General features: G+C 50.1%; 3 protein-coding genes and 1 pseudogene across 3 annotated transcripts; all 4 read right to left on the bottom strand.

Moving 5' to 3' along the window:
* Positions 1-11,783: 11,783 nt before the first annotated feature.
* LOC137096877 (carboxypeptidase inhibitor SmCI-like) lies at positions 11,784-38,968 on the bottom strand. Its single transcript, XM_067467139.1, has 6 exons — positions 38,865-38,968; positions 38,084-38,161; positions 37,375-37,451; positions 14,243-14,419; positions 13,542-13,682; positions 11,784-12,027 (listed from the first exon to the last, which is right to left on the bottom strand). Exons 1-6 carry the CDS (start codon positions 38,966-38,968, stop codon positions 11,843-11,845), a joined length of 762 nt encoding a protein of 253 aa, XP_067323240.1. The 3' UTR covers positions 11,784-11,842.
* A 1,192-nt stretch (positions 38,969-40,160) lies between these two features.
* Positions 40,161-50,310, bottom strand: LOC132772927 (chelonianin-like). The gene is made up of 4 exons (XM_060771773.2): positions 50,137-50,310; positions 46,496-46,663; positions 42,583-42,729; positions 40,161-40,301 (listed from the first exon to the last, which is right to left on the bottom strand). The coding sequence occupies exons 1-4, from the start codon at positions 50,222-50,224 to the stop codon at positions 40,291-40,293; spliced, it is 414 nt and encodes a 137-aa protein (XP_060627756.2). The 5' UTR covers positions 50,225-50,310; the 3' UTR covers positions 40,161-40,290.
* Positions 50,311-59,384: 9,074 nt separating this feature from the next.
* LOC132772926 (CGG triplet repeat-binding protein 1-like) lies at positions 59,385-61,040 on the bottom strand (annotated as a pseudogene).
* A 2,884-nt stretch (positions 61,041-63,924) lies between these two features.
* Positions 63,925-65,772, bottom strand: LOC132772692 (chelonianin-like). The gene is made up of 3 exons (XM_067467140.1): positions 65,684-65,772; positions 65,287-65,454; positions 63,925-64,178 (listed from the first exon to the last, which is right to left on the bottom strand). Exons 1-3 carry the CDS (start codon positions 65,766-65,768, stop codon positions 63,925-63,927), a joined length of 507 nt encoding a protein of 168 aa, XP_067323241.1. The 5' UTR covers positions 65,769-65,772.
* Positions 65,773-69,741: the final 3,969 nt, after the last annotated feature.

Below are 69,741 nucleotides of genomic sequence, written 5' to 3' on the forward strand. Positions count from 1 at the left end.
CTTTGAAACAGAGGCGGGATGGCCATCTGTCCGGGGTGCTTTGAATGCGATTTTCCTGCCTCTTGTCAGAATGGGGTTGGACTGGATGGCCCTCGAGGTCTCTTCCAACTCGAGGATTCTAGGCCAAAGATGAGCGCCCGTGGGCTACGGCTGTTCTCAGTCCTAGTCAGCAGAGCCCAGGTTGAGGGGAGTCATCATCGTCCCTCTGCATCCTACTGTGGTTCGGGCTCACCTGGAATGAGGCAGTTTCCAGTTCTGGCCCCTCATTTTAGGAAACACAGAGACAAGTTGGAGCCGGTTCAGAGAAGAGCAGAGAGAATAAAAGAAGTGAATGAGTCTAACATCTCTTAACATCTCAAGGGGGGCACAGTGCAGTAAACACACCCCTCATCCTGTATTGGGCAGCATGGGGTTGGGCTGGATGCCCTCTGGGGACCCCTCCCAAGGGTGGCTCTTGCTGGCCTTGGCTCCAGCTGCTGCCCCCGTGCCTGCTGCCGATGAGGACTATTTGCTCCTTGTCTCTTCTTCCTCCTGCTCTTCAAAGGGATGAGACTCTGCTGACGGGGAGGTCAGACTGGGTGCAGGTGCCTTGCCAGGTGATTTGCATGGCTGCTCAGCAGAAGGGACAGCCTGGGCCTTTCCTGCCAGGCAGAGCTCCCACTCCATCCCCGGCCTTGGGCAACCAAGAAGGAATGCAATGAGAGGATGGGGAAAAGGTTTGAAGGGTGGGGGTGGCCAAAGCATCAATGGCGACAGGGACACCTGGCCCAACCCCCGTCTGCCTTGCAAGAATGCACGACTCATGCTCTTCAGGAAGATGCCAGGAGGGAGCCCCCACCCTCCCATGGAAGACTCCTGCAGCAGGGCTGCTTCCTCAGGTTTGGGGGGAATCCCCTTCCTTGCCGTGTCCTGGCATTGGGCCACCACAAGCAAGAGTCGTTGCAATCCTTCTCGAGGTGCCTTCTTCTGCTGCAAGAGAGCTGAGCCACCGGGATCCGCCACCAGCCATCGTCATCATCATCATCATCATCATGGCTAAGCCTTCCTGGGGCGTTTTGGCCACCTCCATCCAGCGTGACTCAGCCCGCCTCTCCTTGCTCTTGGCTTGAACCCACTTCCCTGCAGGAATGATCCCAGTTGCTGCGTCACTGAAAGCAAGTCCCTCTCTGCATGATCCCTCTGGGAGAAGAGCGGCTTCCTCTCACGGGCAGGGCATAGGCCCTCTCTCCATTCTTGGGTCTCCAGATCTTTCCAAATGGGTTCTGCTCTTCTCTTCCTTCACCAAGACTCCTCCCAATGTTCTGGCTGTTTCTGGAATCATGGAAGGGAAGCCCAGGACCATCTAGTCCAAGACCTCTCCAGGAAAGAGGACTCAATGCAAGCCTTCCTGACTGAGAGCCATCCAAACCTTTTTCCAAAGTCCAGAGAAGTAGGTTGTCTACATTCATCTAGTTGGAAGGGACCCCCAAAGACATCCGGCTCAACCCCTCTTCTGCCAGACAGGAAGACACAATTCAAACCTTCCTGACAGGTGACCATCCAGCCACTGCCTAAAAACCTCCAGAGATGAAAGAGACTTCACCGGATTCCAAGGCAGCAGCATGTTCCACTGCTGAACGGCTCTTCCTGTCAGGAGGTTCTTCCTAAAGTTTAGGTGGAATCTCTTTTCCCGTCATTTGAATGTATGTCTCAACTGTGTCTCTGGAGCAGAAGAAAACAAGCGTAGCCCTCTCCTCAATGGGACATCCTTTGCAACATTGAAAGCCCCCTTCTCTCCGCCTTCTCTTTTCCAAGCCAGACACCCCCAGCTCCTTAAGCCTCTCCTCAGAGGGATCCAGAGTTTCCAGACCATTGACCCTTTTGGGGGCCCTGACAGGAGACAGGATGAGGGCCAGGGATCAATATGTGAGGGGAGTATGTCCTAGGGAGGAGGGAGGGGGCTTCCTTTCTGCTGCCCTGGAGGGAGACTTGGATGCAATGGAACAAGGGCTTCAAAAGGCAGGAAAGGAAGGAGATTCCTCCTGAACATGAGGAAGAACTTCCTGATTGGGAGAGAGGGCTGTCTGGCAGTGGAACTCTCTCTCTCTCTCTGCCTCCGGAGGCATCTTCTTTGGAGGCTCTTTAAGCAGAGGCTGGATGGCCATCTGTCAGGGAGGCTTTGAAGGTGATTTTCCTGCTTCCTGGCAGAATGGGGTTGACTGGATGGCCCACCAGGTCTCTTCCAACTCTTGGATTCTAGGACTATTATCCTTCTTGGATTGATTTGCTGAAAACTAGACACAGGGTTATTATTCCAGGAGAGGAGGTTTGGCAAAAGCAGAATAGATTGGGACCATATTTATTTAAAATAAATATTTAAGATCTTTTGCTGTGCATTTAGCTATGAAACAGGTTCGAGCTTCTTAAATTTCATTTACAGTACTTTTTTTGGACTTCTGGTACTCCCCTTGATCTAGACACGAGACAGCTATTGGTGTCGTTTAGCATTGCATTGCATTGCATTAGACTGAGAAATCAGTTAAGGACAGCCAGGCAAAGGTGGTCCAGGCAGGGAGTGCATGTCTGTGGAGCAAAGCCAATGTGTGAGAGAGATTCTGGTGTGTAAAGAATCACAGACTCATAAAGTTGGGAGAGACCCCGAGGGTCCTATGGAGGCTGCCTAGGCTTGCATTACATTGCATTGGACTGAGAAGTCAGTGAAGGACAGCAAGATAGAGGTGGTCCAGGCAGGGAGTGCATGTCTGTGGAGCAAAGCCAATGTGTGAGAGATTCCGGTGTGTAAAGAATCGCAGACTCATAAAGTTGGAGAGAGACCCCAAGAGTCCTACAGAGGCTGCCTAGAATGACATTGCATTGCATTAGACTGAGAAGTCAGTGAAGGACAGCAAGATAGAGGTGGTCCAGGCATGTGCATGTCTGTGGAGCAAAGCCAATGTGTGAGAGAGATTCCGGTGTGTATCTCAGCATAACTACAGAACCACAGATTCATAAAGTAGGAAGAGGCCCCAAGGGTCCTACGGAGGCAGCCTAGGCTTGCATTAGCCTTTTTAGCTGCTGCATCTCCCTCGTGGCTCATGTTCAGCTCACAGCCGACCAAGGCTCCTGGACCTCTTTTGCATGCGCTGCCTTTAAGCCCTTGGGTCTTGGGGCCTTTCCTTGGATGCTGCCCCATCGTGGCGTGAGAAGCAGAGGAGGCTTCTCTCTCAGTCTGCGTGAGAATCCGGCCCTGAACTGTAGAAAGAGCCGAAGCCCAGTTGCTTGAAGGAAGTCTCCCAAGGGTGCTTGGCTTTCTCCCTGGGGTGCACTTTGAGGTCCCTTGACCAGCCATGGCTCAACGCTGTGGAATCCTGAGATGTGGAGTTTGGTGGGGCACCGGCCCTCTTGGGCAGGGGGGGGGGGGCTCTAGAGAACAGCTCCCAGCATTCCAGAGCATTGAGCTGTGGCAGTTGACAAGGTGCCAAACGGCATCATTTTGGCAGTGTGAAGGCACTTGAGTCCTCTCCCGTCATGGCTTGGGCCGGCCAGGCACATCCCATGCGCTCCTATGAATCCTTGACTGTTCTCCACCAATTATTTACAGGTGATAGTTCCCGGTACTAATTAGTGCTTCACAGGATGCCCTTTCTTTTCAATGGTCGTATAAAAATAATGAGAGACGCACCTGACAATGAATTCTCAGGCGTTGCAGAACTTCTGAAGGAGGCGCTTCCAGTCTTCACAGGCTTGGTTACAGAATGCAAAGAAGCTCATCAAGGAGTCCCTTGCATTCACTTAATGAGAGTCCAAAGGCAAGAAGAGGAGGAGGAGGAGGGCAAGAGGGGCCTTCCAAAGGAGGAAGGCTCTCAGGGAGGGGCAACCAGTGCGCCCGGGTGAGCCTTCTCTTCTTCCTCACCATGAGCCAGATGGGACCCCGGTTCAGGCGCTGGCATCTCCCCCATGTCCTCTCCCACCATTTCCCTGCCATAAAATACAGCTCACAGATTCTTTCCACGGGAGGCACACACGCCGCTGGAAAACCACAGATCACAGCACAACGAACTGAAATCATAGAATCATAGAATCCAAGAGTTGGAAGAGACCTCATGGGTCATCCAGTCCAACCCCCTTCTGCCAAGAAGCAGGAATATTGCATTCAAATCATCCCTGACAGATGGCCATCCAGCCCCTGTTTAAAAGCTGAAGAGCTCAACTTATACTTGAGTATATACAGTAATTCTAAGTCTTGTCCCTAATGTTTATTTGTTAAGATGCAATTGTAGTTATGTCATGCCTAATTTGTTGTAATGTTTCACTATTGCTTGATGTTGATGTTTAGTATGGTTTATTTTGAGTTGTGGTGGTTTATGTTTCTGATCGCACTTCACGGCATTGAATGTTTGCCGCTGTTTGTTGTGAACAAGAGAGGATGGGGAAACCTTCCAGGGAGGGGTCTTGCCTGGGTCTCACTTTCTCTTTTTTTCTGTGTCCAGCGACCTCCGGGCTGACCCCGCTGCCCAATGGCAATGACCCCGAGATGCAGAGCTGGGCCCCGCCCGGGAAAGGAGAAGCCAAGGCGGAGAAGGACGCGGGACCCATTGGCCTTGAAGAAGCCTCCCTGGCCAAGCGGGGAGACGGCCTCCTCTCCAAGGGGACAGGGACCCCCAGCAGCACAGAAGAAGCCCCCCAGAAGACCAAGGCCCCAAAAGCAGGGGCCGGGCAGGTGGGCAAGAGGGAGAGCGGCCCTTTGGAGAATGCCAGGCCTTTGGGGACAGAAGGGGAAAAGCCTCGGCTAGCAGCCGATCCTGGGAAGAAACCTCCGAGTGGGGAGCCCACTTCTCTTCTTCGAGGTTTCATCTCTAAGTTGTTGGCCAAACTGGGGTGTCTTGGCAACAGAAATGCCACATCTGGAGAAGCACCAGGACCTGACGGCAAGGCAGCCTCCAATCACAGTCAACATGGCCAACCCGTACCCGGCAACAAAACCGTTTCTGGTGCTGGGAACACAACCCATGGGAAGCCAATGTGTGAGGGAAAGCCGGGCGCTTCTGGTGTGGGACCCCATGGGGCCCCAACTTCTGGGGGGAAGCCAGTTTCAGGCACAGGGCAAGCAGAGCATGGGAAGACCCCCAAACCAGCCCCCCATGAGAAGCCAGAGAAGCCCAAACCGGAGGATGAGCCCAAGGAGGACAAGGACGACGACGATGCTGCTGAGAAGGACCTTTTTGATGATGACGATGATGACGATAATGATGACTTTGTTGGAGGTGACACCGGCAAGGGGAGCAACGACGCGGATGAAGACGCCTTTGACAAAGAGCTGGACTACGGCTTGCACAAATCCCCCTTCGATGCCTACGCCTATCATGACGCCTGGAGTGACGACGATGATGACGACTTGGAGGAGGAAGAGGACAGCTTCCCCAAGGAGAGCTTTGACTTCAGTGTCATGAAGCCCTTCTTTGACATTTGGGGAGACATACTGACAAAACCCAAGCCGGAGGAAGAGGCCGCCCTCCTCAAAGAAGGCGTGGGCTACAACGGGGAAAGGCCCGTCTTTGATGTCTGGGGAGACATTGTGACACAACCCAAGCCGGAGTCGTAGAGCTGGAAGTGGCCTCCACTGCCGTGGGTTCCAACCTCCACTCATAGAATCAAAGAATCGTAGATATGGAAGAGACCACATGGGTTATCTAGTCCAACCCCCTTCTGCCATGCAGGAAAGGCACAATCAGAGCACCCTGACAGATGGCCATCCAACCTCTGTTTGAAAGCCTTCAAGGAAGGAGTGTCCATACTCACTGTGGGGTCTCCAAGCAGACCATCCTTAACGGGGAGCTCTCCAGCCTTTTCCAAAGACAACTGGAGAGAACCCCAAAACCTTCAACCCAGCCCTGCCTCTCTGCGACAGCCTTGAAGGTCTTTAAAGAGGGTGATTGTGCCATTCCTTCTTTCCTCTCCTCACCCAGTTGACCAACAGCACACTCAGTCTTTCACCCTATGCTTTGCTCTCCATGTTCTTATTATAGCATAGTGTCTAGATCTAGGGAAGTCATGCTCCCCATGCTCTATTCCACTTTGGTTAGACTACACCTGGAATATTGTGTCCAATTCTGGGCACCACAATTCAAGAGAGATCTTGACTCTAAGATGGAATGTGTCCAGAGGAGAGCGACTAAAATGATCAAGGGTCTGGAGAACAAGCCCTATGAGGAGCGGCTTAGGGAAGTGGGCATGTTTAGCCTGAAGAAGAGAAGGCTGAGAGGAGATATGATAGCCATGTATAAATATGTGAGAGGAAGCCACAGGGAGGAGGAGGAGGGAGCAAGCTTCCTTTCTGCTTCCCTGGAGACTAGGACGCAATGGAGCAATGGCTTCAAACTACAAGAGAGGAGATTCCATCTGAACACGAGGAAGAACTTCCTGACTGTGAGAGCCGTTCAGCAGTGGAACTCTCTGCCCCAGAGGGAGTGTGGTGGAGGCTCCTTCTTTGGAAGCTTTGAAACAGAGGCTGGATGGCCATCTGTCAGGGGTGATTTGAATGCAATATTCCTGCTTCTTGGCAGAATGGGGGTGGACTGGGTGATGGCCCATGAGGTCTCTTCCAACTCTTTGATTCTATGATTCTGACTGTGAGAGCCGTTCAGCAGTGGAACTCTCTGCCCCGGAGGGAGTGTGGTGGAGGCTCCTTCTTTGGAAGCTTTGAAACAGAGGCTGGATGGCCATCTGTCAGGGGTGATTTGAATGCAATATTCCTGCTTCTTGGCAGAATGGGGTTGGACTGGATGATGGCCCAGGAGGTCTCTTCCAACTCTTTGATTCTAGGATTCTATGATCCTTGACCCTCTGATGAAGAACAAGCAGTTGGCAACTGAGCATGGATTGGCCGTCCCTCGGGGGGTCTTCAGCCATGGATTCCTATGGTGGCAAAGGGTGGTTGGACAAGGCAGCTCTTGGGGTCTCTCCCTTCCAGCACTGAACTTCTATCACTCCCCTCGCTCTCATGTTGAGCGCAACAATGGCTTCCATTCCATGAAAGGTGGTGCTTCCTGTTCAGCCAGAAGAGTATCTTCTCTCTCTCTCCATGTCTTCATTGATGTCTTCTTTGTTATCTTCGTGAAGACCAGACACCGTTTGGTGGTGCCAAGGAGGACCAGACAGAGTCCTTCAGCATACAACAAACATTGCTCGAGCTGAGGAATGAACACTGTGCAGAACACTAACCATTTATGGCAGGCATGGGCCAATTTCAGCCCTCCCTCCAGGTGTTTTGGACTTCAACACCCACAATTCCTAACAGCCTACCGGCTGTTAGGAATTGTGGGAGTTGAAGTCCAAAACACCTGGAGGGAGGGCTGAAATTGGCCCAGTCCTGATTTATAGGTCAAGCAAATCAAATGTCAATATACAACACAGTCCCTTCCATGCTGTTTCTTCCCTTATTGGTTCGTAAACCAAAACTCTGAAATCGATTCAGCTTTAACCCTGAAGATCTTTGAGTGGAAATGGGCAGGACAATCGTGGCGCACCAAACCCATTTCCATGATAGGATAGAAGAATCCTAGAATCAAAGAGTTGGAAGAGACCTCCTGGGCCATCCTCCAGTCTAACCCCATTCTGTCCAGAAGCAGGAATATTGCATTCAAATCACCCCTGACAGATGGCCATCCAGCCTCTGTTTAAAAGCCTCCAAAGAAGGAGCCTCCACCACACTCCGGGGCAGAGAGTTCCACTGCTGAACGGCTCTCACAGTCAGGAATACTACAGATACTAAAAGACAAGGGAGCTACGGATGGATGGAAACTTCTCAAGAGTGAAATACTCAAGGCGCAATTGCAAACCGTGCCAACAAAGAGAAAAAATAGGACAAGTGCAAAGAGGCCAGAATGGATGTCCAAAGAACTTCTAACTGTGCTAAGACACAAAAGAGACATGCACAAGAAGTGGAAAAAGGGAGAAATCACCAAAGAAGAATTCAAACAAATAGCCAACACCTGTAGGGAAAAGGTCCGCAAAGCTAAAGCAAAAAACGAGCTCAGACTTGCCAGGGACATTAAAAACAATAAAAAGGGCTTCTATTCTTATGTCAGTAGAAAAAGGAAAAACAAGGAGGCGATAGGACCTCTTCGAGGAGAAGATGGGACAATGCTGACAGGGGATAGGGAAAAGGCAGAACTACTTAATGCCTTCTTTGCCTCGGTCTTCTCACAAAAAGAGAGTCTTCAACCTCAGCAAGATGGAGTGGATGAGGGATTGGAGGACATCCAACCCCAAATTGGGAAAGAAGTCGTCCAGGAATACCTGGCCGCTCTTAATGAGTTCAAGTCCCCAGGACCAGATCAACTACACCCAAGAGTATTGAAGGAACTAGCGGAAGTCATTTCGGAACCATTGGCAACCATCTTTGAGAGTTCTTGGAGAACGGGAGAAGTTCCAGCAGATTGGAGGAGGGCCAATGTGGTCCCTATCTTCAAGAAGGGAAAAAAGGACGACCCAAACAACTACCGTCCGGTCAGCCTCACGTCGATACCGGGCAAGATTCTGGAAAAGATTGTTAAGGAAGTGGTCTGCAAACACTTAGAAACAAATGCAGTCATCGCTAATAGTCAACATGGATTTATCAAAAACAAGTCATGCCAGACTAATCTGATCTCTTTCTTCGATAGAGCTACAAGCTGGGTAGATGCGGGGAATGCCGTGGATGTAGCGTACCTGGATTTCAGTAAGGCCTTCGACAAGGTCCCCCATGACCTTCTGGCAAGGAAACTAGTCCAATGTGGGCTAGGCAAAACTACGGTGAGGTGGATCTGTAATTGGTTAAGTGGACGAACACAGAGAGTGCTCACTAATGCTTCCTCTTCATCTTGGAAAGAAGTGACGAGCGGAGTGCCGCAGGGTTCCGTCCTGGGCCCGGTCCTGTTCAACATCTTTATTAATGACTTAGATGAAGGGCTAGAAGGCATGATCATCAAGTTTGCAGACGACACCAAATTGGGAGGGATAGCCAATAGTCCAGAGGACAGGAGCAGAATTCAAAACGATCTTGACAGATTAGAGAGATGGGCCAAAACTAACAAAATGAAGTTCAACAGTGACAAATGCAAGATACTCCACTTTGGCAGAAAAAATGAGATGCAAAGATACAGAATGGGGGACGCCTGGCTCGAGAGCAGTACGTGTGAAAAAGATCTTGGAGTCCTCGTGGACAACAAGTTAAACATGAGCCAACAATGTGATGTGGCGGCAAAAAAAGCCAATGGGATTTTGGCCTGCATCAAGAGGAGCATAGTGTCTAGATCTAAGGAAGTAATGCTACCCCTCTATTCTGCTTTGGTTAGACCACATCTGGAATATTGTGTCCAATTCTGGGCACCACAATTCAAGAGAGATATTGACAAGCTGGAAAGTGTCCAGAGGAGGGCGACTAAAATGATCAAGGGTCTGGAGAACAAGCCCTATGAGGAGCGGCTTAGGGAACTGGGCATGTTTAGCCTGAAGAAGAGAAGGCTGAGAGGAGATATGATAGCCATGTATAAATATGTGAGAGGAAGCCACAGGGAGGAGGGAGCAAGCTTGTTTTCTGCTTCCTTGGAGACTAGGACACGGAACAATGGCTTCAAACTACAAGAAAGGAGATTCCATTTGAACATTAGGAAGAACTTCCTGACTGTGAGAGCCGTTCAGCAGTGGAACTCTCTGCCCCGGAGTGTGGTGGAGGCTCCTTCCTTGGAAGCTTTTAAACAGAGGCTGGATGGCCATCTGTCAGGGGTGATTTGAATGCAATATTCCTGCTTCTTGGCAGGGGGTTGGACTGGATGGCCCATGAGGTCTCTTCCAACTCTTTGATTCTATGATTCTATGATTCTATGATTCTAAGTTCCCCCTGCCATACCTGGCCCCCTCCCAGCATGAGAATGGCCTTGGAGAGGTCTGCAGGCCATTGCCAGCCCCTTCTGTTTGTAGCCATGACTGACACATTTCTGCACAGAGAAATCCCATTTTCTGCAGAGAAACTTTCCCAAATATGAATGTGAAATATTTGATGCTAAATAAACCCATCATTTCTTTTAATCATTCCATGTAGCCTGTCCATTGTCACTGTGATTGTGTTTATTACAATTTATAACTTTATGCATTCATATGTTTTATGTAATCATGATGTTGTTTATTGTTTTCGTTTTTTGTTTTATTTTGCTGTAATTTGTTGTTTGCGCTTGGCCCCATGTAAGCCTCCCTGGGTCCCCATTGGGGAGATGGTGGCGGGGTATAAATAAAGATTATTATTATTATTATTATTATTATTATTATTATTATTACCAAACTACAAGAGAGGAGATTCCATCTGAATATGAGGAAGAACTTCCTGACTGTGAGAGGCGTTCAGCAGTGGAACTCTCTGCCCCTGAGTGTGGTGGAGGCTCCTTCCTTGGAGGCTTTTAAGCAGAGGCTGGATGGCCATCTGTCAGGGGTGCTTTGAATGCAATATTCCTGCTTCTTGGCAGAATGGGGTTGGACTGGAGGATGGCCCAGGAGGTCTCTTCCAACTTTTTGATTCTATTATTCTATTATTATTATTATTGTATTGTCGAAGGCTTTCATGGCCAGAATCACTGGGTTGTTGTAGGTTTTTCCGGGCTATATGGCCATGTTCTGGAGGCAATTTTTCTCCTGACGTTTCGCCTGCATCTATGGCAAGCATCTATGGATGCTTGCCATAGATGCAGGTGAAACGTCAGGAGAAAAATTGCCTCCAGAACATGGCCATATAGCCCGGAAAAACCTACAACAACCCATTATTATTATTATTATTATTATTATTATTATTATTATTATTATTTTGCAAAAGGCCTGGTTTCCGCCTTCCCTTGGTTGCTGCCTTTGCGCTCCCTCAACAGCCTCGAAGTAACAGACATTGCAAATGAAAAACGTTTGCATCCCAGGGTGAGAAACTTGTCTCTGTTGATGTAACACACGTGTTAAAAGCAAACAACAGAAATATATTAAAATTCAGAAAATGCGTCCTGCAATGGTCGGACGTTAGCTGTGTGCGTGTCGCAGGATGTTTGCTTTCGAGGTGACGCTGCTGTGTCACTAAACAAAAACCAAGAAATAACAACAAGTAGGTAATAGGAAGTGAGTAATTAAAATGCCATCATCTTGGTGAAATAGGAGGTGTTTTTATGGAGCAATTAAAGAAGGGTGTTCGAGAATTAGTGCGCATCACTCATCCCTCCAACACATTGAAACTAAAAGTGCAAAAATGTGCGCAGGAAGCTGTCAATTAAAAGCAGAGTCAGATGGAGAAGCCTTTCCGGTGCCTGGCGGTCTGATCTTCGTCTGTCTGGTCCTGCACTTTCATTTTGAAGTTTGCAGTGGAATCACAGATCAGATCCGGTACAGAAACGGATCTGTTTCCTTGGTAAACAGTGATGGGACAGACAAGGAAGCACCTGTCCGCCCATCGTGTGGCATTAATGCAGCCTGGTCCCACTTTTGGCCCAATGCTAAGGAACCGTGGGCAAGGGACCAGGACTCTTTGGCGGGCAGAGAAAGCCAAAGACCTTGGAAAGCTACAACTCCCAGGATTCCAAAGCATTGAGCCACGGCAGTTCAAGTGAAGCCAAGCTCTCTGCCCCGGAGTGTGGTGGAGGCTCCTTCTTTGGAAGCTTTTAAGCAGAGGCTGGATGGCCATCTGTCAGGGGTGATTTGAATGCAATATTCCTGCTTCTTGGCAGAATGGGACTGGACTGGATGGCCCATGAGGTCTCTTCCAACTCTTTGATTCTAGGATTCTATGATTCCTCCGCCGGCTGCTTTGCCCTTTCCAGGTCTGAGTGCCTGCCTTTTCTGGGCAAGCGGGGTGTCTTCAGTGCTGGCCGCTGACTCTCTGGAGGCACCTCTGGCGGCACTCCTTGCGCTTCTGGAAGTTGTTCTTGTTCCCGAGGCACCCGCCAAAGGTGAACCGCTTGCAGGACTTGGTGGCCCAGTCAAAGTGCCACCTCTGGGCCTTGCCACCGCAGGGACCGGCCTCGGGAGGCAGCTGGCAAAGGTCTAGAGAAGGAAGCAAAGGCAGGTTAGAAAGGAAGGGAAGGATGGATGGGGAGACAAGGCAAGGACAAGGGCAGCCAGCCTGGGAAAGAGGACCTCCCAAGGGGGAGGAAGGATGGCCTTGGATCCCTCTGATCTGCACTGATCGGAGTCCCAGTCCCTTCTTCCCTGCTCCACTGACCCTTTCCTGAGCCGGGGAAGGAGCACCCAAAGGCCACCCAGTCCAGTCCATGCCTGCCACCCTCCAAACCCTCCTTGCAGATGGTCACTCGGCCTCTGCTTCGAAACCTCCAGAGGAAGAGGCTGCCATGGACTCCCAGGCCAAAGCAGATCTCACTGCCCAACAGCTCTAACCGGCAGGAAGTTCTCCCTAATGTTTAGGTGGCATCGCTTTTCATGCAGATTGAACCCATTAACATTTAATGACACCCATTTGCAGGCTTATGGCTTGGAACACTCAGGGCTGGGCCCAAGAGCTGCTTTGTGTCTCAATCACAGACCCAAAAGACAACATGGGTCATCTGATCCAGCTCTTTTCTGGACCGTGTTTCCCCCAAAATAAGACATTTCCTTATATTTATTTTTCCTCCGGGAGACACACTTTGGCTTGTTTTCAGGGGGTGTCTTGTTTTTTTGTTAAGTATGGTCCAACATATTGTCGAAGGCTTTCATGGCTGGAATCACTGGGTTGTTTTAGGTTTTTTCGGGCTGTATGGCCATGTTCTAGAGGCATTCTCTCCTGATGTTTCGCCTGCATCTATGGCAAGCATCCTCAGAGGTTGTGAGGTCATAGATGCTTGCCATAGATGCAGGCGAAACGTCAGGAGAGAATGCCTCTAGAACATGGCCATACAGCCCGAAAAAACCTACAACAACCCTAAGGTCTAACAATCTGCCTTGATGGGATGATCTCCCTGGGCTTGCTGGAGCCTTTCCCCTGCCCATCCCCTGGTGTTTGTGGGGGGCGAGAGAGACCCACAGAGTGTTGTTGGTGGGTGCTGGGTGGGGGGGGGGGGAGACCCAGAGTACAGAGTCAAACAGCAGCCACAGCTTTACTTCTCCCCCCTGAGGACACACAAGCCTGCTCCTCTCTTCACTGAGGGGACATTCACTTTCTGCGTCTCCCTCGATGCCTCAGCTTGCAGCACGCACAGAATGACCGGAACTGACGGGGGAGCCATGCCTATCCCTATGTCTTATTTTCAAGGTATGGCTTCTATTGTGCAAAGGCTTAGAAATCCAGCTATGGCTTATATTATGGGTATGTCTTATTTTTGGGGAAACAGGGTAGGAAAAGCCACTCAAAGTACCCCTGGCCAATGGCCACCCAGCCTCTGCTTCCAAAGAAGGGGCTTCCACTACACACGACTACTACTAATACGACTACTACTGACATTTAGAACCCGATGAGCAGAAGGGAGCCTGCCCTCCTCCGCCCCATTCTTCCTCCAGCCCCCACCCTCCTGTGAGTAAGACCTCTCTTTGTCCCCCCAGCCCCTCCCTCCCATTTGCCTCACCTTTGACCGGGTTGGAGCAGCGCAAGGCGCACCCGTAAGAGCAGCACTTCTGGGCTCCCGGGCATCCGCCGTCATGGATGCAGTGTGTCAGGCACTCGGTGGTGAAGCCCGTGGGACTCGGGGGGCAGAACCCGGGCTTTTCTGCAACACAGGGACACTCAAAGGTCAGGGGGTCCCGGGCTGCAGAGACCACCCAGTCCTATTCTCTTTTGCCGGGCAGCAAGGCACGATCCAAGCCCCCCCCCCCAAAGGTGGCCCTCCAGGTGTTTGGACTTCAACTCCCACCATTCCTCACAGCCCCAGGACCCTTCCTTTCCCCCCTCAGCTGCTTAAGCAAAGGATCTGCAGCTTCCAGGATGGCATGGCAATTAAAGAGGTGCCAAGCTGCTCTCATTCCATAGTGTGGATGTACCCATTGTGCCATCTGCGAAAATGGAAATCTGATGCACGAAGAAGACACATTTCCTGGGGAGATGCCTTCAGCTTGACTTCTTCCCAGTCATGCCTCTGGGGCTGGGGCTGGTTTGAAGCCATACTGACCTGCAGCCAAGAGCAGGCACAGCCCCCCACCCTGGATTTGGGGGCACTGGGGGTCCTCCCTTTCATGCTGTGACCCAAGAAGGCTGCTGCAGCTCGCATTCCCTCAGTGTCCAGCCAGCAACCTTGCCACCGGCCACCCACTCCCTGACTCCCTCACTCACCGATCTTGGCACAATGGCGCCGGCACTCCTCGAGGGTGTGGAAGCGGTTCTTGTTCCAGGGGCACCCCCTCCAGAGGAAGGGCTCGCAGGCCTTGGAGGTCCCGTTGAAGAAGAAGCGGGGCTTGGGCTCCCCACAGCTGTCCTTCTCCCGGGGAAAGTGGCCGCATGGGTCCTGGACTGGGAGGGGGAAGCAGACAGCCATTCAGTTAGAAGGGACCCCAAAGAGGGCCACCTCACCCACCCCCTGCCATGCAAGAAAAGCACAATCAAAGCACTCCCAACAGATGGCTTCCAAGGAAGGAGCATTCCAGCTTAGAGGCAATATCTCATTTGAATGGTGGTGCCCAGAATTGGACACAAGGTCATTCCAGGGAAAGAGGTCTGACCAAGGCAGAAGAGAGGGGCACCAGGACATGTCTTGGTCTAGGGCAGGCCTGGCCCAACTTGGGCCCTCCCTCGCCCCTCCCTCTAGGTGTGTTTTGGACTTTGACTCCAACCATTCATGACAGCCTCAGGCCCCTTCCTTGTCCTTTTCCCTTTCTGCTTAAGCGCTTGAGGGGGGAAGGGAAGGGGCCTGGGGCTGTCAGGAATGGTCGGAGTCAAAGTTCAAAACACACCTGGATGGAGGGCCCAAGTTGGCCCAGGCCTGGCCTAGACAATAGACTCCTTTGGACACAGGCTCAGATCACATTGGCTTCTTTAGCTGCAGCATCACCTTCCTGGTTTAACTTGTTCTCCACAATGACTCCAAGATCCCTTTCACACATGGGCTGTGGTGGAGCCAGGCATCCCCCCCCCCCCCCCCCAATTCTCTAGCTTTGCCTTTCGTTGTTCCTCCCTAAGCGGAGTCTCTTGCTTTTCTCTTTGTTGAAATTCCTTTTGATAGTTTTGGCCAAGGTCATTTTGGATCCTGATCCTGTCCTCTGGAGTATTGGCTCTCCCTCCCAATTTGGTGTCATGGTGTTGCAACTCAGAGTAAGCTTCACCTTGCTTCCAAACACCACCACACGAGCTGTAGTTTTATAGTTTATTGAGGAAAAAGTCCAAGTCAAAATAAAAAATAAGTATTGCAAAGTTCCAAAGATTTAGGTTAAATGCAGAATATAGTTCCAAAGATCTACAGGTAAAAGCAGGAGACACAATCCTATTGGCAAAGTGCAAACCAGAGTCCCAGGTACAAGCAATGAAACAATTGCCCCAAGAATCACAATGCAAGAAATCCCAAGCGTGCTGCTTCCCAGCTACGGTTATTCCATGAAGCTTTCAGGCTAATAAGCTACGTTGAACTGACGCTTTCCCTCCATTTGCAAGAAGTCTAAATACCTTTCTAACATGAAAACGTTATGCTCTCACCAACATGAAAGCATTGCGATGACCTTTCCCCGAGCTGGCTTCTCGTCTGCCGGCCAGGCGAGAACTCCGCCTGACCCGCAAATCAAGACGAGCTTGCCAGGTCAGGTCACTGTCAAGGCTTTCTGCACTTTCAGTATCAGCGTGGGAAGGAGGCAAATGCTTCCCCACCTGTTCGCTATCTCCTTCGTTAAAATTCTTTTCTTTTGAGAACCATTGTGTTGACTCTGCACTGTCTGTGGGAGCCTCAGAAAAAGACCTAGAAGCAGGCCCAGACATCTAAGGCACAGAAAAAGAGCCAGGAATCTGAATCCCATCATCCTCATCATCAGAGAACATCTCTGCCACAACACATGGGCCAACTGGATGCAGTTAAGGAATATAACACACTTTCAAGGATTATGCATGTGTTTTATTTTTGATTAAAAATAATATTTCTTCCATTTTTATGCTGGTTGCTTGAATTCTGGTTGGCTGAGAATCAAGTGTATATATACCAGGCCTGGGCCAGCTTCGGTCCAGGTGTTTTGGTTCAAAATTCCTGTTGTCCAGGTGTTTTGGACTACAGCCCCCACCATTGCTCACAGACTCAGGCCCCTTCCTTTCCCTCCTCAACCGCTTCAGCAATGGAATGGAATCTGTGAGGGAACTTCCTTTTGAAAGGTCTTTTTAATGTCCCTGGGCATTCACCACCAATGTCTCTCCTGCCTTTTCTTCCAGTGAGGATGCACTTTTTGCCTCTCTCTTTAGGCAAAATGTAGCTGCATGGATATTTCGACTTTTTGCCCTTTTTACTTCTTAGAAGATGAGACTTAGAAACGTTGATTTTGCCATTTTATCTGAAGGATACTAATATATATAGAACCACAGTGCTGGAAGAGATCACCAAAGGTCATCCAGCCCAACCCCCTTCTTTCTTTCTGCCAGGCAATCCCTCCCGACAGATGGTCATCAGCCTCTGCTTGGAGACCTCCAGAGAAGGAAGGAGACTCCACGGTCTCCAAGGCAGCAAATGAAACAACAGCCCCTCTTCCTGGCACCTTTCCCCCTCCCAATTCCTTAAAATGCCTCTTCTGTTTACATGTCTCATATCTAAAGCCTTTGCTTGAGCCAGGGATTTGGTGTTCTGAGGAGAGATCATTCCGGCTGCTCTTGCAGAGACTGTGTGGAAAAACAAGACAGGTGTGGATCCCAGGTGGGTTTGCAAGGCGTTCCTACAAAAAGCCTTGCGGTTCCATCTGCAGAGAAGCCCCTGCTGAGGATGCCGAGGAGAAGACTTCTGGGCCAAGGCTACAGAGACATTGGCTCAGGCGTTTCCTCTGCAGTTCGCTGGAAAGAAGGCTCTCCTCTGTGGCTCTAGCGGCAGACGCACGGAACATGGGACAACTTGCATGCCTCTGCCCCGCACGACAGCCTGGAGGAAGCCACCAAGCATGAATCATGGATTCCTAGAACTGGAAGGGACCACCAAAGGTCATCTGGTCCAGCTCCCTTCAGCCAGGCAGAAAGGCACCACCCAAGCCCTCCTGACAGAGGACCACCCAACCTCCAGGCAAGAAAGGAGTCTCCACTGGACTTCAAGGCAGTCTATACACCACTGGAGTTGGAAGGGGAACCCACAGGTCACCCAGTCCAACCTCTTCTGCCACAATCCGATCCCTCCTGACAGATGGCCCACCCAGCATCTCTTAAAGGCCTCCAGAGAAAGAAGGAGGCTCCGCCACACTTACTCAGGAGCATCATGAGAAAGAATGACCACGAATGCTTGGAAAAGCAGAAGGGAATGAGAGAGGCCCTCCTTTGTGCATGAATACATTCAGCCAAGGAAGCCACAGATTTGCCAGCTGACTTTGCAAGAGCTGAACGGGGCCGTCACTGGCAAGAAGACCCAGAGGTCTCTCCCTTCCTCATGGGTGGCCATCAGCCCACATTGACTTGAGGGTAGTTAACCAAAGAAGCTGTGTAGCTCTGCATGCGCACAGCCACAGATGTGGACAAATGGCTCTTCTCTTTGTTGTGTAGTTCACACGAGCGAGCAACCCCTGACACCAAGGAAAGGGGTGCAATGCCTCCTCTCCCAAGAACAACACGGAGGAGAGGCTGCAGTCGCCTGCTCTCTTCCACATCACACAGTCCTAGGGTGTGACATCTCCAGCTCATCCCTTGTTTGGGTATCAGCCAGCACGTCAACGACTTAAATCAAGAAATAGTTTTCTAGGGTCTACAGAGACACTCGCTGGAACACCCCAGCAAGCAAGAGTCCAAAAGTGGCAGGCTCAAACCCAGAACCTCAACCAATGGCTGATACCAAATGAGAGACTCCCCCCTGGGCACACAGAAGGAGACGGGGCGACTTGGAAGGCGCTGAACAGACTGCGCTCTGGCACCACGAGATGCAGAGCCAACCTCAAGAAATGGGGCCACAAAGTGGAATCCACGACATGCGAGTGTGGAGAAGAGCCAACCACTGACCACCAGCTGCAATGCAACCTCCTGTGAACAATTTCTCTTGATTATCGCTCCCTCGCAGGACTGCTCTCCTCCTCCAGATTCCTTTGTTGACGCTGACCTTGCTTCAGGTATGTTGGCAGGGCAGGAGTCAAATGCTTATTTTCTCAAGCTTTGAATCATGTCCTGACACCTGAACCCTGACACCTGAGCCACATGCACCATGGAGGACCTCCTTGCGGCAACACCAGAGGCACTCCAAGTGAACAGCTACTGGTCAAGGGACATTTAATCCACTACCAAGCTTGCAAACTTTGTGTTTTTGTTTGTTTGTTTGTTCTGTTAAAAATGTAATTATTTTATTATTATTATTATTATTATTATTATTATTATTATTATTATTATTTCTGTACTTGTATATCGCTGTTTCTCAGCCTAGCTGGCGACTCAACGCGGTTTACAACAAAATACCAAATACAATAGTCAACAGTATACAATTTAAAACCATAAAAACATAATACACAATATTGGTACATCAATAACAATCCAATGCATCTCCTGACTAAAATCGTGATCCAGTTTCGTCGTCCATATTACCAATCCTTTAATCATCACATTCATTGCACCGAATTAACCAAATGCCTGTCCAAACATCCAGGTTTTTAATCTTCTTCGGAACACCATCAGCGAGGGGGCTGATCTTACCTCCATGGGGAGGGCGTTCCATAGCCGCGGGGCCACCACAGAAAAGGCCCTGTCTCTCGTCCCCGCCAGCCGCACCTGTGAAGCAGGCGGGATAGAGAGCAGGGCCTCCCCAGAAGATCTTAGGGTCCTGGTGGGCTGATAGGCCGAGATACGTTCGGATAGGTAAGTTGGGCCAGAACCGTTTAGGGCTTTAAAGGCCAACGCCAGCACCTTGAATTGAGCCCGGTAGCAGATCGGCAGCCAGTGGAGTTGGCGCAACAGGGGGGTTGTATGCTCCCTGCGCTCCGCTCCTGTTAGTATCATGGCTGCCGAGTGTTGGACTAGTTGGAGCTTCCGAGCTGTCTTCAAAGGCAACCCCACGTAGAGAGTGTTGCAGTAGTCTAAACGGGATGTGACCAGAGCGTGTACCACCGTGGCCAAGTCAGACTTCCCAAGGTACGGGCGCAGTTGGCGCACGAGTCTTAACTGTGCGAATGCTCCCCTGGTCACCGCCGAAACCTGGGGATCCAGGCTCAGCGATGAGTCCAGGATCACACCCAAGCTCCGAACCTGCGTCTTCAGGGGGAGTGCGACCCCATCCAACACAGGCTGTCACCCTATACCCTGTTCCCTGTTCCCTGTAACCCTATACCCTGTAATACAACTGTCTGGTTGCTCCTGACACGATAAATAAATAGAATAGTCCTAGGCTTCGACACCACATCAACTGCTGTGGCTGTCCTTGACAGAATCCTGGCATTTTCCATTTGGGAGCTTCGTAGCGGGGATTTGAACATATCCCTTGACCCTATACATCCCAGTATTCCACTTTTATTCGCGCCTTCCGTGACCACGCCATTTTCTGTGCAGGGGAGGAACCCCGTGTGTGTGTTTCAACAGGAGCAGAAACAAGGCTGCCTTTGAGCCTGGACGGTGCATCCCCGGCCCTAATCCCTCATCCGGTTTATCCTGCCAAGAGTGACACTCCACGACTCTTGGAGAACAAGGTGTGCCCACTCAGGAGTCTGGAGCGCAGGCCTTTGGCTCAGGAGTGCGAGCACGCAACGGTTTGCCTTGAGGCCTTTGACGTCAGAGGGATCCTTCCAAAGAGGGGGAGTTCCTGCTGAGTCTGATGTGCCGTTGGGAGGGGGCTTCAGCTGCATCCAAAGAGGACTCAAGGTGCGTGCGTGACTCATTGCCCTCCTCTCTGCTGGAGTTGTTCGCTCACATGCCAATACGCACTGACATGCAGTACACTGTTGCTTTGGAGATAAAGTCAGACAGACACACACACACACACACACACACACCAGTGCTCCACTGAGGCAGGAGAAAGGAAATGCCGGGATGAGGGATGGGTGACAGAAGCCCCAACGAAAGGGATCCTAGAGTCATAGAATCACAGAGTGGGAAGAGACCCCCATGGGTCATCTAGTCCAACCCCCTCCCATGCAGGGAAAGCACAACCAAAGCATCCCTGACCTTAGTGGACCTCAAGCTGAACGTGAGTCAGCCTGGCCAATGCCATTCTGTGTCCAGATGGAGGTAGTCATCGTCCCACTCTCCTCTTCTGCTTTTGGAATAATACCCTCACTCTGTGTCCAGTTCTGGCCAAAGCCATTCAAGAAGGATGTGGACAGGTGGGATTGTGTCTGGAGGAAGGTCTTCAAAATGGCCAGTGGCCTGGAAATGATGACTGTGCCATGGATTCAAAGGCCAAGAGATTCCTCCTGAATATTTGGAAGAACTTCCTGAGCTGTTTGACCATGGAGTCCAGTGCTGCCCAGGAGTCCAATGCAGTTTCCTTCTCTGGAGGGCTTGGGACAGAGGCGGATTGCGCCTTCCTGCCTGGCAGAAGGGAGTTGGGCTGGATGGCCTTTGGGAGTCCCTTGAACCCCTCGTATTGGGTGGGCTGTCTTGCCCTGGAGACCTTGAAACCAAGGCAGGAAGGATGGACATCTCTTGGAGAGCTTGGGTTGTGCCTTCCTGTCTGGCAGAAGGGAGCTGGACTGGATGGCCTTTAGGGATCCCTTCCAACTCAGGGTTCTAGGTCTCTCCCACTCTAATGGTGATTCTGTGATTCTAACTAAGAAGGAACGCAAGACCCATTCCTCCCCTTGATCAGAGGCCCTTGGGAGCCAGCTCAGTCAACTGGGCAAGGGTCCAGCTTGCAAGACCCCGGCCGGCCTCCCATTGGGAACCCATGGCCTCAGATGGGCAGGAAAGAGGATGGCACAGGTCCTCAACATCCTGGGATTGGTATGGCATTGTGATATATGTCTCCAGTGAACAACAATACATATCAAACAAGTATGTAAACAAATACAAATGAATCACCAGTGGAGTAATTCAAACACTGTCGCCAGCTGCACAATAAGCACTGATGAGCATGGAGCCGTCCCCATCATCATCCATCTGGTTGGAAGTGTGTCCTATGTGCACAGAAGCACTCTTTGCAAGCCACAAACCAAGTTTCCTTGCATCTTTGCAGCTTAGGGTGCATCTGCACCAGGCATGGGCCAACTTTAGTCCCTCCTGCCAGAAGTTTTGGACTCCAACTCCCAGAATTCCTAACAGCCTCAGGCCCTTTCCTTTCTCCCCTCAGCCACTAAAGCAGAAAAGGAAAGGGAAAAAGAAAAGGCTGTTAGGAATTGTGGGAGTTGGAGTCCAAACCACCTGGAGGGAGGGTTGAAGTTGGCCCATGCCTGATGTAGCGTCTGCTCCAAGACCTCCAGGTAAGAAGAGCCCACTCCTACCTTGTGCAATGCGCGGATGCCCACAAGGGAATTCCAGAGTTCAGAGTTGTCAGTTGAGATGGAAGGAGTTGTTTACCTCCCTTTAGCACGCTAGAATAGCTGGAGGGGGCTGGACTAGGTGGCCCCTGGGGGTCCCTCTCAACCGTCAGGTGGGGAACTGCATTCCTGGGGCTGGTTTCTAGGGCACCCCTTTCACTGCCCAGCTCGATGCTATGGAATCCTGGGAGATGCAGTTTCATAAGGCTTTTTGCTGTCTCTGCCCAAAAGTGCTGTTGCCTTGCCAGGTGACTATTCCCAGGCTTCAGGGCTGTGCGGTCAATGTGTTCTAGTAGCATTTTCTCCTGACATTTCATCTGTGTCTGTGGCTACTGGCATCTTGAGAGGATGTAGTGGCGGTCAAGCAAGTGGAATGAATCTCCAGGGTGGGAGAAAAGAACCATTGCTGGTTGACCAAGGGTCAAGGCTGCCATGAGCAAGCTTGGCGGGTCCTACTCAACACTTGCAAATCAAGCTTGCTAATTGCACCCTTGACACTTGGTCAACAGACAAGGGTTCGGTTTGTTATTGAAGGCTTTCATGGCCGGGTTGCTATGAGTTTTTTGGGCTGTATGGCCACGTTCCAGCAGCATTCTCTCCTGATGTTTCACCTGCATCTGTGGCTAATGGCATCTTCAGAGGTTCTGTTGTCAGGGAGACAAGTGGAGTGTATCACTTGCTTCACTTAACATAGTGGTTCTCACAGTGGTTCTCACTGGAGCCCCGGGTGGCACAGTGGGCTAAACCCTTGTACCGGCAGGACTGAAGACTGACAGGTCGTAGGTTTGAATCCAGGGAGAGCATGGATGAGCTCCCTCTGTCAGCTCCAGCTCCCATGCTGGGACATGAGAGAAGCCTCCCACAAGGATGGTAAAAACGTCAAGACATCTGGGCAATGTCCCCTGGACAACATTCTTACAAACAGCCAATTCTCTCACACCAGAAGGGACTTGCAGTTTCCCAAGTCGCTCCTGACACGGAAAAAAAAGTGGTTCTCACCCAGAAGTTCCCCAGGTGTTTTGGCCTTCCACTCTCAGAAAGCCTAACTGCTGGTAAACTGGCCGGGACTTCTGGGAGTTGTAGGCCCAAACACCTGGGGGCCCACAGGTGGAGAACAACTGACTTAACACCTCCCAAACAGAAGATTCCTCCAGGCAGCAGAGGCCAGGCTACCTCTATGCAGGTACCTTCACTGATTGACTGTGCAGCTATTCAAGCTGGCTAATTGCAACATTCACTCTTGCTGTATGCAGACAAGGGTTCTTTCTGCCACCCTGGACATTATTCCAAAGTTGTGTACACACACACACACACACACCATTTGCCTCATTTCCAACAGAACCTCTGAAGATGCCATTTGCCACAGAAACAGGTGAAACGTCAGGAGAGAGTGCTACTGGAACATGGCCCTACAGTTCAGAAAAACTCACAGCAACCCAGACAATGGTTCTTTTCCCACCCTCCACTCCTGGTCTCTGACAATCATCATCATCATCATCATCATCATCATCATCATCAATTGATACCTAGGAACTTGAAATTGATTTCTCTTACCCTGGACATTCCACAGGTACTTGTTTGATCACCATCAGATTATTATTATTATTATTATTATTATTATTATTATCAGTAGCCACAGATGCAGGCGAAACATCAGGAGAAAATGCTGCTAGAACAGTAGTTCTCAACCTGGAGTCCCCAGATGTTTTTGGCCTTCAACACCCAGAAATCTTAACAGCTGGTAAACTGGCTGGGATTTCTGGGAGTTGTAGGTTGAGAAACACTGTGCTAGAGCATAGCCCAGAAACCACACAGTACCACCCCAGAGGTTCCAGCTTCCCATGAAAGCCTTCGACATTCCCAGCCTTCCATTGCATTGAGGCATGTCAACCCAAAGTGGTGTCAAGGTGTGTCCATCTGGAGTGCAGATGCCCCCCCTTGCCCCCCCCCAGGTGTGCCCCCAACCCTCCCTCCTGAGCCCCCAAAGCCTGCCAGACTCACATTGGCCGGAGGAAGAAGGCAGGTGGGACCAGAGGGCCAGGGCAAAGAGCAAGCAGCTGGAGTGCATCTTGAGCCTGTCCGTCCTTCCTTCCTTCCCTGGAGGAGGCTGAGCTGTGTCTGGGGCCGGGATGGCCTGACCCTGCCCTCTCCTCTCTCTCCTCCCTGCCATGGGTGGGTGGGGCTGTGGGCCTGGCCCCCATCCAGCGGGTTTCCCATGACGCCCAAGGAGCAAGTCATAGGCGCCTGCCTGGGGCGAGAGGGCCGGGCACCCTCCTCCATGCCAAGGGGAAGAGGGAAGGCTCAGGGTGTGTCACGCAGGCACCTGGAAGGAGGGAGGGAGACCAGTGGGACCTGACCCTGGCTGGGACCAGACCATCAGGAGACCCCCCCCCCCCTCGGCCAGGCACGGGCACACTTTGGCCCTCCCTCCAGGTGTGTTGGACTTCCACAATTCCCAACAGCCAAACAGCCTCAGGACCCTTCCTTCCCCCCTCAGCCACTTAAAAGGAAAAGGAAAAGGAAGAGTCCTGAGTCTGTAAGGAATTGTTGAATCTTCTCCTGCAAAGGCCCCTGTCCAGCGGTCACTCTCCTCTCCGCCTTTGGCCAGGTGCAGCTTCATCAGTCACGGAACTAATGGGGCGTCTGGTCAAGTTCTGTAACTTAAGGAGTCTGTTTCCGCTTTGGTTAGACCACTTTACCTGGAATATTGTGTCCCATTCTGGGCACCACAATTCAAAAGAGATATTGACTCTAAGCTGGAATGTGTCCAGAGGAAGGCGACTAAAATGATCAAGGGTCTGGAGAACAAGCCCTATGAGGAGCGGCTTAAGGAGCTGGGCATGTTTAGCCTGAAGAAGAGAAGGCTGAGAGGAGACATGATGAGGGCCATGGATAAATATGTGAGAGGAAGCCACAGGGAGGAAGAGGGAGCAAGCTTGTTTTCTGCTTCCTTGGAGACTAGGACGCGATGGAACAATGGCTTCAAACTGCAAGAGAGGAGATTCCACCTGAACATGAGGAAGAACTTCCTGACTGTGAGAGCCGTTCAGCAGTGGAACTCTCTGCCCCGGAGGGAGTGTGGTGGAGGCTCCTTCTTTGGAGGCTTTGAAACAGAGGCTGGATGGCCATCTGTCAGGGGTGATTTGTATGCAATATTCCTGTTTCTTGGCAGGATGGGGTTGGACTGGATAATGGCCCACGAGGTCTCTTCCAACTCTTTGATTCTAGGATTCTATGTTGCCTTGGACTGGGCGAGCAGATTGGCTTGAACCCAAAGCTCTCAGTTCCGTTCTTCCTCGCCAGTGCTTCTCTTGCCAAGGCCTATGAACCTCACATCTTCTTCTCTTTCCCAGATTCCATTTTGAGATTATTCTTCATCCAGACATGGTTGAAACATTCAAGCCATTTCTTCCAAAAGCACTCCCCACAGATGGCCATCTAGCTTCTCAAAACCTCCGCCTGCCATAGATACAGGTGAAATACCAGGAGAGAATGCTTCTGGAACATGGCCAGACAGCACAGAAGACTCATTTCAGCCATGAAAGCCTTTGACAACACATCTAGCCTCAGTTTGTAGCCCCCAAGAGAGAGAGAAGGGGCTCCACCGGGCTTGTATTGCTGGTGTTGGGAGGGGCGCCCAAAGATCATCCAGTCCAACCTCATTCAGACAAGCAGGAAGGCCCCACTGGAGCCCCCTCTCTCACCCAAAGGCTATTTATTTCTTTATGATTTACAGCTTTTCTATTCCACCCTTCTCCTCACCCCGCAGGGGACTCAGGGCGGATTACAGTGTACACATATATGGCAAACATTCAATGCCAATTTTGACATACAAACATATACAGACGTACACAGAGGCTATTTAACTTTTTCTGGCCGCCAGGGCAGCTGTCGCTTTCATCGTCCATCTGCAACACTGACGAAGCACTTCCGCATTCCCCGCATGCTTCCCCACTGGAATGCTTTGCTGGAGTCTTCTTTATGGCCTCATAAATTAGTTAATTTTAGCCTCCGCACACTTTTTTAAGGTGGTACCTTTTGAGCTGTGGTGTTGGAGGAAAGTGCTGAGAGTGCCTTGGACTGCGAGAAGATCCCACCAGTCCATCCTCCAGGAAAGAAAGCCCGACTAAAGCTCATTGGAGGGAAGGAGACGAGAGGGAAAGTGGAAGTCCTTTGAATGCCACATCATGAGGAGACAGCCAAGCCTGGAGAAGGGAATGATGCTGGGGAAGGTGGAAGGCAAAAGGAAGAGGGGCCGACCAAGGCCAAGGTGGATGGATGGCATCCTTGAAGTGACTGGACTGACCTTGAGGGAGCTGAGGGTGGTAACGGCCGACAGGGAGCTCTGGCCTGGGCTGGTCCATGAGGTCACAAAGAGTCAGAGACGACTGAACGAATGAACAACAACAACCTTTTTTTCCTACTTGACAGAAACAACTGTCTTTTGGGTTGCAAAGGTCAACAACAGGCTACACACAATTGGTTGGAAACCCACTTCAACCCGGGCTGGCTTCGAACTCATGACCTTTTGGTCAGAGTGATCTTAATGCAGCTGACACTCAGCCAGCTGCGTCACAATCCCGGTGCTATTTGGCCTCTGTGTAAAAACCTTCCAAGAGGAGGCACCACCAGACTCCAAGGCATCCAATTCCACTCTCAATTTGCTTCTTCCCAATTTTGAAGTGGGAGCTCTTTCTAATTTGAATCAATTGCGCCATTGTGCCCTAATCTCCGGAGCAGCATAGAATAACTGAATCCTAGAGTTGGAAGAGACCCCAAGGGCCATCTAGCCCAACCCCCTTCTGCCTTCATCAAGGAAAAGCATATTCAGTGCACCCCGACAGATGGCTATCCGGCCTCTGTTCCAAAACCTCCAAAGAAGGAGCTTCCAATGGAGTCTGAGGCAGAGAGTTCCACTGTTGAACAACTCTTTTGGGGATCAAGAAGTTCTTCCTCATGTTCAGGTGAGATAAAGAAGCTTGCCATTCCTCAATACGATTCCTTCACACATTTAAACGTGTCTTATGCCTCATCTCCACAAGCTAAACATACCAGGCCCATCAGGGGCTTCCACCTTTGACCACCTCTGTTGCCCTTCTCTGGACACCTTCCAGCTCCCTCTTGAATTGCTTTGCCCAGAGTCGGACATCGGATTCAGTCCAGGTGAGTGAAGAGATCTGACAGAAGCAGAAGGCAGAAAGTGGGAGGGTGACTTCCCTCGATGCAGACGCTCTCCTCCTTGTGAGGCAGCCTAGAACCACGCTGACCTTCTTAGCTGTTGAGTCATGCTCCTCTTGTGGTCTAGGAAGCCACCTCAATCCCTTCAGCTCTGTGCCGAGCAGCCCTAATCCCTCCGGATTGCGAAACCTCCTTGCGTCCAAAGAATGCCTCAGAGAGTGCCTCGAACACTTCTGGCCCTGGGGAGAAGCGGCAGAAGCAGCCTCTCTGCCAGGAAGGCCGGCTGACGCACGCAATGAGGTCCTTGCAAAGCTCATCTCATGGCATTGGAGCCTCCTGATGCCCAGTTGAGAACAGCTGAGGTCAGACTGAGGAGGAGGAATCATAGAATCATAGAATCATAGAATCAAAGAGTTGGAAGAGACCTCCTGGGCCATCCAGTCCACCCCCATTGTGCCAAGAAGCAGGAATATTGCATTCAAAGCACCCCTGACAGATGGCCATCCAGCCTCTGCTTAAAAGCTTCCAAAGAAGGAGCCTCCACCACACTCCCTCCGGGGCAGAGAGTTCCACTGCTGAACGGCTCTCACAGTCAGGAAGTTCTTCCTCATGTTCAGATGGAATCTCCTCTCTTGTAGTTTGAAGCCATGGTTCCATTGCGTCCTAGTCTCCAAGGAAGCAGAAAACAAGTTTGCTCCCTCCTCCTCCTCCCTGTGGCTTCCTCTCACATCTTGATACATGGCTCTCATCATATCTCCTCTCAGCCTTCTCTTCTTCAGGCTAAACATGCCCAGTTCCCTAAGCCGCTCCTCATAGGGCTTGTTCTCCAGACCCCTGATCATTTGCGTCGCCCTCCTTCTCTGGACACATTCCAGCTTGTCAGTCTCTCTCTTGAATTGTGGTGCCCAGAATTGGACACAATATTCCAGATGTGGTCTAACCAAAGCAGAATAGAGCATGGGGGGCATTACTTCCTTAGATCTAGACACTATGCTCCTTCAGCTGCTCCAGAGACTGGGATGCAATGGAGCCATGGATTCAAACGGCAGGAAAAAAGATTTCCCCAAAACACCAAGAAGAAGAACTTCCTGATGGTCAGAAGTTGCTGCTTCCTTGGAGTCTAACAAGGCTTCCCTCTCTGGGGCTTCTGAGCAGAGCTTAGGTCAGGCATGGGCAAACTTGGGCAGAGAAAGGGCCTGAGGCTGCTAGGAATGGTGGGAGTTGAAGTCCAAAACACCTGGAGGGAGGGCCCAAGTTTGCCCATGCCTGGGCTAGATGGCCACCTGCGGGGAGGGCTTTGAGTGTATCCGCCTACCTGGCAGAAGGGGGTTGAACTGGATGTCCTTGGGGGTCCCTTCTCACCCTAGGATTCTAAAGTGGTACCAAACCATGTTGTAGCGCAGATAGAGAGTTAAAGTGCCAAAGTGCCATTTCACTGATGACTCCAGCCAGACAACTCTAAAAATAATCAAAAGATAGGAAAAGAGACATAAAGGCATAACTGAATCTATGAATTCTGAATTTGAGGGCATTTGGGCCTTGAAGGTATCCTGGCACCACATCCTTGTTAGGGCATGTAAATAAAAATCTGAAAATGCAAAGCACGAAGCTGATTGGTTGGGCTACACCCAAGAGCCTAGCTGAGCCTGGGAGCTTTGTCAACAGTTACATTTTTAGGCTTGAGCTGTGACGAAGCTGGCAGAGACAGTTTTGAGTTCTTGATTCATGAGCTCCTGGAAGAGGATCTTCCACACAGACACCTGACCCTTTTGAATCCCTTTCAAAGGACTGTTCACATGGATGTATATATTTTGCTCTGCATTGCAAAAAGTAAACTTCCTTGTTCTTTGCTTTTCTGTGTGGCATGTTTTGTGGACTGGTAAAACATGAACTACACGTGATTTTCATTCTGCAGCAATCCTCTCCTCCAACTGGTGAAGCTATTTCACTAATGGAGGTTTTGGTGCTACTTCTGAGCCACTTTCAGCCCAATTTCAGAACATATTTACTTAATTAGGCGATCTCTCATTGTTTAAGATTGTTCTCCAAGTGCAGTGTGCTGGAGGTGGGTCTGCAGGTGGCTGTGGAACCCAATTCTTGACCTGCATCTTCTCCCACAGTGAGGGCATCCGTTTCCAGGTGGAAGGTGGTCCTGGTCAGGATTGGCTTGTCGTGCCTTCCTCTTGGCACGTTTCTCTCTTTCGCCCTCCATTCATGCCTTTTTGAATTCCACAACACTGCTGGTCACAGCTGACCTCCGGCTAGAGCCAGGGCTACCCAGTTCTCAGTGTCTATGCCACAGTTAGAATCATAGAATCCTAGAGTTGGAAGAGACCTCCTGGGCCATCATCCAGTCCAACCCCATTCTGCCAAGAAGCAGGAATATTGCATTCAAAGCACCCCCGACAGATGGCCACCCAGCCTCTGTTTAAAAGCTTCCAAAGAAGGAGCCTCCACCACACTTCAGGGCAGAGAGTTCCACTGCTGAACGGCTCTCACAGTCAGGAAGTTCTTCCTCATGTTCAGGTGGAATCTCCTTTCTTGTAGTTTGAAGCCATTGTTCCCTTGCGTCCTAGTCTCCAGGGAAGCAGAAAGGAAGCTTGCTCCCTCCTCCTCCTCCCTGTGGCTTCCTCTCACGTATTTATACATGGCTCTCATCATATCTCCTCTCAGCCTTCTCTTCTTCAGGCTAAACATGCCCAGCTCCTTAAGCCGCTCCTCATAGGGCTTTCTCTCCAGAGCATTGATCCTTTGAGTCGCCCTCCTCTGGACACATTCCAGCTTGGCAACATCTCCCTTGAATTGTGGTGCCCAGAATTGGACACAATATTCCAGGTGTGGTCTAACCAATTTCAGAGCATATTTACTTACTTAGGCGATCCCTCATTGTCTGAATAAGATTGTCCTCCAGGTTCAGTGTCCTGGCGGTGAGTTCAGGTGTCTGTGGAGCCCTATTCTTGGCCTGCATCTTCTCCCGCAGTGAGGGCATCTGTTTCCAGGTGGAAGGCACTCCCAGTCAGGGTTGGCACATTTCTCTCTTTCGCCCTCCATTCATGACTTTTTGAATTCCACAGCACTGCTGGTCACAGCTGACCTCCAGTTAGAGCCAGGGCTTCCCAGTTCTCAGTGTCTATGCCATAGTTTTTGAGGTTGGCTTTGAGCCCATCTTTCAATCTCATTTCCTGTCCACCAACATTACGTTTTCCATTTTCCATTCTTGAGTTTGGAGTAAAATAACTGCTTTGGGAGATGACAATTGGGCATTCGGACAATGTGGCCGGTCCAGCAGAGTTGATGACGGAGGACCATAATATGGAGCTGAATTCAAGTGGAGGAGAGGCCCATCTCTGCTCAGCCTCAAGGGAAAGAAGCAAGCGCAAGCTCCCTCTGAACAAACCTTGCCAAGAAAACCATGAGATAGTTCACCGTAGCGTCTCCGTAATTCAGGAATGAGCTGGATTATGGCACATTGCAACAATAAAATGACGGAGCCTGAGTTTCACCTGCAATTCCCAGATTCCCATTTGCGCCATGGAAAGTGTGGAGGCTGGAAGCATCACCCTTTTTTGGGTAGACACTTTGAAGAGTGGTGCGTGCCCTCCTTCTCTCTTCGCCCAAACAAGTGAGTCATGGCTCGTAATCAAGATGAGGCATGTGTTTTATTTGGCGGCCTAATTCTGTGGTACGTAAGTAAGTCAGCGGGGCTGCGTAAGAGGCGGATGGAGGGAAACCTTCCTCTTTCTGACAAAGGGGAACAAAGTGTTCCTCTCTCCTCCTCCTTGCCGCGCATGAACGCACCACTTTCTTGAGTCAAGAGGAGACTCTTTGGAGGGAGTGAGTGAGTGAGTGAGTGAGGAGGTTCAGCACCACGGTGAGCTCCTTTGAAGTTGGGATGAAAGCCCAGAAGGGATTCACTGCCAATTCCACACTCAGGAAATGTTTACATTGCAGATTAGCACAGTATGAGCAAATTTGCCCATCTGTCCAGATGTTTTGGACTTCAACTCCCACCATTCCTGGCCTCAGGCCCTTTCCTTTCCCCCCTCAGCCGCTTAAGCGGCTGAGGGGGGAAAGGAAGGGGCCTGAGACCAGGAATGGTGGGAGCTGAAGTCCAAAACACCTGGACGGATGGCCCAAGTTTGCCCATGCCAGGAACACAAGGAGTCCTGAGCCAAAGCACATCTCCCATATTACACAATTACAGCACAACACCATCACAGGCCCTTTTCGCTGCCCATATCTTGCATTGAGAGAGGCTGGACAGCTGCCTGGATGGTGGACTTGGATGGTTTCTTCCTGCCTGGCAGGACGGGGTCAGACCGGATGGCCCTTGGGGGCCCCTTCCAGCTCCAGTGGGAGCCTGTTAGAGTCTCTTTCTCTGGGGTTTTTAAGTAGAGGGTGGATGGCCATCTGTCAGGAGGGCTTAGATTGTGCCTTCTTGCCTGGAAGAGTGGGGTTGAATGGAAGGCCTCTGGGGAAATCTTTGGAAAGTTATATGTTTATCATCCATGTGTTTTTTTAAAATTGCTTGTATTGTTGTGATTATTGCTTGTCTTAATATTATTATTATTATTATTATTGCACATCTTAACACCTCTCAACAAAAGATTCCCCCAGGCTCAGCCAGGCCTTCCAATGCTAATGAAGGTGGTCAGTTGAAACATTCACACCCAGCTCCAGCAGAGAAGAGCTCTTTGCCCCACCCCAGCCATTCCACAGATATATAAACCCATTTTCCTAATTCCAACAGACCTCACGACCTCTGAGGATGCTTGCCATAGATGCAGGTGAAATTTCAGGAGAAAATGCCTCTAGAACATGACCATATAGCCCGAAAAAACCCACAAGAATCTATTGCTTGTATTGTTGTATTTGGGCTTGGCCTCATGTAAGCCGCACCGAGTCCCTTGGGGAGATGGTGGGAGCAGGGTACAAATAAAGTGTTGTTGTTGTTGTTGTTGTTGTTGTTGTTATTATTATTTCAGCAGTAAAGGCATCAATACTGCATTTCAGTGTTTAACAGGACACTATGGCAGCATTATTGCATTATGACAACATATTTTTATATAAGCGTATGAGTGTCAAAATATGTTTGTTTGTTTATTTGTATCACAATGGCTGTTGCGAGGTGAAGTGGCCCTCTGTGACTCTTTCCAGAGTGTTGCCATTGTGAGGTAGGCCATTTCAGTGCTGGGGAAAGGAGAAAGTAGGCTGGTAGAGGTCCCAATTGTACCTGGGCAACTCTGGGAATATATGCTAGCACGTGTGTATATATAATGCAATATAATATAAATAATATTTTTTATTTATATCCTGCTTTTCTCCCATAAAGAGACCCTAAGCGGCTTCCAAAGTGTTAAAGTACAATCAAATACAATACAAAACCAATCAACAACAACCAAAGACACAAATACAAAACACAATAAGCAATAGATAATAATAAATAAGGATTTAAAAACAATATACATTATTGTGGTGTCTTTTCAATTCTTATAGATAGATAGATAAATAGATAGATAGATAGATAGATAGATAGATAGATAGATAGTAGACATAGGCAATCCATGGTTCTAAAGTACTTACAAAACTAAAGTTCTGGCGGTGAACACTAGGGGGCGCTGGTGCTTTGCTTCTACAGTGTTGCTAAAGTTCTGGTGGTGAAAATTTCAGAACTCTAACAAAACTTTCAAAATTTCATTATTATTTCATTATTGGTGGTTTTTATGACAGAACTCATTAGGAACTGCCATTTATAATGAAATTTTGAAAGTTGTGTTGGAGTTCTGAAAGTTTCACCACCAGAACTTTAGTTTTGTAAGTACTTTGGAACCATTTAGAACCATGGATTGCACATTCCTAATAGATGGAATAAGCAATCTACAAAGGTTTCAAGATTATAGACCGCAGAAACCACACCTATTTTCTTAAGAGCCGCAGTGGTGTGATGGGTTAAACCCTTGTGCTGGCTGAACTGCTGAACTGAAGATCTGAAAGTCGGCAGTTTGAATCCACAAGACGGGGATGAGCTCCCATCTGTCAGCCCCAGCTTCCCATGCGGGGGCATGAGAGAAACCTCCTACAGGATGGTAACACATCCAGGCGTCTCCTGGGCAACGTCTCTGTAGACAGTCGATTCTCTCACACCCGAAGCAACTTGAAGTATATTCGCCATTCACATCTGACACTATTTTATAAAAAGCCATTTTTCTTAGGAAGCTGCACCCTCCCCACCCAAGGTTTCCCTGCTGGGGGTTTCCTGGTGAATCATTCCCGAGAAGGGAGGGGCAACCAGAGCACACCCTCCCCCCAACCACAAAGAAGGGATCCTTCTCCTAAAGGGGCGGGGGGAAGGAGGCACCCGCACTCAGCCTGGCTGCTGAATCACAGCAGGAAAGGGGTCATTTGGGGATTGTTTCCAGCACGAAAGAAACTCCAATTGGTAACAACTACATGGCAAAACAGCACAACCACAATGTTGTGCAATGAGGCCGAGATGAAAGTGGGACCAGGTCATTGCAACAAGGGCAAAATGCCATGGTGGTGGTGGTGGTGGTGGTGGTGGAGTAGGGGTTGAGCTAGGACCACAGTGAGAGAGTCCCTGCCTGGCAAGCATATGCTGAACCAGATAGGCCAGGAGAGAGAAACCAGCTCACCAGATGGAAGACAACCACAGAAGTTTATGACAATTTGACAAAAGGGTGCAAGTACAGCCATTTCATAGAATCATAGAATCATAGAATCAAAGAGTTGGAAGAGACCTCATGGGCCATCCAGTCCAACCCCCTGCCAAGAAGCAGGAATATTGCATTCAAATCACCCCTGACAGATGGCCATCCAGCCTCTGTTTAAAAGCTTCCAAGGAAGGAGCCTCCACCTCACTCCGGGGCAGAGAGTTCCACTGCTGAACGGCTCTCACAGTCAGGAAGTTCTTCCTAATGTTCAGATGGAATCTCCTTTCTTGTAGTTTGAAGCCATTGTTCCGTGTCCTAGTCTCCAAGGAAGCAGAAAACAAGCTTGCTCCCTCCTCCCTGTGGCTTCCTCTCACATATTTATACATGGCTATCATATCTCCTCTCAGCCTTCTCTTCTTCAGGCTAAACATGCCCAGCTCCTTAAGCCGCTCCTCATAGGGCTTGTTCTCCAGACCCTTGATCATTTTAGTCGCCCTCCTCTGGACACTTTCCAGCTTGTCAATATCTCTCTTGAATTGTGGTGCCCAGAATTGGACACAATATTCCAGATGTGGTCTAACCAAAGCAGAATAGAGGGGTAGCATTACTTCCTTACATTTGCTTCAAAATGTACAAGCATACACATACCGAGAAATCCAAGACATCTTATACAGTTCTGACAGCTGTTCAGACTTTATGCTCTCTCCCCTGATTGGCTGGAAAAAAGGCAGGATCTGTGCCAGGATTGGCTGGGAGGGAGAATGGCAGCCAGGGATTGGTAAAAGTTAAGGACCAATCAGCTGCAGAAACGCCCTCTGGGAGGGCACAGCCCAGGGAAACCAATTAGTAAAGATATGTCGATGAGCTTTTAATTAGCTCAAATGTCCAGTTCTGTGCCAAACAAATATGTGGCTCTTAGGAAACAAAGGTGCAAGACTCAATGAAAAAAGGTGCTTCTCTTGGGTAATCAAGGGCTTGGCTGTCAATCAAAGAAGTTTAACAAAATGCACATCCTCTGAGTTTGTGTTCCTGTGGACAGCAATCTCCTGGCTTCAGGTGACTCATATGGCTAGACAAACAGTTTTGGGTTTATCTGGACTGACACAGGAAGCCACCTATCTCTGCATACACATAAACAATGTGTCCGGACGGTGATTACCTGGCTTGGGCAACAGCCAGAGGGGTTTGCCCAGCCTTCCTGTTCTGGGGGGATTATCTTTGCCTTTGGGCTATGTCTTGATACATTTTATAAAGCAGTTTATACATTTTATATACAGAGAGAGATACAGTACACAGCAAGATACAAGTTACTCAAAAAGACATGAAAATAGATATAATTGATTAAAGGGTTAGAAATAATAGTTTCGGGTTTTACAGCTGCTGCTGGTTTGGTTTTGATCTTCTGATGCTTTGAATTCCGCAAGTCCAGAAAGGGTATTTTGATAAAAGGGAAAACAATATATACTTAATTCTGAGCCCTTGGTGAACTGGAGTGGGGTGGGAGGGGCTTTATCGTGGCTCGACAACAGTGGGATGAAGAGGAGAACCTGGGGGCAGGAGATTCATCCACACTGTAGAATCAACGCAGCTTGGCCCCACTGGAAATGCCGTGGCTCAATACTACGGAGTCCTGGGAATTCTAGTTCGGTGAGGCACCAGGTCTCCTCTTCCCCTTCTTTTCTCCAAGCTCAACATGCCAAGCTCCCCGAGCTGTTCCTGAGAGGGATTCTTGGCTTTCAGACCTTTGACCCTTTGGATCGCCCTTCTCCAGACACCTTCCCTCTTGTCCCACTCCTCTTTGACTTGTGGAGACCAGAACCGGACACGGGTGAGGCCTGACCAAAGCAGAAGAGAGTGGCATGGGACTGTGACCTTCCTCGATCTAAACACTCACCTCCTTTGGGTGCAGCCTCGAATGGCATTGGCCTTTTTAGCTGCTGCATCACCTTCCTGAATCCCGTTCAGCTTGTGTTCTTCCTAGATCCTTCTCACACGGACAGTTTTCAAGCCAGGCCTCCCCATCCCATGTCTGTGCCGGGTTTTGTTTGTGGCGCTTGTTCATTTCCAGGTGCACAAAAGACCTGAGAAACAGGACCCACAACGACATTGGATTTTTCCCTGGGGGAGCAAAGGGACCCTTCCAACCTTTGAAGCCCAACCACCAAGCCTCCTTTCTTTTCCTCACCAGGCTGGGAATGGAAAGGATAGGAGTGATCCCTCAGGGAGGAATTGGTCAACCCTTTTCTCTGTCTGCTGCTGATGACCCATCAGGTCTTTCAGGTGAAAGGGCAGCTGGAAGCGCTTCTCCTTCTGCAGGTGGAGGTCAACACAGTTGCAATGCTTATGCTTCCTTCAAGATCATAATGTAAATTAATACATGGTGCGCATGGCTGTTTGTGATAGGTTGTCAATCAAGGTTTTTCCTTTCATGGAGCCTCCAGAGTAGAATTCTGTCTACAGCTGCAGAAGATGCTCTCAATGACACTGGAAGCCATGGCACATCTCGCACACTTTCCCAAATTCCTCAGATTGAAATTTGTGTGTATGGGATGGAGGAGCTTTGCATTGCAGCATATGTGGCCAAGCGCATTCACATCAGTGCAAACTGCCAGAGAAAAGCCTTCCTTTCCACTGTCTTTTGCTTTGGATAGTAAATATTTCTGGGTGAATTTGCTGTAGCGCGAATGTGAAGAATTGCTAAGCATTCAAAATATTCCTTCTGATTTTTGTTTTCCACTTTGGCAAAGGGGAGGGGCGCAGGAAAAGTGAGGAAACAATGGATCTCTCTGGATGGGCTTGTCATTGCATGGGGAGGGGTGGTCCCATGAGACTCTTTGTGTGAGTCCCTCTTTTGCAGAGACACAAGGAGGAAGATATAGAATGGGGGACAATGCCTGGGTCGAGAGCAGTCCGTGTGAAAAAGATCTTGGAGTCCTTGTGGACAACAAGTTAAACATGAGCCAGGAATGTGATGTGGCGGCAAAAAAAGGCCAATGGGATTTTGGCCTGCATCAATAGGAGCCCAGTGTCTAGGTCCAGGGAAGTCATGCTCCCCATGCTCTATTCCGCTTTGGTTAGACCACTTTACCTGGAATACTGTGTCCAATTCTGGGCACCACAATTCAAGAGAGATATTGACTCTAAGCTGGAATGTGTCCAGAGGAGGGCGACTCAAATGATCAAGGGTCTGGAGAACAAGCCCTATGAGGAGCGGCTTAAGGAGCTGGGCATGTTTAGCCTGAAGAAGAGAAAGCTGAGAGGAGATATGATAGCCATGTATAAATATGTGAGAGGAAGCCACAGGGAGGAGGAGGAGGGAGAAAGCCTGTTTTCTGCTTCCCTGGAGACTAGGACGCAATGGAGCCATGGCTTCAAACTACAAGAGAGGAGATTCCATCTGAACATGAGGAAGAACTTCCTGAGTGTGAGAGCCGTTCAGCAGTGGAACTCTCTGCCCGGAGTGTGGTGGAGGCTCCTTCTTTGGAAGCTTTTAAGCAGAGGCTGGATGGCCATTTGTCAGGGGTGATTTGAATGCAATATTCCTGCTTCTTGGCAGAATGGGGTTGGACTGGATGGCCCAGGAGGTCTCCTCCAACTCTTTGATTCTATGATTCTATGAAGGCAGCAAAGGGACCAAAAACATGTGGCAAATGGCAAGAGGAGGAGGAACAGGAGGAGGAGGAGGAGGAGCTGGCCCTAGCAGATCCGGCCCCACTTCCTCGTCTTGTGGGTTCCTCTCCTTCCTTCCTGCTGCTCCGCATCCTTTTCCCAGGTGGAACAGTGATAGGATGAGGAGGAGGATCCTTGTGGTCAGCGGAGCAGCGCATGGGGCCAGTTCCTCCTCTTCTCTTGCGCTCTCTGAGTCTCTGTGTGCATCTATCCCAACCACTGAGCTCAACTTCAAACGGGTTTTGGAGAAAGTTGGTGCTGCAGATAGCATGACACAAAGCCCTGAGGCCGGCTTTGAACTACTTGCAGGGCTTGCAGAAGTGACAACCATTCTTCTCACCTGAGACATTCACTGCTTCCCCTTTAAGGGCACAGTGGTGCAACGGGTTAAACTGCTGAGCTGCTGAACTCGCGAACCTAGCAGTTCAAAAACATGCAAATATTAATACATCAACAGGAGGGAAGGTAAACAGTGCTCCATGCAGTCATGCCAGTGGCCACATGACCTTGGAGGTGTCTATGGGCAATGCTGGCTCCTTGGCTTAGAAATGGAGGTGAGTCCCAGAATCTGAGATGAAGGGGAAGCCTTAACCTTTATCTGTGTATCATTTCTTTGTTTTGAGGCCTTCAGTGTTTGCCTTGTATCTCTGTATATTATTATTATTATTATTATTATTATTATTATTATTATTATTATTTCTCTACTCTCAGCCTTTGCCAAAGTGTGCCGGGGGGGGGGGGGGGGCAAATGGGATGGACAGCTTGATAGCCATAGAGGAAGCAGGGTTTTGAAATTTGTCTCCACCTGGAAAGTGCATGTGCGCATCAGCGGAGAGCTTTGGGTACCCTGTGGAGCCGGTTTCACCCTGGATATGGTTTGCCTTGGAGCCCATTAAGGGGGCTCTTTCAGGCTTTCCCCCAACTTTGCCGATGTAAGTTGGAAGTCCTTAAAGCTCCTGTGTGGGATCCAAGCCCTGCGGTCCAAACCCAGCCGCCCTGCCATCTTCTGTGGCCCTCCTGAGGCTGGACCACCCCCTGCCCCCTCCTACTTCTCCTCCTTGTGAGGCACCAGGACGCGAGCTGATGGGAGGTGGGAGACGGTCACCCCCGGAAGGCTGCCATTTGCTCTGCTCAGTTGGGAGAGCACAGTTGGGATTCAGGTCCAAGGCTTGTGGAGGCGATGCCTGACTTTGGTTTCCCCCCGGATGTAGCACTGACGGTCACTTAAACAGTGACAGCTGTCCTTCTGTACCCACAGATTCTCCATCTATGGATCCAGCGGCCCTTTGGTGGCAACCCTCAGGTGGAGCTGAAGAGCCCAGCCTTCAAGCCTTTTCTGGTAAGCTTCGCATAGCCAACACCATTGGAGACTCACTTCAAACAGGGATGTTGTAGGTTTTTTCGGGCTATATGGCCATGTTCTAGAGGCATTTTCTCCTGATGTTTCGCCTGCATCTGTGGCAAGCATCCTCAGAGGTAGTGAGGTCTATTGGAACTAGGAAAAGGGGTTTATATATCTGTGGAATGACCAGGGTGGGACAAAGGACTCTTGTCTGTGAATGTTTCAACTGACCATCTTGATTAGCATTGGATGGCCTGCAAGTGCCTGGAGCAATCTTTTGTTGAGAGGTGATTAGATGTCACTGATTGCTTTCCCTCTGCTTCAAACTGTCTCAAATGGCCAGTGTAGACGGGGCCTGTATGCCAACTGGGAAAGGGAGGGAGATACTGGGTGCCACCGAGAGCACGGTGGCACATATGTTATATTGTATGTTCCATGTTGCTGTGAGCCGCCTTGGGCCCGTTGGGAGAAAGGCGGGAGAGACATACCCCAAGGAAATGATGGGTAGCTCAATGGGCCTCCCAAACGGCTCCTTTGTTTCCCTCTCTCTGTGAATGGGGCTGCCGCGGGAATCTCCCCATGGCAGCCCCATCTTGGGAAGGTCCACATGGTGTGTCAAACCTGGACATGGTCCAAACTGTGAGTGCAAAACCCGCAAATGTGGAGAACCCAGTGCATTTCCTACCAGTGCAAAAGGCCAGAGGGAGGCTATCTTTCCATGGCCCGTTTGTTTGGGTCATAAATGTCTCTGGGTGAATGTGAGGTTGTGCTCATGAGAGCATGGCGAGGGGTTCAGATGCTCCTTACCGTCTCTACCTTGCTTCACTTACACTTCCATCCAGGGCAATGTCCCAGAGCCCCAGGGGCTGGGAGGCCTACCATTCACCCCATACTATCCCCATCAGAATGACCATCCCCTCTGTTTTGGTACAGCCGCACCAGGAGTTCCAGCTTATCTTTCTATCTGTTTGATGCTGCATGTTTTTGAAGTTGCATGCCTTTGCGGTTAGATGGCTCTCCTTATTTTGCAGTTATTGCATCAATTGCTTGTCAATTAGCCTTAGGTTCCTTAGTCCCGCCCCCTTTTTGGGTTTTGGTAGGGAAGTGAGCCATTTTGAGTTTAGTTTCAGCCAGGTTAGCCAATGTATGGGATGTATGTTGCTTCCCCTGTACAAAGGCTTCAACCTCTACCAGAATTCCAGGGTCACAGAGACTCTAACAGAATCTCCAGGGAAAGAATTTCCAGGGGAGAACAGCATCTAAAGATTCCCAAAGGTTCCCAGGGAAACAGCCTTACAGCCCTGAGGAATTTCGGAGGGAATAACAGCTTTAAACTCCAACTGGAGAACATCCATCGCCTTGCTGGTAGGTCCTCTCAGCGCTCGAGAAGCAGTTCGGTCTGGGAGCAGAACCCTCACCAGTGAGGGTTGGATTTTAGTCAGCCTTGGGAGAAGTTAAAAAAGGGGAATTTTCCTTTAAAGAAAAGTTGTTGAAGATAGCGCCTGTCCCCTGTGGGCAAGATTGAGAGAACTAATTCTTTCTCAAGAAAGCTTTGAAGTACCTGTTTGATTCATTAATAAAAGACTTTGTTGTATTTTTCAAGCCATCTCAAGACTCTTTTGTAGTGGAAACCTCTTAGAACTTCTTCTTAGGCCCCTAGCTTCCCGCTGGGCAAAGGTTACACATCCTATATTGAAAGCCAACCAAATACAGGCCCAGCGGCGACAGAACTCCCTCCCTCCCTCCAAGTTTCCACAGGAACATGCATCACACGAGGCTCAGGATGCTGGGAAGCTCAGACCGGCTTTATTGGGGGAGCCAAAGGACTCCAAGGGCACATTTACAGCATGGTGACAGGACATGTGCAAATCCAAGGAAAGAGGCCATCCAGCGGTCATCTCCTCTGGAGTCCAGTTAGGAATACCCTGCGACAGAAGAGGAAATATCCGTTAGCAGGTGGAGACATATTCTCCCCTGAATCTTGCAAAGCCTGGGACGTGGCGAACGGCTGCATCACGCACACATTCCTCTGCCTGTTTCCCCATTCTCTGCAGTCATCACAGCTGGGTTTTCACCTTCCCCACATTTCCCCACACGACTGCTTTATTTATATGGTCGACACCCAGCCCTTCTTCCAAGATTAGGGTGCAAAGTGGCTTGTAATGCAGGCACAACACATAGTATTTCCATTTCTGCATTTCGTTGGGTCTAAGATGCACCTCCCCACCAATAAATAAATAAATAAATATCAGGGCTCGAAATAAGGGGGTGCCAAATTGGAGCCCCAAAACTGCTCTGCATCTTACAATCGATGGTGAAATCTGCCTGTACGCTGCAGTTCCATTTTAGGACACCGGGGGGCAGACATTTGCTGACAAGGAAAGCTGAAGCTGTAGGGCAGGCATGGGCCAACTTCGTCCCTCCGGGTGTTTTGGGCTTCAGCTCTCACAATTCCATTGAAGGGATGAGTTGGCCCATGCCTGCTGTAGGGAGACTCCCTGGGCAGCTCCAGCAGTGCATTTCTCCGAATAGACTACTGCAACGCACTCTACGTGGGGTTGCCCTTGAAGAGTGTTCAGAAACTTCAACTGGTCCAGCGAGCGGCAGCCAGATTACTCACCGGAGCGTCATACAGGGAGCACACCACCCCCCTGCTGTGTCAGCTCCACTGGCTGCCGGTTCAGTTCTGAGCACAATTCAAGGTGCTGGTTTTGACCTACAAAACCCTATATGGTTCCTGTCCAGCGTACCTGTCCAAACGCATCTCCCTCTACGTCCCACCCCGGAATTTGAGATCTTCTGGGGAGGCCCTGCTCTCGACCCCACCGCTATCACAAGTGAGGTTGGTGGGGACGAGGAGCAGGGCCTTCTCAGTGGTGGCCCCTCATCGGTGGAACTCACTCCCGGGGGAAATTAAGTCATCAACATCCCTCCTCTTCAGGAGGAAATTAAAGACGTGGTTGTGGGACCAGGCCTTTGGGCAATCTGACAACTAGATAAGGACAATCAGATGACTAGGACTGACAGGACTGACAAAGTGGAATTGGAAATTGGACTATGAGATGGCGAATGCTGACCGTTAATGAGGAGTAATTGGTTTGTATTGGTTTTATTGGTTTTATTGTTGTAATGAAAGGCAAAGATACAGAATGGGGGACGATGCCTGGCTTGAGAGCAGTACGTGTGGAAAAGATCTTGGAGTCCTCGTGGACAACAAGTTAAACATGAGCCAACAATGTGATGTGGTGGCAAAAAAAGCCAATGGGATTTTGGCCTGCATCAAGAGGAGCCTAGTGTCTAGATCTAAGGAAGTAATGCTACCCCTCTATTCCGCTTTGGTTAGACCACATCTGGAATATTGTGTCCAATTCTGGGCACCACAATTCAAGAGAGATATTGACTCTAAGCTGGAATGTGTCCAGAGGAGGGTGACTCAAATGATCAAGGGTCTGGAGAACACGCCCTATGAGGAGCGGCTTAGGGAACTGGGCATTTTTAGCCTGAAGAAGAGAAGGCTGAGAGGAGATATGATAGCCATGTATAAATACGTGAGAGGAAGCCACAGGGAGGAGGAGGAGGGAGCAAGCTTCCTTTCTGCTTCCCTGGAGACTAGGACGCAATGGAGCCATGGCTTCAAACTACAAGAGAGGAGATTCCATCTGAACATGAGGAAGAACTTCCTGACTGTGAGAGCCGTTCAGCAGTGGAACTCTCTGCCCCGGAGTGTGGTGGAGGCTCCTTCTTTGGAAGCTTTTAAGCAGAGGCTGGATGGCCATCTGTCAGGGGTGATTTGAATGCAATATTCCTGCTTCTTGGCAGAATGGGGTTGGACTGGATGGCCCATGAGGTCTCTTCCAACTCTTTGATTCTATGATTCTAATGCAGGAGCTGTTGGTTAACTGTTAATTGCTGCTATTTTGTTTTATACTACTGTTATGTGATGCCGGCATCGAATTGTGCCTTTGTAAGCCGCCCCGAGTCCCCTCCGGGGTGAGAAGGGCGGGATAGAAGAAACCGAAATAAATATAAATAAATAAATAATAGAGACCCTGCTTCTTCTGCCCCCAGGGACAGGGATGCACAGAAGATCATGGTGGCCTGACCCATAGACCCATGACGCCCCACACCCCACGCCTCCCAGCCCTGGCTCCAACGGGAGCTGTCCAGAGCGCACAGCTTGGTGTTCCCAAGGGTTGGCTGCCGTACCTCCAGTGACCTTCATGCAGTCGTGGCCACAGCCGTTGCTGCAGCATTTCCTTCCTGGGCCACAGGACTTGTCACTCGTGCAGTTCTCCACGCAGAGCCCAGCGCCCTGGGGCTTGGGACACTGGCCGGAGCCCTTCGGGGGAAGCGCTGGAAGGAACACAAGGCACAAGGACGACAGGTGACCTCAGGGCCGGCCCAAGACAATAACAACAACAACAACAACAAGGCTCTAGCACAAACCAGTACAGGTGGTCCCAGTGGAGATTGGCACAGTTGGTGCTGTGCTAAAAGATCTCAGCCAGCATTTGGAAACAATAAACATTGACAAAATCACAATCTGCCAACTACAAAAGGCACCTGACTTGGATCCACGCGCATCATCCAAAAATATGATAGCCATGTATAAATATGTGAGAGGAAGCCACAGGGAGGAGGGAGCAAGCTTGTTTTCTGCTTCCCTGGAGACTAGGACGCAAGGGAACAACGGCTTCAAACTACAAGAGAGGAGATTCCACCTGAACATGAGGAAGAACTTCCTGACTGTGAGAGCCGTTCAGCAGTGGAACTCTCTGCCCCGGAGGAAGTGTGGTGGAGGCTCCTTCTTTGGAAGCTTTTAAACAGAGGCTGGATGGCCATCTGTCAGGGGTGATTTGAATGCAGTATTCCTGCTTCTTGGCAGAATGGGGTTGGACTGGATGATGGCCCAGGAGGTCTCTTCCAGCTCTTTGATTCTATGAATACATCACACAGTCCTAGACACTTGGGAAGGGTTTGACTTGTGATTTTGTGATATGAAATCCAGCATATATTTCGTGTTTGCTGTGTCACACTGTGTTTTTGTGTCAATAAAATAATAATGGTGATAATAATAATACACCTTATATACACTGCACCGGGATTGTGGCGCAGCGGGCAGAGTGTCAGCTGCATTAAGATCACTCTGACCAAAGATATGATAGCCATGTATAAATATGTGAGAGGAAGCCAGAGGGAGGAGGAGGGAGCAAGCTTGTTTTCTGCTTCCTTGGAGACTAGGACGCAAGGGAACCATGGCTTCAAACTACAAGAGAGGAGGTTCCATCTGAACATGAGGAAGAACTTCCTGACTGTGAGAGCCGTTCAGCAGTGGAACTCTCTGCCCCAGAGGGAGTGTGGTGGAGGCTCCTTCTTTGGAAGCTTTTAAGCAGAGGCTGGATGGCCATCTGTCAGGGGTGATTTGAATGCAATATTCCTGCTTCTTGGCAGGGGGTTGGACTGGATGGCCCATGAGGTCTCTTCCAACTCTTTGATTCTATGATTCTATGAAAAGTCATGAGTTCGAAGCCAGCCCGCGTTGGAGTGGGTTTCCAACCAATTGTGTGTAGCCTGTTGTCGACCTTTGCAACCCGAAAGCCAAGTAGGAAAATTAGGTACCACCTTAAAAGTGTGGAGAGGCTAAATTAACTGATTTATGAGGCCATAAAGAAGACTCCAGCAAAGCATCCCAGCGGGGAAGCATGCGGGGAATGCGGAAGTGCTTCATCAGTGTCACAGATGGACGAGGAAAGCGACAGCTCCCCTGGCGGCCAGAAAAAGTTAAATACCCTCTGTGTATGTCTGTTTACATTGTATGTCAAAATTGGCACTGAATGTTTGCCATATATGTGTACATTGTAATCCGCCCTGAGTCCCCTGCGGGGTGAGGAGAAGGGCCGAATATAAAAGCTGTAAATAAATCTGTCAAGTGCAAAAGGCCACCTGACTTGGGTCTGCGCGCATCATTCGGAAATACATCACAGTCCTAGACGCTTGGGAAGTGTTCAACTTGTGATTTTGTGATACAAAATCCAGCATATATCTGTTGTTTGCTGTGTCACACTGTGTTTTTGTGTCAGTAAAATAATAATAATAATAATAATAATAATAATAATAATAATACACTTTATATATATTCTGCTCTATATTCCCAAGTCTCAGAGCAGCCTACAACCTACACAAAATGGCAAAGATTCAATGCCTTTAATAACATGGAATAACAATGACGTACAAATATACAGAACAGAGATAAAGGCTTCCCCTTTCATGTCCGGCTACTGGAGGCGGTGCTCAACTCCGGCCATGGGGAGGAGCTCTTGTTCTATTTCCAAGCCAAGGAGCCTGTTGCCCATAGGCACCTCCTGGTCACATTGCCAGCATGGCTGCATGGGTGCCTTTATTACTTTCCACCAAAGCAGTACCTATTGATCTTCTCACATTTGCATGTTTTTGAACTTCCATCTGAACATGAGGAAGAACTTCCTGACTGTGAGAGCCGTTCAGCAGTGGAACTCTCCGGGGAGTGCGGTGGAGGCTCCTTCTTTGGAAGCTTTGAAACAGAGGCTGGATGGCCATCTGTCAGGGGTGCTTTGAATGCAATATTCCTGCTTCTTGGCAGAATGGGGTTGGACTGGAGGATGGCCCAGGAGGTCTCTTCCAACTCTAGGATTCTAGGATTCTATGATTCTATGCTAGGTTGGCAGGAGCTAGGGCTGACAGTGGGAGCTCACCCCGTCCCATGGATTCGAACTGTCAGTCTTTAGGTCAGAAGATTCAACAGTTCAACGGTTTAACCCACTGCATCACCACGGCCCCTGAGAAGCCGTTCCCTGACTGGGGTGTTGTGTGGTTTCCAGGCTGCATGGCCATGTTCTAGCCTGTGGGTGCAGGTGAAACATCAGGAGAAAATGCTGCTAGGACATGGCCATACAGCCCCCAAAACACACCACAACTGTCATATGGTCTGCAGTTGATGGTGGCTGGTGATGGAAGGGTTAATGTGAGTATTAGTTCTAGAGGGTTTGGTGATCTGTAAGTGGGAGTTCATGGGTGAAAGCAATTGGGGGTGGAGGTGTGCAGGAGATGGGTTGCAGATGGGTGTTACTGGATTTAAGGAGCTAACTGTGGGACTGATCTTTGGGGAGAAAAGTATCTGTTGTATTTTGGTGGTGGATGCTGCTGGTTTTTCCCCCAGGTCTGTTGGATTTTTCGGCATCCTGACCTGTCTCCTGTAATCTTGGGATCCTGGATCCTTGAGCCTTTGGACTGGCTTTTGACTGCGTTATAGACTCTTGATCCCTGGACTCTGTTATTGAACTCTCGGCATTTGACCACAGGACTGGACCCTTTTGACTACGAAGTCATTTTTGCTATCAGTTTTTGTTTATTCCGTAGCTGTGTGCTATCTTTGTGTTTTATATTTTGGACTATAAAAACATCCAGTAAGTAAGTAAGTGCTGTTTTAATTAAACTGTTTGATAAAACTGGGAGTTTGATTCATCTCTACCTAAATAAGGCAGAGCCCTAGCAACGTGACAACAACACCCAGTGACTCTGGTCATGAAAGCCTTTGACAATCCGGTTTCATGATGGATGGATCTTAAGAGCATCTAGTCCAGGTGCAGGCACACTTTGGCCCTCCCTCCAGGTGTTTGGACTCCAACTCCCAGAATTCCTAACAGCCTCAGGCCCTTTCCTTTTCCCCCTCAGCCGCTTAAGCGGAAGGGGCCTGAGGCTGTTAGGAATTCTGGGAGTTGGAGTCCAAACACCTGGAGGGAGGGCCAAAGTATGCCCGCCTGGACTAGATGCTCTTGAGATCCATCCATCATGGGATGATCCGCTTGTTTAAGCGTCACCTTGTTTGAACAGGAACCAGACACAGGTGCTAGTACACCTGCAGGTGAGTTGGCTCTGTTTTGGTTGGCAAACCTTTGCAAACTTTGTTTTCCAAAAGTGGTTGACTGAGCAAATCAGGGCAGCTGACTCCTTGAACATTGTGTTTCCAGGACTCCAATCTGCCACCTTCTGGGTATGCCACACTACAAATCCCATCAGGTTTGGGTCCACCCCTCCCTCCTGCTGACCCCAACCCTTTGGCACTCTTCGCCCGGCCTCTCACCGTGATGCCCGCAGGCTCTTTGGCACTCTGCAAGCGTCTTGAAGTTGTTCTGGTTCCCTTGGCACCCGCCGTAGACAAAAGCCTCGCATTTCTTGGTGGCCCAGTTGAAGAACCAGTGGCGGTGAAGAGCCAGGCAGTTTCCTTCCACTTTGGGCAGGCGGCAGATATCTGGAGGGAACAACAACAACTTTGGTTAGACCACTTTACCTGGAATATTGTGTCCAATTCTGGGCACCACAATTCAAGAGAGATATTGACTCTAAGCTGGAATGTGTCCAGAGGAAGAGGGAGACTAAAATGATCAAGGGTCTGGAGAACAAGCCTGAAGAAGAGAAGGCAGAGAGGAGACATGATAGCCATGTGTAAATATGTGAGAGGAAGCCACAGGGAGGAGGGAGCAGATCCAGGGTCTGGAGAACAAGCCCTATGAGGAGCGGCTTAAGGATCTGGGCATGTTTAGCCTGAAGAAGAGAAGGCTGAGAGGAGGCATGATAGCCATGTATAAATATGTGAGAGGAAGCCACAGGGAGGAGGAGGGAGCAAGCTTCCTTTCTGCTTCCCTGGAGACTAGGATGCAATGGAACAATGGCTTCAAACTACAAGAGAGGAGATTCCACCTGAACATGAGGAAGAACTTCCTGACTGTGAGAGCCGTTCAGCAGTGGAACTCTCTGCCCCGGAGGGAGTGTGGTGGAGGCTCCTTCTTTGGAAGCTTGTAAACAGAGGTTGGATGGCCATCTGTCAGGGGTGATTTGAATGCAATATTCCTGCTTCTTGGCAGAATGGGGTTGGGCTGGATGATGGCCCAGGAGGTCTCTTCCAACTCTTTGATTCTATGATTCTATGATTCTATGGAGGAGGGAGCAAGCTTGTTTTCTGCTTCCCTGGAGACTAGGATGCAATGGAGGAATGGCTTCCAACTACAAGAGAGGAGATGCCACCTGAACATGAGGAAGAACTTCCTGACTGTGAGAGCCATTCAGCAGTGGAACTCTCTGCCCTGGATGGAGTGTGGTGGAGGCGCCTTCCTTCTTTGGAAGCTTTTAAGCAGAGGCTGGATGGCCATCTGCCAGGGGTGCTTTGAATGCAATATTCCTGCTTCTTGGCAGAATGGGGTTGGACTGGGTGATGGCCCAGGAGGTCTCTTCCAGCTCTTGGATTCTAGGATTCTATAACAATATTATTTATATTCCCCTCTATCTGCCTGAGGGAATGCAGAGCAGATTACAGAATACGCATCTGGCAAATATTCAATGCCATTATACAATTAACAACAAAGACGGACAGTGCGTAGACAGAGGCAAGGCTTCCCTCTTTTTCATCTCTGGCATTTATTTATTTATTTGCAGTATTTATATTCCGCCCTTCTCACCCCAAATGGGACTCAGGATGGATCACAATGCTCACAGTATACACGGCAAACATTCAGTGCCACTTTCTAGACATACAAGACAGACAGAAAGAGGTATTTCGGCATTTTCCAACTTTGGCGCCTTGAGGTTATGCTTGATTTTGGCCACAAGAGGCGCTGTGGCTCCATCCTCTATGACAACGAGCCCTTTTGGATCGTAGAATTTCCCTCCTTGTTCTTTGATCGCCAGCATTTTTATGGTGTCCTAAAATACCTCCCCACTCAAGCTTGTCTACTCACAGCTCAGCTGTTTTTGAACTGCTTATGTGGACAGTGAGCTTAGCCTAACGGTCAGGTGCTCAATCTGACTCAGGCTTCGAATTGGCCACCTTCTGGTCGGCAATGATGGATTGCTGCTGGCCATTAATCAGCTATGCTACACCACGTCACCTGGAGGCTGTGCTTGACTGGGGCATGAGGAGGGGCTGCTGTTCCATTACTCCATATTGAGGAGCCTGTTGTCCTGTGGACCCCTTCTTGATCAAATTGCTGGCATGTTTTTCAGGGCTGCCTTTCACCTCCCCACCAAAGCGGTACCTATTTATCTACTCACATTGCTGTTTTCGAACTACTAGGTGGGCAGAAGCTAGGGCTGACAGTTTATTTATTATTTATTTATTATTACACTTGTATACCGCTAATATCTCAGCCTAAGTCGGCGACTCATTGCGGTTTACAACATCTAAAAACAACAATATTCAATTTAAAAGCATAAAAACACATATAAAATACAGAATTATTGGGCCACCAATAACAATCCAAGTGCATCTCGTAACTGGGATCACAATCCAAATTCGTCGTCCGTAATTACCAGTCCTTTATCGTCAAGGTTTGTTTCGTCGGATTATCCAAATGCTTGTTCAAACATCCATGTCTTAAGTTTTTTCCGAAACGCCATCAGCGAAGGGGCTGACCTTATCTCTATAGGGAGGATGTTCCAAAGCCGGGGGGCCACCACAGAAAAGGCCCTCTCTCTCGTTCCCGCCAGCCGCATCTGTGAAGCCGGCGGGATAGAGAGCAGGGACTCCCCAGAAGATCTTAGGGTCCTGGCGGGCTGATAGGCTGAGATACGTTCGGATAGATAAGCTCACCCCAACCTCCAGCTTGAACTGCCAATCTTCTAGTCAGCAAGATTTTCTGTAGCTGTCAGTTTAACCTGCCGTGCTAACAACAGCCCCTTTCCACAACAGGTGTGGAAAGGGGGGAGGCCAGGGGATGAGACCATGTAGGAACCCATCGTCCCCCAGGCTGGGCTCGGAGGGCATGTGGGGTGCAAAGATATGCTGAAAAGGGTTGCTTGTCTGTTACTTTCTGCCCTAAACTTGGTGAGGAGGTTTCATGCAGCTCTGTTCTTTGAAGGAGGGGTTTCCCAGTGCAAACACATAGCTAATGTTTTCAGACAAAGGTAGGGAACTGAAGTGGGGAATCCCATGACTTGAGTGCCCTCCTCAAAGGTTGCACCACCAGAGTGCTTGGAGGGTTGCCCTTCCGGTCATGCCTTCCTTACCATCGGGAAATTGGGACACACCTTTGGATGGTATCACGCCCTTGAAGGAGCATCACTGAGGGTGCATCTACACCTGGGGCAACTTTGGCCCTCCCTCCCTTCCTCCAGGTGTTTTGGACTTCAACTCCCACAACTCCTAACATCTGTTTGAAGTCCAAAACACCTGGAGGGAGGGAGGGCCAAAGTTGGCCCAGGCCTGATCTACACTTTGGAATTAATGCACTTGGGTCCCACTTAACTGCCAAGGCTCAATACTACAATACAATTGTGGGAGTTGTAGTTTGGTGCGGCACCAGCATTCTTTGGCAGAGAAGGCTAAAGGCCTTCCCTTGATTTCATAGCAATGAGCCATGAACTTGGTGGGCCAAGCGGCATTCGTTCTCCAGTGTCGATAGAGACACCCTACAAAGAATCATAGAATCATAGAATCATAGAATCAAAGAGTTGGAAGAGACCTCCTGGGCCATCATCCAGTCCAACCCCATTCTGCCAAGAAGCAGGAATATTGCATTCCAATCACCCCTGACAGATGGCCATCCAGCCTCTGCTTAAAAGCTTCCAAAGAAGGAGCCTCCACCACACTCCCACTGGGGCAGAGAGTTCCACTGCTGAACGGCTCTCACAGTCAGGAAGTTCTTCCTCATGTTCAGATGGAATCTCCTCTCTCTGCAAGAGGCAGCGCCATTGATCGGAAGTGTTGCTCCCCCCATTTGCCACCCCTACCTTTCCTCTCGGCTGTGGCGGAGGGCAGCTCGGTCCAAATGGCGAAGAGAGCCATCAGGAAGAGGAGGACTGTGCTGCTGGCCTTCATGGTGCCTTCTGCCTGCTTCCAGGGGATGCTGGGTGCTGGGGCTCCCTTGAGTCCCGGATTTAAAGCCTGCCGGAGAGAGGCTGGGCACAGCCCTCCATTGAGCAAGAACGCTCTGCAATTTCCCTGTTGGCTTGATCCATCCAGAGGATGAGCCGGAACTCGCTTGGCGGCTTTTGCCCAACCGTGACGCCTGCCCGGTTGCCCTTCCGCGCTTCCTGCATTGCACACTTTGTGAAGCCCCGTGCGCACGACTCCTGGCTCTATTGCAAGACCTCTCCTGGAAGGCACGCTTCTGTCCCAACCCAAGCAGAGGTCACGTTGGGGTGTTGGGTGGTTTCCGGGCAGTATGGCCGTGTCCTAGCAGCATTTTTTCCTGATGTTTCACCTGCATCACGAGAAAGTGCTGTTAGAAGATGGCCATACTGCCCAGGAACCACCCAGCAACACCCCAGTGATTCTGGCCGTGAAAGCCTTTGACAATAGAGAGGTCAAGTTCTCATAAAGGGGGAGCAGTGCAAGAGGGGGCCACAGCCCAGCAAGGCCAAAGCAGTGGATGATGGGTGCCTCACCCAGATAACATGGGGACCCATGATCCCTCACTACCGGCCCTGCTGGGTGGGGCTGATGGAGGCCGTAGTCCAGGAATGCCATGGTTGCTCCTCTGGGAGAACACTCTTGCACCCAGGCCACCTGTTGCCATCCTGGGGGGCAAGAGCGGCTGCCCCAGGGCACACAGTTGCTCAGTGAAGCTTCCGTTAGAGGAAAGCAGAGGGGTGAACCGGGTGGTCTCCAGATGTTGCCGATACAACTCCCTCCACCCTCATTCAGCATTAGCTCAGCCAATGAGGGCCACTGGGAGGGCCATACTGACTTGATCCTAGTGCTTGTTTAATTTGTCCCAAGGTGCTGGGAGGCACGGTGGACCACAGCTCTTTCCTCCAGGGAAGTCACCCCCTGGCCCATTCTGCGGGAGAGGTCCCTCACGACCTTCTGGCAAGGAAACTAGTCCAATGTGAGCTAGGCAAAACTACGGTGAGGTGGATTCCAGAGGGTGCTCACTAATGCTTCCTCTTCATCTTGGAAAGAAGTGACAAGTGGAGTGCCGCAGGGTTCCGTCCTGGGCCCGGTCCTGCTCAGGATCTTCATTCATGACTTAGATGAAGGGTGAGAAGGCAGGATCATCAAGTTTGCAGACGACACCAGATTGGGAGGGAGAGCCAAGACTCCAGAGGACAGGAGCAGAATTCAAAATGATCTCCACAGATTAGAGAGATGATGGGCCAAAACTAACAAAATGAAGTTTAACAGGGACAAATGCAAGATACTCCACTTTGGCAGGAAAAACGAAATGCAAAGATACAGAATGGGGGACAATGCCTGGCTCGAGAGCAGGACGTGTGGAAAAGATCTTGGAGTCCTCGTGGGGAGGAAGGTGAACATGAGCCAGGAATGTGATGTGGCGGCAAAAAAAGCCAATGGGATGTTGGCCTGCATCAAGAGGAGCCTAGCGTCTAGATCTAAGGAAGTCCTGCTCCCCATGCTCTATTCCGCCTTGGTTAGACCACTTTACCTGGAATATTGTGTCCAATTCTGGGCACCACAATTCAAGAGAGATGTTGACTCTAAGCTGGAATGTGTCCAGAGGAGCGCGACTAAAATGATCAAGGGTCTGGAGAACAAGCCCTATGAGGAGCGGCTTAAGGAGCTGGGCATGTTTAGCCTGAAGAAGAGAAGGATGAGAGGAGATAGGATAGCCATGTATAAATATGTGAGAGGAAGCCACAGGGAGGAGGGAGCAGATCAGAGGTCTGGAGAACAAGCCCTATGAGGAGCGGCTTAAGGAGCTGGGCATGTTTAGCCTGAAGAAGAGAAGGCTGAGAGGAGATATGATGAGGGCCATGTATAAATATGTGAGAGGAAGCCACAGGGAGGAGGAGGGAGCAAGCTTGTTTTCTGCTTCCTTGGAGACTAGGACGCAATGGAACAATGGCTTCAAACTACAAGAGAGGAGATTCCACCTGAACATGAGGAAGAACTTTATGACTGTGAGAGCCGTTCAGCAGTGGAACTCTCTGCCCCGGAGGGAGTGTGGTGGAGGCTCCTTCTTTGGAAGCTTTTGAACAGAGGCTGGATGGCCATCTGTCAGGGGTGATTGGAATGCAATGTTCCTGCTTCTTGGCAGAATGGGGTTGGACTGGATGATGGCCCAGGAGGTCTCTTCCAACTCTTTGATTCTATGATTCTGTGATTCTATGAATGCAGAGGGTTGAACTGTGTGGTCCCCAGATGTTGCCAATACAACTCCCTCCATCCTCATTCAGCGTTCGCTCAGCCAAAGAGGTCCACTGGGAGATGTAGTTTAGCAACATCTGGAGGGCTGCACTTCCTTGATCCTAGTGCTTGTTTGTCCCAAGGTGTTGGGGGGTACGGTGGACTACAGCTCTTTTCTCCAGGAAAGTCACCCCCGGGTCTGTTCTGTGGCACTCATGGCGATTGGGAAGTGGTGGCCTTGGTGGAGAAGGCCTTTCCAAAGGCTGCTCCTTTGGGCTTCTTCCAGGGGCACGTTGGGTGCCAGCTGCCAAGGGAGGGGGCGAGCTCTCTTCCCGGCACTGAGCTTCCTCTTGGGTGGCCATCATTATTCCCCTGAGGGGAAAGTCCTTGGCCAAGTTTTCCCCGAGAGTGTCCCGAGTAAGTGTTCCTGTTCCTTGAAACACTCGACTGAAAGACAGGTCAATCCACTGTGCTCAAGGCTTCCCTCCCTCCATTCCTCCCTCCCTCCATTCCTTCCTTCCTTCCTTCCTTCCTTCCTTCCTTCCTTCCTTCCTTCCAGTAAGTGCTGCAAGCTATGGTTGCTCCACCGATGGCATGATGCACTTTCCCTGGTGAAGGGCTGGCTCTGCCCTATTGACATCATATTGACATCTGAAGCAGGTCCAGGGAGTGAGCGATTGCAGTTCTGTGGGGAAAGAGGCTGCTTGGCAAGTTCCTGGCCGTGAAATATGCAAGCCTGACCGGTGAGAAGGGAGGAATCATTGAGTCATAGAGTTGGAGGAGATCCCAATGGCCCCCCAGTCTGCCAGGCAGGAAAATCAAAGCCCTCCTGGCAGATGGCCCCCCAGCCTCTACTGAAGGGCCTCCAAAGAAGAAGCCTGCCCTGGACTCCAAGGCAGAGAGTTCCACTGCTGGACAGCTCTTCTTAAGGTCAGGAAGGTCTTCCTCATGTTTGGGTGGAATCTCCTTTCTTGTCCTTTGAAGCCATGGCTCCACTGAGTCCTCTTCTCCAGGGCAGCAGAAAGGAAGCCCCCTCCCTCTGTCTTACAAATTATGAAACACGGCTCTCATGTTTCCTCTCAGCCTTCTCTTCTAAGCTACACTTGGGCATAAACATTGAAATGCACAGATATAGGGCAGCAGGTGGGGAGGGGGCCGGTGACCTGACTTGAAAATGGCATCCTTACACAGGGATCCATGTGTCTGAGGCGACCACCAGCTGAGCATGAGTTCACAGTGTTGACGTGGCAGCTAAAAAGGCCCATGTGATAGCCAGTGCTAGGCTGCATCAGCAGGAGGAATACATCAAAGGACGTCCCATGCTATTCTGCTTTGGCCAGACCTCACCAGGGATAATCAGCCCGTGTCCACTTCTGGGCCAAGCCATCTAAGAAAGGGATGGGCAAAATGGAAGGTGTCCAGGGATTGGTGACCAGAACGGCCAAAGGTCTGGAAGCCAAGCCCTATGAGGATGGCTTGGAGACATGAAGGTCAGGAGAGCCGTGTTTGCATATCTTGGAGGGATGATCCATTGAGGGAGCTTGTTTTCTGCCAGTCTAGAGACTTAGACACAACGGAGCAATGGGTTCAAGCTACAGAAGGAGAACCTCTCAAGGAGTACGGCTGTCTGATAGAGGAGTATGTTTCAGCCTGGGAGTCCAGTGGAGTCTCCTTCTCCTTCTCTGGAGGCTGGGTGGCCATCTATCGGGAGGGCTTGGATTGTGTTTCCCTGTATGGCAGAAGGTTGGACCGAATGGCACTTGAGATCTCTCCTGTGGTTCTATACCAGCAAGACGGGTATCTCTGCCTTCATTGGAGGCTCCTAAGACAGCCCTGCTCTGCCCAAGAAGCAAGAGGGCCCAAGAGGGATCTCCAGTCCAGCAGAACTCCAGCCAGGAGACAAGGCGAAGTTGGGCTGGTTGCATCCACGAGGCTCATCTTAGGAGTCTGGAAGATTCACTCTATGACCTTGCATTATTTATGGGCAATACTATTCTCTTTCGCTGCTGATGAAGATTCATTGGAATGGCCCCATGTATTTATTACAGCCTGGCCAACTCTTGCTTGCATTTTGCCAATGACACAAGGCTTGTGGGTGGCAGGCACTTGGCCCTCCTTCCTGTGTCCAGACATAGGATGGATTGCAGCCTGACTCCTTTGTCCATCACGGACCACCGTATTCTAGGTTGAAACAACAGCTTATTATGGACCTTCCCTTGCTGTCTCCCACATGAGACAAAGCTGAATGCCATTGCCCAGAGGCTGCTCTGTGCTCTTTGGGTTAAGTTGTGCTCCTTACATGCACACCACCTGGAGCACGTGGTATTCTTCTGCTTTGTTGTATTGTTGTTGTTCATTCATTCAGTCATCTCCGACTCTTCGTGACCTCATGGACCAGCCCACGCCAGAGCTCCCTGTCAGCCGTCACCACCCCCAGCTCCTTCAAGGTCAGTCCAGTCACTTCAAGGATGCCGTCCATCCATCTTGCCCTTGGTCGGCCCCTCTTCCTTTTGCCTTCCACTTTCCCCAGCATCGTTGTCTTCTCCAGGTTTTGCTGTCTCCTCATGATGTGGCCAAAGGACTTCCACTTTGTCTCTAGTCTCCTTCCCTCCAGTGAGCTTTAGTCGGGCTTTCTTTCCTGGAGGATGGACTGGTTGGATCTTCTCGCAGTCCAAGGCAGTTTCCGGACTTTCCTCCAACACCACAGCTCAAAAGCATCGATCTTCCTTCGCTCGGCCTTCCCTCAGGTCCAGCTCTCACATCCGTAGGTGACTACAGGGAATACCATGGCTTGGACTAGGCAATGGATCTTGGTTGCCAGTGTGAGGTCTCTACTCTTCACTCTTTGATCGAGACTGGACATGGCTCTCCTCCCAAGAAGGAAGCGTCTTCTGATTTCCTGGCCGCAGTCTGCATCTGCACTCATCTTTGCGCCTAGAAATATAAAGTCTGTCACGGCCTCCACATTTTCTCCCTCTATTTCCCAGTTTGTTTTATTATGAGGTTTGATTGTGGTTTTATTGCAGGTTGGACATCTCTCATTCAGAAATCCAAAGCTGTCCACCTGGGAGGCTGAGGGCCCGTCCAGGCAGCACCTTCATGCCAGGAGATCCCGCAGCAATCAGGAGGCTGGCCAGAGGTCCTTCCTTGTAGACCCCTAAGTAATTGCTACAAAAGGCAAAAAATGTGAGATTTCCAGGTGTGGGAATATCGCGGTTTTTAACAAAATATACGTATTTTCGCATGTCAGTACATCCCTACAATCAGAAATCATGGGATTGTTTATCTGGATTTGTTCCCAGGTTTTAGATGCTTGTTCCTGATTGGTCAGTTCCTAAAACGAGGGTGTGGTTTGTGTGGAAGGCCAAAACTTTGTTGTGGGAAGAGGAACTTCTTCCTTCACCTGTTTAATGAAGTTTGTGGCAGAACAATGACGTTGTCCTGGGATGCAACAAGTCCTTTCACAGTAAATATTACACCATGAAACAGGAACAGACACTTTCAAACCAGGAACAGAATGCCATCATTCCTACAATTACTCAAATCTTGTTGTGTGGCCATCTGTGCAGACAGGTCTCATGGTGTGCTTGTGCCAGGGAACAACAGGATGATGTTTCCGCGTTATACATGTTGGTTCTTCATTGAGTGTTTGCTGATAGAACACGTGTACAGTTTATGGCAAAACCTTCCTACTGGCTGTGGGGACATGGATGTGCTGGTTAGGAATGTCCATACTGAGAGCCAAGGTCTTGCAGGTGGCGAATAGGCAAAGCCATGTGTAACCCAGGAACAGCTCCGTGTTGTTTAATGCCACAAGTACACAACCAAATCTGTCTGGACAGATGGCCAGGCAGCCTGTAAAAAGTGACAATCATGACAAGGTTCTGTTCCTAGCTTGAAAGCGTGCCTGTTTCATTGTGTAGTGCTGTTCAACATCTTTATTAATGACTTAGATGAAGGGCGAGAAGGCAGGATCATCAAGTTTGCAGACGACACCAAATTGGGAGGGATAGCCAATAGTCCAGAGGACAGGAGCAGGATTCAAAACGATCTTGACAGATTAGAGAGATGATGGGCCAAAACTAATACAATGAAGTTCAACAGGGACAAATGCAAGATACTCCACTTTGGCAGGAAAAACGAAATGCAAAGATACAGAATGGGGGACGCCTGGCTTGAGAGCAGTACGTGTGAAAAAGATCTTGGAGTCCTCGTGGGGAGGAAGGTGAACGTGAGCCAGGAATGTGATGTGGCGGCAAAAAAAGCCAATGGGATTTTGGCCTGCATCAAGAGGAGCCTAGTGTCTAGGTCCAGGGAAGTCATGCTCCCCATGCTCTATTCTGCTTTGGTTAGACCACACCTGGAATACTGTGTCCAATTCTGGGCCCCACAATTCAAGAGAGATATTGACAAGCTGGAATGTGTCCAGAGGAGGGCGACTAAAATGATCCAGGGTCTGGAGAACAAGCCCTATGAGGAGCGGCTTAAGGAGCTGGGCATGTTTAGCCTGAAGAAGAGAAGGCTGAGAGGAGACATGATGATAGCCATGTATAAATATGTGAGAGGAAGCCACAGGGAGGAGGGAGCAAGCTTGTTTTCTGCTTCCCTGGAGACTAGGACGCAATGGCACAATGGCTTCAAACTCCAAGAGAGGAGATTCCACCTGAACATGAGGAAGAACTGCCTGACTGTGAGAGCCGTTCAGCAGTGGAACTCTTTGCCCTGGAGGGAGTGTGATGGAGGCTCCTTCTTTGGAGGCTTTTAAACAGAGGTTGGATGGCCATCTGTCAGGGGTGATTTGTATGCAATATTCCTGCTTCTTGGCAGAATGGAGTTGGACTTAATGATGGCCCAGGAGGTCTCTTCCAACTCTTTGATTTGATTCTATGATTCTATGACTTTCATAGAAGTAGTCCTACTCCGAAAACTTTGTTTGTGTTCCAGAAACTATATGAAAGATGTGGAGGACACAGGTTTTTTGGTCTGCACATAAATTGGAACTTTTGCGGAGATGCAGATATGCGGGTATCCGCATATCCGCTAATAAGGAAAGCCAAATCAAACCCAGAAACAGGATCCTGTTGTTGGATCTGTCTGGACAGATGGCCAGGCAGCCAGGTTCTAAAAAAAGTAGATAATGGCAATGTTCTGTTCCTGACTTTAAAATGCGTGTACCTGTTTGTGTGCTGCTGACTTGGGCAGTAGTGGTTCTATCCCATGAGGTTTGTTTGTTTGGTAGATAGCTCATGAAATGTCTGGCGGGAACAGTTTTTCTGGCCAGGACAAAGAATGAAACTTTTCCGGTTATCCGCATATCCACATCCTCGCATGTCCGCATCTCATGTGCGTTTTTTTTTTTGGGGGGGGGGGTTGGGCATTACAAAAACCTGCTGGTTTCTAGTGGAAGTTCTCTGACGGCAATCTTGGGAGCCTCTAAATCAGTGTTTCTCAACCTTCCTAATGCCGCGACCCCTTAATACAGTTCCTCATGTTGTGGTGACCCCGCAACCATAACATTATTTTCATTGCCACATCATAATTGTAACTTTGCTACTGTTATGAATCGTCATGCAAATATCTGATATGCAGGATGGATTTTCATTCACTGGACGCCCAAATTTGAATATTTGTCATTTGGGAGTTGTAGTTACTGGGATTTCTAGTTCACCTACAATCAAAGAGCATTCTGAACTCCACCAATGATGGAATTGAACCAAACTTGGCACACAGAACTGCCATGACCAAGAGAAAATACTGGAAAGGTTTGGTGGACAATGACCTTGAGTTTGGGAGTTGTCGTTCACCTAAATCCAGAGATCACTGTGGACTCAAACAATGATGGAGCTGGACCAAACCTGGCATGGATACTCAATATGCCCAAATGGAACACGGGTGTAGTTTGGGGAAAACAGACCTTGACATTTGGGAGTTGTAGTTGTTGGGATTTATAGTTCACCTACAATCAAGCATTCTGCATCCCACCAACGATAGAATTGGGCCAAACATCCCACACAGAACCCCCATGACTAATAGATAATACTATATTTTCTGATGACCCCTCTGATACTCCCTGGTGACCCCCTCAGGGGTCCCGACCCCCGGGTTGAGAAACACTGCTCTAAATCTTGGAACAAAGCATGAAGTCTGGACAATGGAGACAGGAATCCCGGGACCAACAGGTCTGTATGTGGACCTCTCCTGAAGTCCTGGGACTTTTTGTCCCTTACCAAAACCCAAAGATGTAGTTCTGCCTGGAAGCGCCCTGAGATGGTGGCGTCTTTGGTTTCCGATGGTTCAATGCGTCCACATGTCATTTCATGCACAAATTTATTTAGAAGGTTGTGTAGAAAGCTACCTTGGGGTGTGAATGAAAGAAATGAATTTTGTGTTTAGACTTGGGTTCTATCTTCGAGAGACATGCAAATGCAAATACAGGTATTCCAAAAATGGAAAAAATCCCAAAGAGTTCTGGTCCCCTGCACGTGGATAAGGGACCCCCCACCTTTTTACATGGCTGGTTATCAGTCCCGTCCAACTGACTTTTTTCATTGGTGAGACTGTGTTCTGTGTATTTGTCTTAATATGACTTGTTATCATATTGACTTATGTGTATACATTACATTGTTTGGTGTGAGTACGCTCCAGTTGTCATATTGAAGGAGGAGAAGGGTTCAGAGACGTGTACGCTGCTCATTCAGTACGCTTCTGCACAAACTGAGCAATATGGCATCCTTCTAACCACAGTTCAACAGTTTTGAAGCAACGTTCTTGTAACACCAACTGTTTCTGAAACACCATTGCATTCTGCAACAGGTGGTCTTTTTCTACAATACGGAAACCATGATGTAACACTGCAAGAGCATGAATATAAAAATAAACCACACCACGGTTATGCAACACAATACTCCACACCTAGAGCCCAGGGCAGCTCCTCCGTGGTCTTCTGATGACCCCTCTGATACTCCCTGGTGACCCCCTCAGATGTGATCTGCTGATTTGTCAACCCATCAGGCAGGTGGGCCTTCCTGAGCTGCGCTGCCTTGGGGACGGAGCTCCCGCTCTTCACGCCGCGAGAGAGGAACGCTTGCACGGCGGGGTGGTCGGCCTTCTCAAGTGGAATGCTGGACTCCAGAAACATTTTTACAAAGTCATGGACGATGTTGGGTTTCTCTATTTGGGGCGCGCTGTTGCAATGCAGAGAGGCCGTGCAGGGTCCTTGGCTTCTTCCGCACGGTTTGCTCTTCAAACTCCCCCTTGCGCTTGGTGTGAGTCTTGGATTTGAGGTGGTCGTTGATAGAATCATAGAATCATAGAATCAAAGAGTTGGAAGAGACCTCCTGGGCCATCATCCAGTCCAACCCCATTCTGCCAAGAAGCAGGAATATTGCATTCAAAGCACCCCTGACAGATGGCCAGCCAGCCTCTGTTTCAAAGCTTCCAAAGAAGGAGCCTCCACCACACTCCCTCCGGGGAAGGCAGAGAGTTCCACTGCTGAACGGCTCTCCCAGTCAGGAAGTTCTTCCTCATGTTCATAGAATCATAGAATCAAAGAGTTGGAAGAGACCTCCTGGGCCATCATCCAGTCCAACCCCATTCTGCCAAGAAGCAGGAATATTGCATTCAAATCACCCCTGACAGATGGCCATCTAGCCTCTGTTTAAAAGCTTCCAAAGAAGGAGCCTCCACCACACTCTGGGGCAGAGAGTTCCACTGCTGAACGGCTCTCACAGTCAGGAAGTTCTTCCTCATCTTCAGATGGAATCTCCTCTCTTGTAGTTTGAAGCCATTGTTCCCTTGCGTCCTAGTCTCCAGGGAAGCAGAAAACAAGCTTGCTCCCTCCTCCTCCTCCCTGTGGCTTCCTCTCACATATTTATACATGGCTATCATATCTCCTCTCAGCCTTCTCTTCTTCAGGGTAAACATGCCCAGCTCCTTAAGCCGCTCCTCATAGGGCTTGTTCTCCAGACCCTTGATCATTTCAGTCGCCCTCCTCTGGACACATTCCAGCTTGTCAATATCTCTCTTGAATTGTGGTGCCCAGAATTGGACACAATATTCCAGGTGTGGTCTAACCAGACTTGCGGCAGACTGATGGCAGACTTGCGGACGTGGTTCAAGACCACGTTCCAGAAAATGCAATACAGCTTCCTCCCGTCTTCGTACAGTTCGCTGCCAAACTCCGTGATGTGGTCCTGAGGCGTCACGTACAAAGCAGTCTTGGAGCGGCTCCGAGAAGGAGGCGTCTTCACGTCAAACCGATCCATGGTTGTCTTCAGTAAGCTGTTACACTCCATCCAGGACTCCATGGGTGTGATGGGGAAAAGCTCAGGAATTCCACAGGAATCGCCTTCCATTAAAGGCACAACATCTGCATTCCTCACTGCTCTTCCAGCCAGCGCCGCGCTTTATCCCGGCCAAGGCTCCACTGCGGCCTAGCTTGGCTCGACGCGCTTCCCCTCCCCAAGCCCCCCAACAGACAACAGACTCCGCGGAGCCACCTTGCCAGACAGGCAGACTGGCGTGGTCTCATATTCACTTTTGAGTCTGACTGTGCAGGTACAGCTGTACCAGGAGCGCCAATTTTGTTTGCTTTGCATTGAATGTTTGTTGTAGTCCTAAGGTTCAGGGACTCTGCAGATAGGTGGCCTCTTTTGGCTGCAATCATAGGGCAAGCCACCTGTCAATTATAGTTAGGTTCCCTGGTCCCACCCCCTTTTTGGGTTTTGGAGGGAATAGGAGCCAGTTTGGGTTCAGTCCACACAGAGAAGCCTTTCATGCAGGACATAATACCAAGAGCTCCTGTAGAAAGCTTCGTCTTCTATGGCTTGGCCGGGGAGATATACAGCCTACAGCTTGACCGGGGTTATACAACCCTACAGCTCCTTTGCTGAAGTCAGCCATCACTGAAACCTGAACTCCTTTTCCCCTGAAGGTCTACAAAGCTGTGCTTGGTAAGGGTCACTCGTGGAAGCCGAAGAAGTTGGCACTGGGTGCAGGGGCTCCACGCCGACAGAGGCAAAGACAGACTGCCCAGATTAGAAGTTAAGGATTTCCCCATTAGTTATAGTTATGAAGATAGTGCCTATTCCCTGTGGACAAGATTGAGAGAGAGCCAATAGACTGTTAAGAAAGCCTTAAAGTACCTGTTTCTTTTCATTAATAAAGAACTTTGTTGAACCTTTGAGCAATCTAGAGACTCTGTTTTAAAGAAATCCAAGGGCCTTTAATCTGAGGCAGCCCCGGAGTCCCGTTGGGCACACAGAATTTATGTCCTGTCTACAGTCTTATGCACAGGCCCAGCGTGTGACAGCACACTGACTGTTTGAATTGGTTCCTCCTCTCCTTCTGTTTTCTAGTTTGCTCTCTGCATTGTACAGATGGGTGCAAAGATGCTTGAACATTAATATCATGTTTGGATAGGAAAAGTTGCAGAATAACTTTGAGGTGTTCCCAATGAGATCGCAATGTGAAGCCGTCATGCTGGTTCTCCTTCCTTAACAAAGCCCTTGTTGGGTGTGCATGAGAAAGACCTCTTCACTGGAGACGGGGCTCCTGGCTTCCACCCAGACAAATATCCATCTCCCCATCACCCTCTTACAAACCATCATGTTTCCCCATTGACATGCAAACAACACTATTATGCAGCTCTGATAGGTTTTAATGTGTGGGGCTATCCCCGAAAGAGTGGGTTTGCTGCCGATCCATGTGCATCTTCCAATATCGCACATAGAGAAGTGGAATGAGAAGTCCTCTAAAGCCGTCCATCTTCCCTGGAGTCCAATTAGCGGGATCCTAGGGCAGAAAAACGGGCACCCATCAGCGACATATTCACCTTTCCTTCCGTTCACACTGAAGAATTGTCACAGTTTGGCACCACTCTAACAGGCATGGCCCAAGGCGTGGGATCCTTGATTTGCAGTTTGCTATGGACCCAGAACTCTCTTCTGAAGAAGGTAAATAAATATCTCACCAGCCTACAGATCCCTGAATTCCATAGCATTGCGCCATGGGAGCTAAAGTGGGGTTGAACTGATATAGTTCTGTAGTGTGGACACTTCCCTATGTTCCCTTCAGAAAACAGAATGTCATTCCATGATAGGAACTCGTTCCTTAGAGCAGGAAATATGACTCATGACCCAGCTCAGGTTACAGTGTATCGTGGCTGAACTCAACTATCTAAATCAGGAGGGTTAATTACTGCATTGATGCCAACGTTAACATTAGGCAAGCTGCAGGAGCCTCTGCCTTGAAATCACGGGAAACGTAGTTTTCTCCCAGTCAGTGCTCAGCAACTACATATCCCATGATTCCGTTGCATTCAGCCAAGGCAGTTAAAGTGGCTGGTTGTGCTTTTCCTGCATCACAGGGGTTGGACTAGATGGCCCATGTGGTCTCTTCCAACTCCGTTATTCTATGTTCCATGACACTTGCACCAAAGTATCTGGAACCAGGACACTTGCACCGGGATTGTGGCGCAGCTGGCTGAGTGTCAGCTGCATTATGATCACTCTGACCAAAAGGTCATGAGTTTGAAGCCAGCCTGGGTTGGAGTAGGCTTCCAACCAATTGTGTAGCCTGTTGTCGACCTTTGCAACCCGAAAGACAGTTGCATCTGTTGAGCAGGAAAATTAGGTACCACCTTAAAGTGTGAGGAGCCTAAATTAATTAATTTATGAGGCCATAAAAAAGGACTCTGGCAAGCACTCCAGCAAAAAGCATGCGGGGAATGCGGAAGTGCTTCATCAGTGTCGCAGATGGACGAGGAAAGCGACAGCTCCCCTGGCGGCCAGAAAAAGTATAATAGCCTCTGTGTGTGTCTGTATATGTTTGTATGTTAAAAATTGGCATTGAATGCTTGCCATATATGTGTATGCTGTAATCCGCCCTGAGTCCCCTGCGGGGTGAGGAGAAGGGCAGAATAGAAATACTGTAAATAAACAAATAAATAAATGTGTTAAACTTTCAGTATGCAAACTGCTTTATGTTGGAGGTTGCATCTATTCAGTAGAATGAATGCAAATCAATGCAGCCTCCAACATAAAGCAATTTGCATACTGAAAGTGCAACACATCTGGCTCCAGATACTTTGGTGCAAGCAGGAGGAGCAGAGGATTGTTATGATTGTCATCCCCATCCTCCCCCTGCTTTCTCCTCTTGGTTGAGACTCAAAGCGGTTCCCTGGGATGAAAGGACTGGCCTTGCAGTTGATGACTAGGACTTGCTTGCTCCCTTCCTTCCTTCCTCCCTTCCTTTCTTCCTTCCGCAGCAAGGCCAAGGCCCATGGAAGCCTCCCTCAGGGTCTCCTGCTTTGGCCTCACTGACCCCCCACCATCTGCACCACGGAGCTCCCAGGCCAGGCCTCCTCCTGTTGCTCCTGCTTCCAAACACAGGGCTGGACCCATGGCAAAGCGAGGGTCAGCCCCATTGGACTACTTCTCCACCATTGGGCCAAGCGCACTGAGCCACCTTCCCTCCAAACCCACTCCAGTCAGAAAGAGGTGCCTGGTGGCTCCGGTGGCAGGCGGCCTTCTTGTACCTTGTGTGACCTCCATGCAAGTGTGGCCACAGCCGTTGCTGCAGCACTTCTGCCCAGGGCCACAGGTGTCGTCGCTCCCACAGTAATCCACGCAGGGCCCAGAGCCATGGATCGTGGGGCACTCGCCAGCTGCTCCTGAGGGAAGTCCTGGGAAGAAGGAGAAAGGAGGGACACTTCAAACCAGGGACCAACATGCAGAGATGGGGGGGGGGGGGTGAAAATGTTGTTGAGGGCATCCCAGACCCCTGCCTGGTTTGACCAGCAGCAGGGAGTTCCACAGTTCCTGCTTGCCAAGTTGGGCCAAACTGGTGCAGCAGCCTCATCCAGGGATTGAGCAGCAGCCTCAACCAGGGATTCTTCCCAGCCGTGTGCTCTCTCCTTTCACTTCTTTGCTAGCCCCAATTATGTAACAAATCCCCAAATAAAGATTAATCAAAATTGCAACTTTTAAACTCTCTAGCTTGATACTTTGTGTCTCTTTCTTGCCTGAAACTATCCAAATGCATGAAACTAACCTTTTCCAGGCCACGGGAGATTGCAGGCCAGCCCAGAATGCTTTCCTGGCGTTCTGGGGAGGCCGAATCTGCGCTCCCCCAAACCGTGGATACGGAACCCCCCCCAGGGCCCCCCCGTATCCACGAGATGGCAGATCGACTCCATTTTGATGGCATATTTTTCCTGGCTGAATTCTAACACTATCTGCTATCTCGATTTTTGCATTTCGGGCCTCTACGCTTGGGGAATAACCTTTTAAGTTTTAAGAATATAATTTCAAGGAAACAGCTGATTGTCAAAAGACCGGCCTCGCCCCTCGCTGCTTCTTGGCCTCTGCCAAGCCCCTGCCCTGGAGACTCGGTGCGGCTACCCCACGAGGCTTTCGGGGAAGAGCCTGGCCTTGGGGTCCCAGTCCTTGGAACTGCGGGACTCCATCCTTTGGCTCAGTGGAAGCCACCAAACTCCCTTTGTGACTACTGGACTTTCTGCAAAGCATTTTTGACTCTAAAGGACTCATTTACACCTATGAATTTCCCTTGTATGGACTATGGACTCATGTTTTTTGTGTGCACATTTGAAGTTTTACCCTGGTCTTTCACTATTCCTCATCTTTGTTTAGTTCTCTGACATCACAAGAGGCAAGCATGGCTCCTCCCTTCCTCCAACTTTCCTTCCTTCCTTCCTTCCTTCTTCCCTTCTCTCCTTCCCTCCCCCATGGACAATCCCTTCTGGTCCCAGAAACCTTCTGCCCACATCTCACCATGATGCCCGCATGAACCTTGACACTCTTCCAGAGTCCTGAAGTTGTTTCCATTTCCTCCGCACCCTCCGTAGGTGAATTTTTCACACCTCCGACCTGCCCAGTTGTAGCACCAGCGGGGATGTGCGGCATCGCAGGGTCCGGCGTCTTTTGGCAGGGAGCAGACATCTGGGGATCGGGAGACGGAGCAGAGCGGGAGGACCCCCAGGAAGCCATGCCGGGCCTGGGCACCCCAAACCTCCAGACCAGGTCCCAAAGTGGGGTGCCGTGCATGCATTGGGGGATTTAAAACAAGATTTGGAGAATATAGGATTGGGGAAGCTCTAGGCCTGTGTAGCTGAGCTTCCTTGTTTCCCTTCCTGCTGACCCGTCCTCCTGCCACCCACCCCTTGCTCACCTGTCTGTCCAGCTGCGGAGGGCAATCCGGCCCAGGTGGCAACCAGCCCTATCAGGGAGAAGATGGCAAGCTGGCCGGCCTTCATGGTTCTCCTGCTGCTTCGTGCAAAAGGTGCAAAGGAGCCACGGGCCCTGGTTTTCAAGCAGACGGTGTTGTATCCAGCCCACAACTGACCAATGGGGCAGCCAATGGTGTGTGGGAACGTAGGGGGCTTTCCCCATTCTGAGGTTGCAACAAGGCAACTCACCCCATAAAAACATTACATCCTCATACCTTCCATTGCACATATTCTCTGATGCCAAACCCTTTGGCCAGGAGCATCCCCTGAAGCAAGAGAGATCTGGCAGGTGGAGAGATTGGCCAAGGAGAGGAAGACAAAGGTGGCCCATCTCTCCCGGTGGAAATCCACTGTGTTTGTTTTGCCCCATCGGCTCCTTTTGGACCCTGGTCCTGTCCCTCCCAACTTGGGGTCGTCTGCAAATTTGATCAGCTTGCCTTTTATTCCATCGTCCCAATCAGAAGACGCTTCCTTCTTGGGAGGAGAGCAACGTCCAGTCTCGATAATATAGTCAAGAGTAGAGACCAAGACCCATTGCCTAGTCCAAGCCATGGCATTCCCTGTAGTCACATCTACGGAGGTGAGAGCTGGACCTGAGGGAAGGCTGAGCGAAGGAAGAGAGAGGCCTTTGAGCTGTGGTGTTGGAGGAAAGTGCTGAGAGTGCCTTGGACTGCGAGAAGATCCAACCAGTCCATCCTCCAGGAAAGAAAGCCCGACTAAAGCTCACTGGAGGGAAGGAGACGAGAGACAAAGTGGAAGTCCTTTGAATGCCACATCAGGAGGAGACAGCAAAGCCTAGAGAAGACAACTATGCTGGGGAAAGTGGAAGGCAAAAGGAAGAGGGGCCGACCAAGGGCAAGATGGATGGATGGCATCCTTGAAGGGACTGGACTGACCTTGAAGGAGCTGGGGGTGGTGATGGCTGACAGGGAGCTCTGCCGTGGGCTGGTCCATGAGGTCACGAAGAGTCGGAGACGACTGAACGAATGAACAACAACAACCTAATAGCTGATAAAGATATTGGATTTGCACATAAAATATTGGAGCAAATTAATACAATAAAAATCTACTAAAAAAGAAAGCCATGCTGATGGCTGTCGTCTCGCCGAGTCCATTCCGCTTCTCATAATCCGTTTCCATATCTATTGTCGTCATTGTCCTTGTCAGTCTGCCAGATTACCAAAGGCCTGGTCCCTCATCCACGTTTTTAATTTCCCTCTAAAGGAGAGGAGGGATGAAGATGACCTTATTTCCCTGGGGGGTGAATTCCACAGGTGGGGGGTCACCACCGAGAAGGCCCCGCCCCTCATCCCTGCCAGTCTAATTTGTGAGGGCGGGGCCGAGAGCAGGGCTTCTCCAGAAGATCTTCAATTCCTAGGTGGGACATAGAAGGAGATACTTTCGGACTGGAACCGTTTGGGGTTTTATAGGAATCACTGAGTTGCTGTGAGTTTTCCAGGCTGCCTGGCCATGTTTCAGCAGCATTCTCTCCTGACGTTTATTTATTATTATTTATTTCTTGCATTTATTGACCGCCCCTCTCAGCCCGAGGGCGACTCGGGGCGGTGAACAGCAACAAAGAAGGACAATGTACAGTGAATCACGACAGTACAAACCATACATATATAACACAACATACACTTATACTAAAAATCCGCTTCGTCAAGTCCTGGGGTCATAGCCGAAATTCGTAGTCCTAGTTCATTCCAGTGTCATTCCATGATACACTCAGTTGAAGGCCTGCTCGAAGAGCCATGTTTTCAGGCCCCTACGAAAGGCCATCAAGGAGGGCGCCTGCCTAACTTCAGTAGGGAGGGTGTTCCACAGCCGGGGGGCCACCACCGAGAAGGCCTGCTCCCTCGTCCCCGCCAGACGTGCCTGTGAGGCAGGCGGGACCGAGAGACGGGCCTCCCCGGATGATCTCAAGGCCCTCGTGGGCTCGTAGGCCGAGATGCGGTCTGCAAGGTATTTTGGGCCGGAACCGTTTAGGGCTTTGTAGGATAACACCAGCACCTTAAATTGGGCCCGGTAGCAAATCGGCAGCCAGTGGAGCTGGGACAGCAGGGGCGTTGTGTGCTCTCTGCGTCCTGCTCCCGTTAACAACATGGCTGCCGCGCGTTGGACTAGCTGAAGCTTCCGGGCCATCTTCAAGGGCAGCCCCACGTAGAGAGCATTGCAGTAGTCGAGGCGGGATGTGACCAAAGCGTGTACCACCGTGGCCAAGTCCGACTTCCCAAGATACGGGCGCAGCTGGCGCACGAGCCTAAGCTGTGCAAATGCTCCCCTGGTCACCGCTGAAACCTGAGGCTCCAGGCTCAGCGATGAGTCCAGGGTCACACCCAAGCTGCGAACCTGCGCCTTCAAGGGGAGTGCGACCCCGTCCAGCACAGGCTGTAACCCTATACCCTGTTCGGCCTTGCGACTGACCAGGAGTACCTCTGTCTTGTCTGGATTTAGTTTCAGTTTGTTCGCCCTCATCCAGACCATTACAGCGGCCAGGCACCGGTTCAGGACTTCGACGGCCTCCTTAGTAGCAGGTGGGAAGGAGTGACAGAGTTGGACATCATCTGCGTACAGGTGACACCGCACCCCGAAACTCCGGATGATCTCACCCAGCGGCTTCATGTAGATGTTAAACAGCAAGGGGGACAAGATGGAACCCTGAGGAACGCCACAGATCAACGGCTGTGGCGCTGAACAGGAGTCCCCCAGCAACACCTTCTGAGTACGACCCTCCAGAAATGACCGGAACCACTGCAAAGCAGTGCCCCCAAGACCCATCTCTGCAAGGCGCCCCAGAAGAATACCGTGGTCGACGGTATCGAAGGCCGCTGAGAGGTCCAGGAGCACCAACAGGGACACACTCCCCCTGTCTAGCTCCCGGCGCAGATCATCCACTAAGGCGACCAAGACCGTCTCAGTACCATGCCCCGGTCTGAAACCAGACTGTGCCGGATCCAGATAATCCGTGTCTCTCAAGAATACCTGGAGTTGTGAGGCCACCACGCTTTCCATGACTTTGCCCAAGAAGGGAAGATTGGAAACAGGCCGAAAGTTGTCCAATTTAGTGGGGTCGAGTGATGGTTTCTTCAACAGCGGCTTTACGACAGCCTGTTTTAGGCTCGCTGGAATCTTGCCTTCCCGAAGGGAGGCATTAACCACCACCGTTACCCACTCGGCCAATCCCCCTCTGGCCTCCTTTAGAAGCCAGGATGGGCAGGGGTCTAGGATGGACGTGGTGGGTCATTCCTCCAAGTATCTTGTCCACATCCTCGGGTTTCACAAACTGAAAAGAATCCAACAAAATCGGACAAGCAGGTGCTTGTGTCACATCCACAGAGACTGCATCTAATGTGGCGTCCAGCCCACATTTCACCCACATCTATGGCAGGCATCCTCAGAGGTTGTGAGGAATATTTCTTCCTTTGCTTTGTTTTGATCCCACCTTTCTCTCAACATAGGGACTCAGGCTGGAAAACACAATCCAGGTGGACTTCTACGCTTTGTTCAAGAACCTCCAGAGAAGGAGACTCCACCAGGCTCAACAACAGCAGCGGTTGAACATCTCTGACCATTGGGAAGACTTTCCAAATATTCAGATGGAACCTACTTTATGGGAGTTTGAATCTATTACTTGGTGTCTCCAGAACAGCAGATATCAAACTGGTCCGCTCGTCAGTGTGACAACCTTGCGGAGATCTTAACACAGCTCTCACGTCCTCCCCTCAGCCTTCTCTTCTCCAGACCAAACATCCTGAGTTCCCTCAGCTGCTCCTCAGAGGGACCCATGCCTTCCAGGCCTTTGACCCTTTGTGTTCGCCTTGGAGTCCACCTCCTTGGAGTGTGCCTTGCCCAGGGTCAGCCAGAGGATTGCCATGGTCAAGAGGCAACGGGAGCCATAGTCCAATGTTCCAGCCCTAAGTGGACATCTGCAGAGCTGAAAACCAGGAGCCCTACCTCAGGGAGGGATTGGTCAAGAGTGACCTTTCTCCAGCCGTTG

The sequence above is a fragment of the Anolis sagrei genome, chromosome 4 (genome assembly GCF_037176765.1).
Source record: "Anolis sagrei isolate rAnoSag1 chromosome 4, rAnoSag1.mat, whole genome shotgun sequence".
NCBI classification, from domain to species: Eukaryota; Metazoa; Chordata; class Lepidosauria; order Squamata; family Dactyloidae; genus Anolis; species Anolis sagrei.

Coding starts and splice junctions, on each gene's coding strand:
- LOC132772692 (XM_067467140.1), bottom strand. CDS start 65,768: ATGAAGGCCGGCCAGCTTGCCATCTTCTCCCTGATAGGGCTGGTTGCC. Junction 65,455..65,683: donor CTCCGCAGCTGGACAGACAG/GTGAGCAAGGGG, acceptor CCCGATCCCCAG/ATGTCTGCTCCCTGCCAAAA. Junction 64,179..65,286: donor AGGTTCATGCGGGCATCATG/GTGAGATGTGGG, acceptor CCTTCTTCCCAG/GACTTCCCTCAGGAGCAGCT.
- LOC137096877 (XM_067467139.1), bottom strand. CDS start 38,968: ATGGGGCTGCCATGGGGAGATTCCCGCGGCAGCCCCATTCACAGAGAG. Junction 38,162..38,864: donor CTACCCATCATTTCCTTGGG/GTATGTCTCTCC, acceptor CCAACTGAGCAG/AGCAAATGGCAGCCTTCCGG. Junction 14,420..37,374: donor GGAAGCAGTGAATGTCTCAG/GTGAGAAGAATG, acceptor TCCCCCTCCCAG/TCCAGGACCCATGCGGCCAC.
- LOC132772927 (XM_060771773.2), bottom strand. CDS start 50,224: ATGAAGGCCAGCAGCACAGTCCTCCTCTTCCTGATGGCTCTCTTCGCC. Junction 46,664..50,136: donor CGCCACAGCCGAGAGGAAAG/GTAGGGGTGGCA, acceptor TGTTCCCTCCAG/ATATCTGCCGCCTGCCCAAA. Junction 42,730..46,495: donor AAGAGCCTGCGGGCATCACG/GTGAGAGGCCGG, acceptor TGTTCCTTCCAG/CGCTTCCCCCGAAGGGCTCC.